General features: G+C 42.5%; 1 pseudogene; it reads right to left on the bottom strand.

Annotated features, from left to right (window-relative positions):
* Positions 1-16,707: 16,707 nt before the first annotated feature.
* LOC113835013 lies at positions 16,708-54,937 on the bottom strand (annotated as a pseudogene).
* Between the last annotated feature and the right edge of the window lie 17,152 nt (positions 54,938-72,089).

Raw genomic sequence — 72,089 nt, 5'->3', positions numbered from 1 at the left:
TCCATGTGAGATGTGAAATCTGATGGCCCTCTAAAGGAGATATGATCACCTCAGTTAGGAGGAAACTGAGGTGCCTGGGACAGTCAGACCTAAACATTTTCAGGGTACTCCTACAGTATTTGTTGTCCTAGAGAGAAGGGCTTTCAATCTCTTGAAGGAGACTGAAAACCATACCCCACACTCAGCCACTCTGTTCTGTCTCATGTCCACCTCCCACCCTTGTGTGACCTAATGAATAACAAGAGGATGGAGGAAAAGCCTCCACCGTGTCTTTGGTTTTTATATCTACCTTAAGGGACTTCCTTTTTCTCAGCCCCTCCAATACTTGATCTTCTAGTCTTAAACTGTGACGTGCTCTGTAATGCCACATGACACTTTAGGCAGATAAATGAAAGATCAAGGATCCTTTCAAATGTCTTATTTCTTGGGTAGGACTCAGAGAACTAATGATATTTTTGAAAAACTCTAGCAGGGATTTTTTTTTTAAAGCCGTGGATCCTGTAAGGTTGAGATGTTCTTTGAGTATCTCTATGTGCCAGAATTTTCATGATGTAATTTACATATGTCATCACATTTAATCTTCACAACTCGAATGAGTAATTATAACTATCCTTTTTTAATTGATAAGAACACTGACACTTGAAAAGCTAGAAGAAATTGAGCTGACACTAGAGCCCAGTGCTGACAACAAAGCCAGTAGATGGGGTAGCTCAGGAGGTCTACACTCCAGCCAAGAAAACCCAACAACGCATCTAAGAATTCTTTGTCAGGCTTATTCTGCTTTGCTTGGCAGCCGGCATCAACTTCTTAACTTGGCTACTTCCTGGTCACTGTTGTTTATCTAGACATTGGATTCATTCTGGTGAGGAGAATGTGATGCCGTCATAAATGTTTGGTTATCCTGGTCTAGCTGCGCTTTTTAAGACTAATCTCATCTTGACTTAGAATAGAGTACGTTATTGGATATTTTGTAGTCTGGTGCCGTGGTACATGCATATTCTTGGGTTTGATTAATGCTCATCGTGCCTCCTCACCATCTTCCAAGGTCATGATCTAGAGCTAATATTACCTATGGGGCTGCAGAAAAACTGACTGCTAAGTAAAATCCCATATACCCCTTCCAAGAAAGGGGGGTAGAGTCCAGAAAGGAAAAGGAATGTATATTGGGCTTGATGTCCATATGAGCAGCAGGTTAGATCCCCTCCATAGCTGATGAGCAAGAAAGGGCCTAGGCTGTGCTGTCTTGCCAGGGAATGGCAGAGTGCTACATCAGCCCAGAGTGCTCAAGGAGGGCACTCCTTTGGGAAGAAGGTGTGATGACATCAGCATGGCAAGAATAGAAAAGAGCAAAGCAAGGGTTAGAAGGTTTTCTTTTTCTCTGTGTTATTCATTTAAAGCAAATGATGCATTTTGGTTGTTGGGCCCTGAAGCAGATGTCTGTAGAAGTGTAAATTCATTCAAAAGCATAAAGTTATAGATAAAGGTTATAAATGTGCATTGCTGCTTTATCTTAGATGTGTACTTCATTCCTCTCCCTCCTGTATCCTACTCTAGGTTGGAAGGAAGGAGCATGAGAAATGTTTACTATGGAATCCCATCTCTTTCTCACTTTATACTCTTGGTCATACCACACATGTTCACAAGCCCATAGCAAGAGTTTAATCAATGTGAAGAAATGTTACCCTCAGTTGTTGTTTAATACTTGACATCTACTAGGCAACAGCACAGCCAGTTACACTTATGAAATTGCAATTTCAGGCAATGCTCTGGTCATGGAGATAACCACTTATTGTTCCTTCACACTCGTGTAGCTTCTTGGTCCTAAACATTCAAACACATTTTTTATTTTCATCTTTTTCAACAACTCATCTCAACACAGTGATTAACACATGCTTAATTTAATATGGAAGCCTCCAGAATCCCTAACATAACCACACACATGAAAAACACCAGCAGCTGCCCCGCCCCACACTTGCCCAGAATGCAGCATCCACCCTCAACCTCGTAGACCCTCTCACTTCTGTGCCATTGGTCCCTCTCTTGTCTCCGAAGACTGTCAGCTCACCAGCCTCCTCTGATCTCTGCCCTCTTTTCCTTCCAAATTAAATTTCAACTTTTTGTAAACCTCTGTGAAAATGACAAGCTGGTGCCAGAGCTGTCTTTTAATACACAAAAGCATAAATAATGCCATCCATCAGGGCTGTCACTCAGAAAGATGGATTGTTAGTTGTCCAGACCCATGAATGACACCAAAGCCAAAGTTAGAAAGTGCCTCACTTCTTTGCATGTTCTCTCTCTCTCTCTCTCTCTCTCTCTCTCTCTCTCTCTCTCTGCTGGACTGCTAGATTCTGATTAATGGTCCTGTCAGGGTGGGATTCCACTTGCTCGGATAATGAGTCAAGAATGTATTCCCTGTCACAGGCACAGCAGATGTCAGGGGCAGAAGGGCTCAGGGATGCCAGAAACAATATACAGTTTCCTCCTAGTCCCCTGACAGGCCAATATGCTACACAAGGTCTAATTTATGTAGACAAAATGCAGGCGGGGCCATAGCAACCAGAACTGCCCTAGAAAGTCCCAGCTATAATGTTGCTTGCAAGCAGGGTCCACTGGCCAGGGTGGACAGCAGTAACTGGGTAATGAACACCATGAGCAGACTCAATACTGCTTCCTCCAAAGGCCTGGACACGCTGAGAGGTTCAGGACCCATTGACTTCATTAAACTTGCACTTTATATCATTATCGGAAGAAATCAAACAGGGCAGAGGGCTTCTGCTGCCTTTAATGGCTTGATTAGCGTATTCACTTTTGGGCTTGCCCATTATCATACTGGAGCTGCTGAGAAATGTCAGGTGCTCCAGCCAAATGCCCTCCTTGTTGTGAATGTACTTGCTTGATCTCTGAAATCTGTGCACTAACACTGACTGTCAGGAGTCCCCATCATTCTACTGATGCTTCAGGAAGCAGAGCCACGACACAGCAGAAGTGAAAGAAGTGCTGTCTCCACCCAGTGGGGCTGTGCTTGCACAAATCAACCTGTCCACGTAGATTTTGTGCATATGCACATATTGCTTTCTTGAGAAAAAAAATCTCCTGGGCTGTTTCATGAGTTATGACATTAAAGCAGTATGTGTTTCCCTTACATATTAAAATATGACCATATTCTTTTGACAAACAACTCCAGCAGTTAAATGCTAAGGATGCGCTGATATGGGATAAATCAAAACCCGGGCAGGAGAATGTCAAATCTCATAGATTGGGAAGATGAGACTCTTGTGTTTACCAATCTCCATTTTAATCTGAACCACGTCTCAAGAGTCTTCTATTAAAACAAACCTTCAAAGACATACTAAAACTAAAACTCCACATATCAAGGCTTTTAGACTTCCTTTCTACAGTGGGCTTGTATGATTGCATCTCTGCCTTCATGTCTTACATTGTTATAGCTCCTGCACATTAAAAGCTAGCAAGCATCTGACTGGGCTTCAAAGCCCTGATCAAAATGTCATACTTAGCTGATGTTTCTTTTCTTTTCTTCTTTTCCCCTCCCCCTCTTTCTTCCCTCCCTCCCTCCCTCCCTCCTCCCTCCCCTCCTCCCTCCCTCCCTCCTCCCTCCCTTCCTCCTGAGAGCTCCACGAGCACCTGGGCTCCAGAGCTCCTGGGCTCCACGAGCTTTTTTTCCACCCTAGGATACTGGGCTTCCCTCAGCCTAGTGAGTGTTCACACTGAGGTGAGTTCAGAAAATTGCTTTGTTTAATTTGGTCTTCCAACTTCTTTATTGCATGTTTAAATTATATTCTTAGTAGGAAAACAATACGTGGCCTTGATAGCTGTGATCCCTCTCTAGGTAACTATCCAGGGCTCAGTACTACCAAATCTTTTATATGCTTGGAACTGGGGTGGGCTTAGGAAGGTCCATGTGGGAATGAGATAGACACTATCTCAAGACAGCTGTCTTAGATCTACGGAATTCCTTCAGCTCGCCCTGATGTTCCTTGTCCTTTGAAAGATCAATGTTAGGCAATGGGGTAACACACATACCAAAACCACTACCATCTCTTTGCCATCTGACTATCAGAAAACACTTGTAGAAATCCAACCAAATTTGCTGGGCTGTACATGCATGATCTCAAGTGCCACCAGGTTGCAAAGTGTCAGTCACATTTCACAAAGACAGAACTCAGAGAGGTTAAGTAATTGGCCTGAAGGCTTGATCATCATTCCTTAATCAAACACCCTCTAAAATCCATCCGTTTTGTGCCATAATACTTCAGCTTCCATACTGGCAGCATGCTTTTTAAATTAAAATTGGAAACTTTGCAAGTATAGAAATATGCAAAGAAAAAAAGAAGGAAAAAAGTACTATTAGAAATGTCAGGGCATGGTGGTACACACTTTTAATCCAGCATTGGTGGGGGGATTTAATCCAGCTCGTGGAGCCCAGGAGCTCGTGGCGCTCAGGAGCTCTCAGGAGCTCCTGGAGCTCGACAGGAGCTCTTAGTAGGAAAACAATACGTGTCCTTGATAGCTGTGATCCCTCTCTAGGTAACTATCCAGAGCTCAGTACTACCAAATATTTTATGTACCCTTTCAGAAATTAATTTAAGTATATATGTCATAAGAAGTAGATTTTATTGCACATACCCAGAGGCAGGATGCTTTCCCTCATTGGACCACACACCTTTATGCTTTTCATCTTGCTAGAGATGGGTACCTTAGGAGGTTGCTTCTGATTTCTTCCCCATTATCCTCTGTTGTGAAAAGTCTCAAGCAGTCACTTCAGTGGTGCATATGAGTAGATCCCACGAGGGCTCTGGGTCAGGAAGGAGTATGGTTACACCTGTAGGCAAAGAGGCAGAAGTAGGGAAATATGCCTGGAACTGGGGTGGGCTTAGGAAGGTCCATGTGGGAATGAGATAGACACTATCTCAAGACAGCTGTCTTAGACCTACAGAATTCCTTCAGCTTGCCCTGATGTTCCTTTGAAAGATCAATGTTAGGCAATGGGGTAACACACATACCAAAACCACTACCATCTCTTTGCCATCTGACTATCAGAAAACACTTGTAGAAATGTTTCTTTTCTTTTCTTCTTTTCCCCTCCCCCTCTTTCCTCCCTCCCTCCCTTCCTCCTGAGAGCTCCAGGAGCTCCTGGGCTCCACGAGCTTTTTTTCCACCCTAGGATACTGGGCTTCCCTCAGCCTAGTGAGTGTTCATACTGAGGTGAGTTCAGAAAATTGCTTTGTTTAATTTGGTCTTCCAACTTCTTTATTTTATGTTTAAATTATATTCTTAGTAGGAAAACAATACGTGGCCTTGATAGCTGTGATCCCTCTCTAGGTAACTATCCAGGGCTCAGTACTACCAAATCTTTTAAAGGTCCATGTGGGAATGAGATAGACACTATCTCAAGACAGCTGTCTTAGATCTACGGAATTCCTTCAGCTCGCCCTGATGTTTCTTGTCCTTTGAAAGATCAATGTTAGGCAATGGGGTAACACACATACCAAAACCACTACCATCTCTTTGCCATCTGACTATCAGAAAACACTTGTAGAAATCCAACCAAATTTGCTGGGCTGTACATGCATGATCTCAAGTGCCACCAGGTTGCAAAGTGTCAGTCACATTTCACAAAGACAGAACTCAGAGAGGTTAAGTAATTGGCCTGAAGGCTTGATCATCATTCCTTAATCAAACACCCTCTAAAATCCATCCGTTTTGTGCCATAATACTTCAGCTTCCATATTGGCAGCATGCTTTTTAAATTAAAATTGGAAACTTTGCAAGGATAGAAATATGCAAAGAAAAAAGAAGGAAAAAAAGTACTATTAGAAATGTCAGGGCATGGTGGCACACACTTTTAATCCAGCATTGGTGGGGGGATTTAATCCAGCTCAGTGGAGCCCACTAGGAGGGATACTAGGCTGAGGGAAGCCCAGTATCCTAGGACTTTTTCTTGTGTATCCTGGCTTCCATCCCCACTGTGCAACAGAAGCGAACAAATACCTTTCTCTGGTGTTCTAGAGTTTACTGGAGGAGCATCATCAAGTGAAAACCAAAATCGCAATTTAAATGAGTCTCACTTGATGAGAATCCAGTATGTAAATGCCATGACATCAGCTAGTGCTCGGACAAGAAGAAATTATGGTAAAGGACCTCGCAGTAAAGGAAGGGCAGATGTGGGAATAGTTGACAGAGCACAAGAGCCTCAGGGAGAGGTCACGAAACAGATGTGCGCAATTCTTTACAATCATAAAAGGATTTTCACGATACAAACGGTTCTTTCAGCCTAAAGTCGCCACGCCGTGTTCCCTGCATTTGCATGCCTCCCTGAGGGTCTGCAGCAGAGCAAGGAAATCAGCATTTGTGAGGGTCGAGGTATGTCTCCACATGGTGAATAATCAGGGAGCCAGGTCTGCAGATAGTGGCCACCTCATTCAAAAATAAGACACAAGAAGCAACGTATAGGCAACTTGTGGGAAATCACCTACAATGTGAAATGAACAGCTTTCGCACCAGCTTGGCTTTTGAGCATGCCTGTTTTGGTTTGTCTAAGTGGAGTTCATTCCTTACAGACTGTAAAATCCCAGTGCAGAGGCACTAAGCAAGGCCAACAGAGAGATGCTGGGGTGAGCACATTGGAATAGGAACCAAGAGCAGCAGAAGGGAAATTCATTTGAAGCCCCAGTTTCTAAACTCTTTCCAAAGCCCTGCCCATCCCAGTGTAGAAAAGGATGGTGTGGAAGCTGCTCCTGTTGCTGTCAGTCCCCTGTCTAGTGTGGGCGAAATGCTTTGGACCAGCTAGCTACTGTGTGCTGGAACCTTATAGTTATTCGATTGGCTACAACGGGTTAAGAATTGCAGGGATGAGGAACAGCCTGTTCTACAGTAATTTTCCTCTGATCTCTGAAGCGTCCCTCTGAAGTCCTAATGAAAGGAACAGCTGGTACCAATAGCTGACTCATCTCTGGCCACAGGCACGTGCACACAGGTCCTGACCTGCAGTTTTGCTTTCTGCAGTTTCTGTTACCCAGAGTCAAGTACAGTTCAAAAGTCTTATGTGGAAAACTCTAAAGAGAAATAATACCTTGAAAATTTGTTGGATGTGCTGAGTAACACGATGCCACCTTGTATTATCTGTCTCTAATTTTCCTTCAACATGAATCATCTCTTTATCCAGCGTATCCATGTGACTGAGTGGCCTTCTCAGTTACTAGACTGAATCATGATGGAGTATGATTGTATTCAAATAACCCTTATTTTGCCTAGTAGGTGGTCCCGAAAGGTGTAGTGATATTGGGAATTTGGGAGAATCTATAAAATGATTCTTTTAATTGAAAAGATGCAAGTACAGCAATACAATTTAAAAAAGTTGTCTCTATCAACTAATTCTTGTTTCAGTACATTGTTACGATGGTTCCATTTTTATTACCTTTATGTTAGTAGACTTTTAAAATTAGCCTTTTATTAATTTGTAAGCCAACATATCTCCGAATGCATAGAATAAACAAGCACACACAGGGTTCAGCATCCTCTGGATGCCTTGGAACACACGCCCGGTGAATGACAGAGAGGGGAACACTGTATGGTGTTTTCTACCTCCATGTCATAGCTGAGGTCCTTAGATTTTTGGTGTATTGTGTTAATAAGTTTCCCATTCTGTCTTCCAGGCTGGTTCTGATCCACCCTTCTCTGTCTCTATGGAGTGCCTCAACACCCATGTGGAAAGTGAAATATAAATATGAAGCCATGCTAGGCTCCTGTGCTTTCTTTAATGTCCAATTCATCATTAGTTGTTTTTAAACAACAACGTCTCCCTTCCCGGGCAAACTGCACTCATTTAGAACCTTATACCTTCTCTTCTAACTATTGGCTTAACCCTTTACAGCCTCTATAATCCACTCCTGTACGGTCCCTACACTGTTGACTGCACAGCTTCCCAGTTTATAGTCCTTCCAAGTATCCCATGACCTTTGAGGACGATTAGGACTGACTCCTTAACATAGCACATGAGGACATCTGAAATCACGATTCAGTCCCCATTTCCTATATCACAGTGTAGCCTCAGTGCACCAAATCCTATATACTCAGACCAGTTGTGTTTCATGCCTAACTTTAGCCTGCTTGAAATGTCCTTTCTCCTCTTTCCTACAAGTGTGTACTTGTTTTTTCAGACTTGTCACCATTAACTCCCTAATAAAGACTCTGTCACCTCACTGAGTCCCAGCTTCACTAGAGGTAATTTCTTTCTTGGCTGCATTTCCATCAGACTTCCAAGAGGCACCCACCGTATGATTGTTATCTGACTATTTGACAGCCTGTTCCATAGATTGCTTGGGGTCTTTTTTGACCACTGTGACCTTAAGCCCTGAAACCACATGTGAAATATAAAAGGTTCTCAATGAACATTTAAAAATTTAAGATGAATGAATGAGAGCATCATGCTGTAAGTCCCACATTTACCCTGCTGGTCCCCATAAGCTGGTCAGCTATCTTTCATCCACAATCATTTCCCATCTCCATTAGAGAAATTTACCTGGTTCTACTGCCCCTCTGTACTTATACATGGAGTGCTAATCAAGCCCAGGTTGACTCTCCAGCCTAGGAAAAGAAATAAGTCTCATCTCAGGCTCAATATGACCAGTTAATTGATATTTAAGGTTTGAGGCCCCCATTCTTTGAATAAAGCAGAAAGAACCTGGTGGAGGGTTCCAGCATGAGTTACTACGTGCCTTAGCCTGGCCTCTGAAACCTAAGGACTTTTATCCCCCAGTCATGAAGACTGTCTGGCAAAAGATAACATGTTTCTCCCTAAAGCCCCTTGTCCCCACTCAGATTTTCTTCATAAAAAACAAAACAAAATAAAACAAAAAAACAGCAATCAACTCTTAAACTTAGAATAAGAGAAATAAAATTAAATAAAATTCTTTCTGGGAAGGGCTTTGGTTTTATTTTACTTTTTTCATTACAAGCCTGGAAAAACATCCCAGGGCTCCTGGGCCCCAGCCCCCAACCTGCAGTGGTAAAGAGGTATGATTCTTAGCATGACCTGAGAGGTTCAGTTCCCCAAACCTAGAACAAGCATGGGCAATCAGAAGCATAGAGTCCCAGTGCTTAAAAATAACATGTCTGGCCTGTAGTCAGGAGACTGCCACCTGCAGTCTCTACCTACAGAGGCATAGGATCCTCAGAGAAACAATGGTTTAGGCATAGGAGGGCGTCTTTGTCTTAGACCTCTTTGAATGGATGCCAGCTGTCTTTATACATAAGAAGCTACAGCCGGACAGGGGCGGCAAATGCCTTTAGTTCCAGTACTCGGAGGCAGAGGCAGGTGGATCTCTGTGAGTTCGTGACCAGCCTGGTCTACAAGAGCTAGTTCCAGGACAGCCTCCAAAGCCACAGAGAAACCCTGCCCAAAGAAGCCAAATAGTGTTTCCTCTTTGATTTCACTGTAGAAGTACCCAGAATATGTTCATACAATTCCAGTCAAGACAAAGAGTGTTCCAGAAAAAACAAACCCCAAGAAAAGCAAACAATAAGAGGCACTCACGTATGTTAGAACTTGGAGGCCTCTAGTTCAATATATATATATATATATATATATATATATATATATATATTATATATTGAGGAAGGTGGGTGGTGGGGACATCTTTGACCCCTAAAAGGTGGTAAGAATTGTTCTGTGTCATTTTGACCTTACCGGGTGGAGAAGGTATGAAGCAACAGTCAGGATTAGAACTGGGTCCATTCCCTGGCACAGGGTAAATAATGCAAGCTGCAAGAAAGAAGGCTCAAGGCAGCTCTCAGTGGGTTAAAAACAGGCCAGTATTTGCACTGCCTTCTGGCAACTCCCCACAAGGAAAGTCTGACCTTTTTAATGTTCTGTTTGGAAATACTTTCATATTCATAGAGACATGGGGATAGTACAAAGACTCATCCTTCACCCTTCCTCCTTTTCATGGATTTGAATGTTCTTTTCTTTTGGCTGTTTTTATTTATTTTTGGTTGTTTGTTTTTTTGGGGGGGTAAGGGTGGGGAGTGTACTGGTAGTTGCATCCTTGCTTTTGTCCAGCAAGCATTCTGTCACTGAGTTATACCCTACCCCTTACATTAATCAGTTTTTGAATATTTACCATATTTATGATCTCTCTGTATCTGCATGTATACACACATATACCATGGCTTTTAGCCTCATGTGAATAGATTTCTTTGAATCTGTCTCCGCTCACTTCTGCAAATCTGGGAAAGTTAACATATTTACAGACTTCTTTCTAACCCACAGTTCATGTTTAGCTGTCAGCCGTTATCTAACAATGTCTTCTGTAGAAGTTTCCCATTCAAGACCCAATGCAGGTTCACATCTTCCTCTTAATTACCACAGCTCTTTAGCCTGCCGTCATCCACACAACTCCTCAGTCCTTCATGGAATTAACCCTGTTAAAGAGCACAGCCCAGATCTTTTACAAAATGACGCCCCTCTGTGGCATTCCACAGAGTAACATGGCACAGAAAACAGAAGGTGGAGGCAGGAGGGTCAGGAGTTCAAGGGCATTATGAGGGTTACCCATCAGCTTGACAGAATCTAGTCATTGTTAGATGACCTAGACCCTACCTCAGACAACAGGATGAGCTAAAATGGCCCTCCTATTTTATTGGCCTGGTGTTTTCAGGCAGCAAGATGGAAGTTGTGCCTCTTTTGCTGAATCACAGTCTGAGAGGTGTTATGTTCTTCTCAGGGTACCACTTCTGGGATGCAGGAAGACTCCTTGTCCTTAGTGATGCTGGTAATTCTGACTTGTGGCTTTCCTGCCTTATTATCACTGCCTTTCCTTTTGTAATTAGTGAGTAAGTTACAAGGAACATAGTGAGACCAGGTGGATCGCCATCCACAAACTCCCTCTTAGAGATTTAGCAGCCAGTAAAATTTCCCTTTTATTCACTGGGTTAGTGTGTGTGGGGGAGGGCACATGCTATGGAGGTCAGAGGTCAACATCAGAGTATTTTATTTTATTTTTTTGAAGGAGTTTTTCACTGAACCTGGAGATCACCAACTTAGCTGCACGGTCTGACTAATGAGATCTGGGGATCCTCCTGTCTATACTTCCCCAGCAATGAGACTGTATGATTGCAGGCATGCCTCGCAGTGTTCTACTCTTACAAGGGTGCTGAGGATCGAACTCAGATATCCTTGCTTGGTGTTCAAGTTGCCTCAGAGTTGACTGGAAATATTCCCTCACATTCTCCTTTGTCTTCTGGCTGGCACTGTGAAAAGTTATTTCTCCCTTTTCGGCAGTTTAAGATGTTCCAGAATTTCCTTCCTTTTTGTCATACCCCTGAAACCAGTGAGTGTTTTCCCATTTATTCTTGGTGTGTGTGTGTGTGTGTGTGTGTGTGTGTGTGTGTGTGTGTGTGTGTGTATTTTCACATGAAGGGATCTTTTCAAGAAACCAAGGTCCTGGTGTTTTCTGTTGTTATGATGGCTCAGAGTTAAGGGACTCTGGGCAGACAGAATTGTTCAACACAATATTGTTGTAATAATCTGTTTCTATGGATTATATACCTTCAGTCCCTGTCCTCAGTGATACTTCTGGATTTTCTTACTTAATATATATATCTTTCTACTTCAGAGTAAGAACCATAGCCAACAAAAAATCAAATGATGTACTAGTTTTCTCAATCCAAAAAAATTCACAAAAAGGAAATTTAGAAGTGGCCACAATAACATTATTATAAAAAGTGGCAGAGAAGAGTAAAAGTTGCATTTTTTCTTCTTCAGACGGTACACACTGTCACAGGGCTATGCTGTAAAGTTATCTAGTGGTTATTCTCCCCTTTGATGTGGGTATAAAACACTACTGAAACAAAATAGTGTATTCTGTTTCCAAACAGTGTTATTCCTTCCACCCATCTTTCTTGGCTTTTAATTTTTAAAATTACAGAAAAATGTGACTCACTAGGCATGGTGGAACATGTCTATAATCCCAGTTTCATGAAGCTGAGCTCAGAGGATCATGAGTTTAAGGCCAATACATTACAGGTCAGTCTTCCCAATAAGCAAGAGCCTTCCTCTAAACCAAAGTAAACACCACACAGTATTAGTCCAGAAATCAACTACATGGGGAATTATATTCAAAAAGCATCACCCTGGTGCTGGCCTCATTTTTACACCTTATAGCTAATTTCAGTAGTTGATAAGGAAACATGGAAGCAAAGTGAACAATTTTGGAGAGATGGTTTTTAAAGTGTTGTATTAGACCTTACGTATTTATAAGTGCATGTGACTTATATAACAAATACCTTATTTCCATCCCATACGTTTAAAAAAATGATGATGCAGGGTTCATTTGTAAGCCCAGATTTGGATGGGCTCAGGTCTTCCAGGCAGATAGTATGTGCTTTTCCATTGGGACCAGGCTCTCCGCATCCATATCTGGCAGCTCACAACTACCTATAACTAGCTCTAGGTCCAAGAGATCCTCTACCCTCTCCTAGCCTCTGTGGGCTCCTGCACGCATGTGCACACCTCACACAATACACATAATTTAAAAATTACAAAAACTTAAACAAATGAATACATATTGTAAACAGTTAGCTTTCTGTTAATATGACAAAATATCTGAGGTGGTCAATTGTGAGGAGGAAAGGGTTAGCTGGGATCATAGTTTCAAATGTTTCAGTTCACAGTCAGTTGGCATTGTAGTGGGGCAGCACACGGTGACAGCAAGTGTGTGGCAGAACAAGGTGTACACTCAAGGTGACTGAGAAGTAGGAAGAGATACGGAGATACTAGGCCGCCAATGTCCCTATAAGGGCATATACTCAATGATCTCCTTTTCTCCTCCTATACCCTACCTTATAAAGGGTCCTCAACATCCCAATAGCATCATAGGCTGGTGACCAAATCTTTAAGTCATAGATATTTAGAGAACAATTGAGAATAACCTGTTACATGGTTATTAGGGTTCATTGAAATCCTGCCACTGTGCTTAGATGCCATTCACTCTGAGATTCCCAGAAGCTCCAGCTTAAAGGTCAGGGTCATCTTCAGTGCCCGATGATGTATCTGAGCTTTAGCTCAGCCCAGCCCAAGCTCCTGGCCGCTGGGCCCTTGTGTGAATCTGATCAAGCACTTAGCTTTACAATATAACTAATGTGAACTGAAATAGCCTCACTATTGTGAAGACCAACCCCATCCCAGCTAGTATGCAAATCAGAAATGCCAGAGAATTTCTTCACAATTTTCCATAATGTTCATTATAAAGGCATCCCAAATGGCAGGTGGCTATTAGCTCATTGTGACCTATATAAATGTCAAATGCAAAACTACTGCCCTAGCAAACATCTTAAAGTAAATAACAACAGGAGGAATGAGAGTCTGTTGTCATCAATATTTACAGTTTATGCGTTCTCAAGCTGGCAAAGAAATGTATTCATCCCACTGGGGAATTCAATTAGCAAGTGCAGCACAGGAAGTGGACTCTTGTGAGAACATTACACACAGATGAGGAATGTCTGCCTTTATAAGGCAAGCCAGTGACGGGGAAGAAGGGGGTGGCTTTGGGCATTGCTTAGCCCATATTTGGAGCCTTTATCTCCAGATTTGTGTTTTCATGGTGGCCAGGCTCACTAAAGCAAAATGCAGGTTAGCTCCTCCGTCATCACTCATGGAGAATCCTAAATGGGAAAATGCTTTGTCATCAAAGGGAAGCTCATGGATAACTATGGATATACATACATACTTGCAGGCATTCATACATACATACATATGGATATAAGGCATTTTAATTTTGTTTGGAGCTTAGAGAATCAACTTCTTTCTTATTTGAAATGCACAGACGCTTTGCCTGCCAACTTCCAGCATTACAAGAAAACTGCTTTTCACCATGATCTGTTTGTGTGGGTGTGTGTACATGTGCCTACACACACACACACACACACACACACACACACACACACACACACACACACGTTTATATATACACACATTTTAAAAAGATGTGTGTGTGTGTGTGTGTGTGTGTGTGTGTGTGTGTGTGTGTGTGTATGTATCTCATATCAGTGTGTCTAGCACAACACAATTTAAATCGGGTTCTCCAGAGGAACAACTGGAAAAAATGCTCAGCCAATCTGTTCACTGAACTAAAATCAACTTTTATTGTCTTGCTGAGTCTATGGTGTCAGGACTCTGTCTGGATTTTCCTCTTATATTTCTGAAGACCAAGATGGCTCCAGAAGCAGAGAAGTTAAGATGAGTGACGGAGAATGAGGACAGCTGGATGAACAGTTCCCTAAAGCAACGAGGCTGTTCAGGTCTTACTTTGTGGTTTATAGCTCTTGAGGTTCTTAGTGTACATACAAGAGTTAAACTTTCTTTCAGTTTAATTTGCTCTATGTTATTATACTTTCAAGTTTTCAACTAATAAAGCATGCAAAAATTGGAGAAAAGGGAAAATGAAGCTAGAGAGCAGTTGCTCCTGGAGCAGTAGTTCTCAGCTTGTGGGTCATGACCCTTTCACAGAGGTCACCTAAGACAACCGGGAAACACAGATATTTACATTACCATTCATAACAGTAGCAAAATTACATTTATAAGGTAGCAAGGAAAATAGTTTTCTGTTGAGGGGGGATCAGCACAGCTGTGTTAAAGGGTTACAGCATCGAGAAGGTTGAGAACCATTGTCCTACCAGGAAGTTGTGAACAGGGTGGTCTAAGAGTTTGGAGAGGTGCTTACATAATTTCCCTTTGAGACTGGGGAATTCTGGAAGCAAAGGCAGGTAAGATGGTTTATATCAACTTGATGGATTTAGAGTTGTCATGGAAACCAAACTCTGGACATGTCTGTGGGGGAGTTTCTGGGCTAACTTTGGTGGGAAGACCCACCCTAAATGTAGGTGGCACCATATCGTGGGGATGGGGTTTAGACTGACTAAAAAGATACATGTGCCAGATGTGGTCAATCATCTCGTTATGCTTCCTGATTCTGCATGCAATGTGACCTGCTACCTCGTATTCCCGATGCCATGCCTACCCTGTCATGGGGACGGCACTCTCGAACTTCAAGCCAAAATAAATCCCTCATTTAAGCTAATTTTTGTCAGAGCCATGAGCAAAATAACTATGACGGCAACACTCTGACTACTTCTACCAACACAATGGAAACTCACCCAGGGGAGTCTGGGTCATACCAAGTGGTAAGGTCATCTTGTTCAAAGATGACTTACAGACATCACAGAGAGCTTGTTTAAACATTGCATGCATTTATGGAATAATAGTGTTCATTATAAGAAATAACTGGAGCAGGAAGACATCAGTGTGTAGAAGAAATAACTTTATAATTTGACAGCACTTTGTTTCAAAGCTGGCTCTTTTCTAGCTTGCTATGTGACTTTAAGCCTCTAATTTCTCATTTGCAAAGTAAGAATAAAATACCTTGGAAAGCTGTTGTCAGAATTAGACAAGATAAAGAAAATATGAGATGCCTAACATACCGCTAGAATAGGCACATAAATTTATTTCTTTTTCAGGAATGTATAAGCCTTACTTAAACCTGTTCCATTCCCATAGTTCTTGGTCTTAAATCAAAACTACTAAAATACCTTCAGAAATTAATTTCCAACAAAGCTGCTGCTCAGAAGTGACAGCTGACAAACTGTAATATGGATATCCATGCTTTTTTTTTTTTTGTGAATCCTACTGTGAAATGAAGTCTTGGGTCCAAATGTTTTTGTTTTTGTTTGTGTTTTGTTTACTTTTATTTTTGCTTATGTTTTTAGTTTTTGTAGTGCAAGGGATTTAATATAGGGCTTCATACAAGCATTCTACTTCTGAGCCCAAATTGCTTGGTTTTAAAGACACATGAATGACAGCCTAGCATGGTTACATTTCCATATAAACACTGGTGTGAGTGATCCATTTTACAACTGTAGTCCTGGTTCTCGCCCTTTCTAACCACATGATTGAAGTTGTATTAAAGGTAGGCTCCTGAGAATCAAGTCATCGAGTACTGGCTCCAGGGAAAAAAAGAGAAAGTCCCAAAGGTCAATGCTCAGAAAGCCACTGTGAGACTTGCTTTGATGCCAAGGAATGAAAGAAGCTTCTCAAATACAGAAACCCATCAGTCACATTTAATCTGATGCATGAGAATAAACATCCAAGTGGGAGAAAACCCACATAATTTCCCAAGGTATTCCAAATGTTAATAAATATTCACCACATTCTGTCCATACTGGGTAGAAAACATAAAGGAACATAGAAGAAACAGAGAACCTGTTAGATTTATGAGTGCTCCCTTCATGCCATTTGGTCTGATGAGTGAAAGAAGGAACTTAGAAAAGGACTTCTCCATCAAATGAAAAAACAATACCCCTAAACCAAAACAACACAACAAAACCCAACCAACCAACCAACCAACCAACCAACCAAAAACAGGTGAAAAATTAGAAATGCCCTAGGATGGCAAGTCATCTTTTTGTAAAATGAAGCATTAATTCATTTATCCCAAGTGCTAGTATCACACTGACTGAAATTCATTATTTAGTGATTTAATTCATGAAGATAAACCTGAAATTATAAACCCAACAAGGGAGCTAGACTTTTGCATGGCACTTAATACATATTGTGTGTACACACATATCTCGATGTCCTTTGAATGCATGCTGCTGAGTTGGGAAAGACAATTATGGCCAGACCGCTTTTCACAATCATGTTTTTTTTCTCATCTCTTCATCCTAGTCAAAAACCTAATGTTTCTTCATTTAGTTCTGATAGAGTGAAGAGGGAGTGTGTGGAAAGATTCGCTCTCTCAGTGGATGGCTGCAGCTGAAAAGACTGCCTTTGCTGGCCAAGCCCTGGAACTGTGGCTGCAGGAGGGCTGTGGCGTCTCTCCCCACGGTCCTTCCTTTCAGGAGTGAGGGATTCTGATTTGGATTCTGGTGGGGAAGTGAAGGAGAAGGTTGCCAGTCTGGCTAATGTGCCAGAATGAACCTTGCTACTTTTATTACTGCAGGAACCCCCTTCCTTTCTGTCTATTTCGAAAGCTGGATGAGAATGCCCAGCCTGGTTCCCAAGCTCCAGTTGGAGCTGAATAACTCTCCTTTCAGGCCCCGGGTCCCTCTCCTCCTGTGGTTGACATCTCTCTGGTAGCTGCCTTGAGAGCTCCTTTGTCTTTCCCTGCAGCTGGTCAGAGCATCCATCTCCTGAGGTAGATGTCAACTTTCCCCGGCCTTTCACAGGCACAGTTGCTTCTCTTCTTGTTCGTTGTTGGGGAATTTTAGAACTGTTGACTGCTATTTTAGGAGAACTGGGATGCACAGGGCTGTGGCCATCAGATGGGTGGCTCAGTTTGTTTTCTGTTTGAAAGTGAATTTGGCCAGTTTCACCAGTGGAGTATGTGTAGTCTCAACACTTTCAGGTTCAGGCTCTCGCACCTGAGTGGGGGGATTTCTGTCTCTTTCTTTTGGGTGTTCTTGTTGTTTTTTCTGGTCCAGGCAAAGGAATGGATGGGGTAAAAGGTAGTGATCACACCCGGGTTGTACTGCTATGCATGTTCTGGGACCCTATTTCTGCAGCTTGGGGGACCTATGGGGTACATGAGTCAGCCCAGAGTCTGGTTTATCATCCTGCCCTGCTCCTTCAGATACAACTGCAGCCTTTCTAACCTTTGTACCCCTGACACCCCATGACCTTAAGGGGGCACCCATGGCTCCCAGTGATGGAAGATGTCCAGTTTATAATAATTTGCTCCTGTGCCCTGGTCCATGTTTGTCTTTGCCCTGAGGTTTATTGTTAGGGATTTGCAAAGCCACATTTTCCTCAGTTGTTTTCAGTTCAGGAGACACAGTACTGCTTTCTGATTCAATCTCAGGAGTTTCCACGAGGTTAAACGAGTCTAATGTGTCATCTCTGCAACCTTTGTGCTCGGTTGAGTGGTTACTACTTGTTGGTCCACTGAGCCCCAGAGCAGGCGTGCAGTCCCCATCAGGACATTCCATGGGACTCCCAGCAGGAGAGGATTTGTAGCAGCTAAAGCTTTGTTCCTGCTGTGTTGAAGTCCTGAGCCTTGGCTTGTTCCTTGGGTCATTTCTGAGGAACGTGGAGCCGCCTCTACATTTACTGCCTGTGGCTGGGGCTGGTGCACATTCTCATGCTGTAACCTATACTGAATCCTCAGACTGAATGCCCCAAATGTTATTTTTGTTTTCATGTTCGAAAAATACATGCAACTATACAAACATAACCTAAGCAGTGTCCAGCCAAGGTTTTCATTGGAAGCGCAGGGTTCATTTCTAACGAAACCCCCAAGTTCAGGCAGAGTGTGTAGTATGCAGTTGCTGAGGTGAGATGGTTGCTGGTGTGGAGGCCCTGTGTAGCATCCCACATGTACCATCCATATATTCCAGATAGAAATGTCTTATAGTAAAAAGTCAGTATACACTATTTCACTTAATTCCAAAAATGGTCCTCAAGTGGACCCAGAATCTCATGTGGTAGATGCCCTGCCTTCATGTGGTTCCTTTGGTGCCCATTCCCAAGTCAACTGCCTGGACAATAGATTCTATATTCAAAGGAGTGGGGTCAGAGAACATAGAGTCAGGCCATGCAGTGAGACATGGGATGGAGACATGAGAGAGACTTGAGGAAGAAGAACCCTGCTGGTCTTAGTGGCACATGCCTAGAACCCTGGAACAGAGAAGGCTGAGAACAGAGGTCCATCAGGTTGAGGTCCTGACGACATAACAAGGGCTAAGACTATAGCTCAATACAGGACTTGCCTAGGATGTGCAAGGTCCTGGATTTCATCATCAATACTACAGAGAGAGGAGGAGGAAGGGCAGAAGAGGAAAGGAGGAGGAAGAGGAAGAGGAGGAAGGGAACAAGGGGGAGAAATGAAGTGACTCCTTCAGCTGGGATGAGACTCATAAAGCAGGCTAGAAAGGGAAAGCTCTGAGAACTCTTCCCTTCTGAGAACTCCCCCCAAGTTCTTGGCTTGAAGGTCATATGCAATGTGAAGCAGAGAAGAGACCAGGGAGGGGAGACCCTCCGCTGAACGTAGTGATCTACAGCTAAAGAGAGACCTAGAAATCATCCGGGTTCAGGAAGTAGATGAATGCAAGACCTGGAATGAAGCTATTCAAGGAATGTTCTCAGAGTATAGGAGACTGAAGGATGCCCCATGACTGGGCAATGTGTGCCTTAACCCAGCAGACTTCTGTATTCCATGTGGCCCATGCAGTTTGGTGGCTGTGTCACTATTCCATTCAATAAATGAATTTAAGCACTAGCTTTCTCACTTGCCACTTAGAGTTAACAGTAATACTCCCAGAGAAGCTTCAAAATTTAAAGCCAACATGGAAGCATGGAAAAAAACATGGAAGCCAACATCCAGGCCTTAGGATGGAGGAAACGCTTAGCAAAACACTAACAAGATCATTATTTGTTCTACCCTATCAGATGGAGTAAAGCCAGAACTGGCACACCTTCAGAAGGGAAGAGTTACTAGGCTTAGAAGGAAAGGGATTGAGCAAAGGAGTGAGAGGTCAACGGCATGCAATCCCACAGACAGTCTGAGCAAATTTCAAAGATACTTTTGGTGACTCCACCAGCAGCAACACACTGAAGAGGTGAGCGGGCAGCTGGATGGAGATGATTAGAGGGAAACCTATTTATTTATTTATTTATTTATTTATTTATTTATTTATTTAGTGTAATGTTGCTGTGAAGAGACACAATGACCATGGCAACTCTTATAAGGAAAACATTTAGTTGAGGGGGCTCACTTACAGTTTCAGGGGTTTAGATCATTATTGTCATGGTGGAGAGCATGGTGGCATGTAGGCAGATGTGCTGTTGAAGGAGTAGCTGAGAGTCCTACATCTTGTAGGCAATAAGAAATCAACTGAGATACTGGGCAGTATTCTGAGCACAGGATACTCAAAGCCTGCCACCACAGTGACACTTCTTCCAACAAGGTCATAAGCATTCCAACAAAGCCACACCTCCTAATAATGCAACTCTCTATGAAATTTTGGGGGCCAATTACATTCAAACTGCCACAGGGACCACAGGCTGTCACTTAGGCCCAAGTTCTCTTCTGTGTGATCTTGGGGGAGATGCGTGCCCTCACTGTCTTCCTCTGTAAAGTGGGGATATTCCAGAGCTTAGACAGTTTATGGCCAATGACAGGTAACAAAATTAAACATTAGTCGCCATTGCCTCTTCTTTTTTCCAATGGTGAAAGATGCAGAAGGGACACAGCTGTTGTATGACGGATGGTATGTCCACACTGTTACACATTGATGGAGTAAAAAACAGACACACAGGAGGAAACTGTACATATCCGTAATTAATTTGCGTGTGCTGTCCAAGTGAGTGTGAAAATAACTCATGGTATCCTGTTGCTATTTCTGTTTTCTCTTCCCTCTGTCTGGATTTCCTCAGAGAATTTCATGCTACCAATCATTTCACAGTAACTGAACCCATCCCTAAACATACTTTCTTTACAGTGGTCACTAGCAAAATTGAACAGCATGTTCATAGTCCATACTCAAACCTATGTTCTGTTGAGTGGAAAGGAGCATTTCTGAGTTTGGCCACAAGTGATTATTTTAGAGGAAGGTCTCATTTCTGGACCCTGGTGTATTTCTTGCCTAGGTATGAGAGCATCTTAGAGCCAGAGAGGGACCCATAGCCTCTATTCCCTCTTAGCATCCCGGGAGCTCCCAATGCACACTGAGGAGCTGTTTCCCTCCCCCAGAGAAGAATCTCATGCCTTCTCTTCCTGCTCAGCCTTCTCCTGGAGACAAGGAGGGCAGAGTTAAGATGACCCAAAAGAAATGCAATAAAGGCCCCTTCTCTTGCTATTCCTATATGCCTGCTCTCCCTTTCCATGTCTATTTGTACAATCATAAACTGTGAGCCCAGGAGGATAAATCCCAGCCAAAGTCTACATGTGCCGGATACCATAATGTAAGCTACATATGCTGAGAGGAGCTGTTAAATGGGGCCAGTGAAGAAAAACACAAGCTGGCTCCACACTGGAGTCTCTGGACTCCTTCTCCTCTGCAAATTCAGGCCTTGCCCTTCCAGTCTGACTTTCTCATGTGTCCATAAATAAAAGCTGTTTTGGCTATGAGATCCTTTTGAATTATTCAGGACCAGGCTCAATGCCAGAGTCAAAGGCTAAGCATTGCTGCTTGAGCACCAACAGCAATGCCCATGGCTCTACTTCCTCCTCAGGGCAGGCAGACAGCAATGAGCACTGTCACTCTTCTCAGGTCCATCCCACTGCCTTCTCTCCTGTTGCTCTGTCCTCCTTACCATGGGAAGTGGGCCCAGCAGATGGACACACCCATTCAACATTGTTTTATCAAGGATGGTTCCAGTCCATACATTTAATTGGAGAGCAATTGAGTTTCCTTTCCACTAGGAAAGTAGAAACTCAACATGAGTTATGTCAGCCTTCCTGCCCCTGTCCTATCTAGGGCTTCACCAAAGTTCAAGGTGGTATCTAGAAATGAGGGACACTACTATCAAAATCAACCAATATGGAGACAAGGCAATATTGAGACATTGGGATCTTGGTACATCTGGACTTGAATGTTCTCCAGTAGAGGAGCACCCATGGAACTGCCCATTCTTTCTGTCTCTTTGCTCCTGGTCAACACATGGTATATTAGGCCATTTGTCTCTATCCACATGTATCTTTAGGTTTCTTCCCCATTCTCCTAGCTTTATTTGGGGTAGGATGTTTGAATTCTGCTCTTTCCAATTCCTTTCAGCTTCTAAGAATTTCTGTGGAAGTTATCTTTTTGGTGCTGTGTTACCTCCTCAGCCCTTGCTCATGAAGCAGATCCCAGGTACTCTGATGGGGGAAGTGCTTCTGTGTATGTGTTTGTCTTATTGGACAATAAATAAAGTACTGTTTGGCCAACGAGGCAGCAAGTTAGGTGGGACTAGGAGTCAAGGAGGATTCTGGGAAATGTAGTAGAGATCCAGGCAGGAAGTGACATAGCAGGCAGACTCATATATAAGCAAGGGCAAGAAGGAAGTCGTTCCTTTTTGCTCTTCCTCTTCCTCCTTTTTCCTCTTCCTCCTCGGAGCCACCATGTGAATGGAAGGCATCCTCCATAAGATAAGTCTTTATGTTTGATAATTAAGACTGTGCTAGCATATAAGAAATCCTAGTCATTGGCCAAGCAGCATTTGTACCTAATATAAGTTTCTCTGTGTTACTTGGGACCTTAACGTTCATTTTATCTGTGAGAGTTTTGCATGCAGGTATGTATGTTCATTACCTGTATGTCTGGTGTCCAAGGAGGCCAGGAGAGGGCATTGAATTCCCTGGAGCTCAAGTTACAGATGGTTGTGAGCTGCATGTGGGAGCTGAGAAGTGAACCTGGGTCTTTTGCACAAGCAGCCAGTGCTCTGAACCACCGATTCATCCCTCCAGCCCCCAGCTTCTCCTAACTGGAAGGAGTATGTTTTTCCTATTTCATGCCTGAGGGTGCATTTGTTTGTTTTCAAACCTAATGAGTAAGATTGGAGTTGTGTTGTAACATTTTTTGCATGCCTAGTACTTGCTCACATGCACTTTCAATTATTATTCAGCAGTTTTTCCAGAGATGATTTTCTTTTTCTCTTTTGAGACATGGTTCCACTATGTAGCCCTGGCTGACCAGGAACTTGCTAAAAGACCAGGTAGGCTCCAACTCATAGAGATCCATTTACTCCTGCTTCTGCAATGTTGGAATTAAAGGTATACTATCCCACCCAGCTCAGAAATGATTTTATTATAAGATTGATACACTATGTCTTTAAAGAAATTCCATGTCTTAGGGTTACTTGCTGTGTTTATTAACATTGTACTATAGTAATTTTATGATGCTTATATTCCTCACAGCTTTAATTACCTCCATTTGGGAAACATCTAAACAGTGAAAAAGCTTGAAGAAATTCTAAGCAGTTTGATGTGTGCTGTCAAATTGCCTTCTAAAAATAATTCCAGCAGTCCACCAGCTAGTCCCTTAAAACGTTGGTTTGGTTATCTATAACCTCTCAATAAATGAAAATAACACTCAATAGTTTAAAATCTACTTGATTACTAATTGTGATTTCTGCATAATGGCCCCTTCAAATGTCTGTCACAATCTCCAAAACATTGAAATATTGTCTTATTTGGAAAATGGACTTTGCAGGTATAATTGTGAAGGACTGAGAGGTAAAGAGAAAGTTGATCAAGGCATCCTTCCAAGGAAGAGGCAGAGAACAATAGGCATACACAGAGACAGAGAGATGGGGGTGATGTGACAGGCAGCTAAGAGGGCCGAAGTCACCATATTCCAGAGGCAGCAGAAGAGGGTCTTTTCCCAAGCCTCCAGGGAAGCCTGGATTCTGTCTCCACCTTGATGTTGGTCCGATGAAACCACCTTGATGTTGGTCCGATGAAACTGATTCTGAACTTGGACTCCAGCGCTGTGAGAGAAGGCATGTCTGTTGTTCTAAGCAGCCAACACGGTGTGCAATAGCTACAGCACTTAGACTGTCTGCATGTATTTAGGGATCACTACATTTCTGTGTTGAAAATGCTTGTTGGTTATGTTTGCTGCTCATCTTTTCTTTATGAAATTTATTTTTTCTTCTGGATTGTTCAAGTACATTTATAGTTTGCGTTTATATGGTTAAAGCTTTGTCTATCTATGTGGTGCAAGTAATTCTCCAATTTAGAATAAACTTAAATTTGCTTGTGGTTTTTGGATAAATACAGATTGGAAGTATTTTATGTTTGAAAATTCTTCAATATGGTTCTCTATAATCTCATAGTTTGCTTTGTGCAAGGCTAGCTATAGGTTTCACTTTTTCTGAGTTTTTCCTGTTTCATTTTAATATATTTTATCCAGTTATCATCCTGCAGTGCTGGAGATGGAATCCAGAACCTTTAATGTTGAGAGCTCTGCTCCTGAGCCACATGTGTCTCTGGAGGTTATATGCATGTGTTTAAGTTTCCATCTTGCCTGAAAGTTAGAAACCATACTTTAGAAACCATAAAACACTAATAACCCATTTCTGTCTAAGCAGAAACTTCTAGCCATCATCTAGGTTTTAAATTGCTGTTCATTGGATCCCTTCCCCCATCTCAAAGAGGTCCTAGGTTTGGAAACTGTGCTTGCATACTTGTCTTTCTGCTTCTGCTGCCGCTAACCTAGCCTCTGCTGTTGTCCGTAGTGAAACCTCATGTTCTAACATACTCGAAGCCCCACTACCCACCCCAGTCTTCCCTATATGTTCCTAAATGTCTCAAAGCCATAGCAGCTCCAATTTTGAGCTGGACACAATTCCACCGCTTTCAGGTTTCTCACTATCAAGTTCCTTTCTATGAAAGCGATCTTATTCCCATCATTCTCTTTAATACATCCTCACCTGCCAGAGCAGTGCCTGGGATACACAATGCTTGACTTCAACTCCAAGATACCTCCAGACTTTTCAGATTGCATCGATGCATCCCCTGTTCCCCTGTTCCCCTGTTCCCCTGTATTAGAATGAAAGCATCAAGAAAATACAGTCACTCCATATTTACCTTCCCAAGACCCTTCCTCCTAGCACAATACCTAGGTCATAGCATTAAACAAGTGCTTATTGCCATATTAATTTCTGTCTTTTATATCTTCTCTGGTGTAAAATATCATAAGCTGTGACATCTATTACAAATACTCAAGGCTTATCCATTGATCCAGTTTCATGCTTTTTAAAATTATTTTTAAATTTATCTTTGGGACATAATGTAGATCAATATTTCATAAATGTTTATCGATGGTGAAAATAAAGGATATTCTCTATAGAATAAAAAGATCAATACATACACATTTGCACATAGAACTTTATTAGTTATATTATGCAGGAGTTTCATAATTGGTTTATTTTTCTATTTGATCTACAACAGATATAGAAGTGTGTGTTTGAGGCTTCTACTACCATTCCAATTCTGTTCATTTCATTTCTTCTCCATTTCTTAAAACCAATTGTCTGTGTCGATCAGATTTCAATCAGATATGCAGAATATCTGTGAGTTATGAGTATGGCTTTATTTTTACTATCAGATGTTCCTCTGCTGTGAGGGAGCTGTAGTCCTGAAGACTTGAAATGTTAGAGCTATCACTGTGTGTGGCCACGAGGAGAAGAATACATGGATCACATCTGGACTCCAAGTCACATGTCTAGCTATGAGTCAATGGGGGCAAAGCTGGACATAGGCAGGAAATGGACAGGGAAAACTAGATGTGAAATGGAAGGACTCAAAGGCAAGCTGGGAATCTCTGGCCTCCTGGAAACTTTCCCTATAAACTACCACAACTTTTCAGGTTCCAAATTTCATGGAAAGGCCACTTTTACACCACTAACTCAGATGGGGAGTCGGGAATGGCAAGGAAAATGATGACCAAGCAGTCTAGGGAAGTCTGATCTCCTGTCATTATGACATCCACACACATATATTTCAACTGTAATTAAATACATAACTATGTTTTAATGGAGACAATGTAAAAATTATGCCTCACATAATATGACAGAACATTTCTTATAAAACACTTTTAGCAGTGATCCTGCAGAGGAGGTACAGAAGAACTTGACTCTAACATGAATCTTGGAGGCAACAACACACAGATCATTTCAGTGACCACACAGGAGGTGGACATAGCTCAGAACTTCTGTATCTGTTACTTTCCCCCATGTGCTCCTGCTGATGTGACTCAGAAAGACAGAGAACAACCATCCACATTACCTTAGCTCTTTACTTCTTTCCTTGTTCAAGTGACGTCACTGCTTTACCCATCTCCCCAAAACAAATGATGTCACTGCCTCCCATCTCTCCAACAAATTAGATCATGCCTTACTCATCTCAACAAATGCCATCACTGCCTTACCCATCTCCCCAACAAATGATGTCACTGCCTTACTCAGCTCCCCAATATGTTCCTAAATGCCTTAGAGGCAGAGTCCTATCTCAGTCATCTGTTTACACCAGTGGGGCTCAAGACAAACAGAGCACAGTTGTTTAATTAGTAAATAGAATGTCTTCATAGTTCCTTACTTGTCTTTCACATTTTATTATGTATCTCCTCCCCCCACAATTAGTCCAAAGTGCCTAACAGGTATTAGTTGTGGTGACAGAAAACAAACATCCCCTGAAGAGTTACAAGGATTGCATGAAAATAAACTTTGGTAATTGTTCAAAACAGGAGGACACACTTCACCTCCTCTCATCTTCATAAGAGGTTTATTTTGTGAGACAGTACCATGACCATCTTTCAGATGAAGTTCATCAACAACCTGTCTGAGGTCCCGAAAACTTTGGATGAAAGTGGTAAGCCTGGATTTTAAGGATCTCCATTGCTAGCCATGTTCTCAGTCATTACCACACACTGCATTTATGATGAATCCTGTTTCTATCATTGCCCAGGGCTAGAGTCAAGAGCTGGATTCCTAAGTGTAGACAGGGACCGTACACTCCCCTTTTATTTTCTCCTCTAGCACTGGCTTCTCCTAACACGTTTCCAGCTTCCAATGATTGAAATTTGAAAGCATGTAACTGTTAATCTAGGAGTGATTAAAGAGTTTCATTTCTCGGAAGACTCAGTGCTCATCACCAGCTGTGATGAATGAGCCTCTAAGATCCCCTCAGCCCCATTATATTGTGATTAATTGTGCCAGTTTAAGTCAATAATTCATTTGTTAAAAATAGGTCTGCAAAGTATCATTTGTCTCATGGGTGATATCAGAATAAAAAAATTCATTTGATAGTTCTCATTAAATTAGTGTTGGAAGTTATATTGGAGAACACTGTTCATCAAATTCTTATTGCAGGCTTATTCGATAAGAAGTTGTACTTGCCTAAAATTATGTCTGCTAAATGTCATAATGGGCTTCATGTTCCCTATGTTAATTCAGGAATAAAGGGTCTAAATCTATGCACTACTGGAGAAAAGGATGGGACTTGAAACCAGAAGTAAACTAATTCCTGTTCTGTTGAGAAAACAGGTATAAGTGATTTTCTGGTTTTCATTGAACTAATTTTTAGGAAGAAAATGAGAGAAAACAAATGGGTTATCTACTTTCTGAGCTTAGAGACGGATCTGGAAGTGTCAAGCTGGTTTCCCGAGAGGGGGATCTTCCCTATTGCCACTTATCTAGAAATTGTTACAGACATTGCTTTTGGTCTCACTGGACCATTAACACATTTTCAGCTGTAAGTGATTCTGCGGGAATGTAGACGCAAAGAACAGCTCTACGGCAGATGATAACGGTCACCATCCTGTGAGATGCAGTATTTCCAGAACTCCATCTACACAGAAATGCTCCCCAAATGCTCCCAAAACACTTATATTGATAGAGAGGTGATCCACAAATACTCAGATGCCTTTGAAGATCATTTGTTTGCTTACAACTTAGGGTGTCTGGGTCTGATATGGAAAGAGTCCAAGGACTGGACTGGGGTGGTACCAGTTTGGTGCATTGAGTCAATGAGGGCAAAAAGTCAAATGCCAGATATAGATAGGAGACCTAATAATGATTAGAAGACACGTCTAATACAGCAAGCAGGTGAGAAGGAGGTGAGTTGTAAACAGGAGAGTGATGATGATGGAAGAATAGAGGAGATTGCATTACCCAACAGGGCATCTTCTACCACAGCTTCTAAGCCTCTCCTGAGACCAGCCTCCTGAGCAGAGCACCAACAGCTTTTAAACCTCAGAAGCCCAGGCTCACATCAACCTTCCATCACCCAGATGCCCCTATTAGCCCAAGAGAAACCACGTTCATTACGTGCCTTCTGTGACCCTGGAGAGGTAAGGACAATGTTTAGATGACTGAACAATCTACCCAGACCTGCTTGGGTAGAAGGTCTGTGGGCTGTCTGGTTCTACCTTCCTACACGAGTCACTAAATAAAGTCACTATGAAGATGGCAACATGCCACACAAATATAAAGGGACAGGCAAGAGAAAAAAATACAACTTGATTACAAAAGATGAGAAGAAACCCCCTTTCTGTTGTAGAGCTTCAGCGAGGCTCCCTCACAAAAGTGCACCAGTCAGATTAGTAAGACAAGTCTAAACCAGAAAGTGCTTACTTATTTTTATGGCTCTGGAGTGAACACAGATCCTAAAATAGAGAACAAGAGAGGAAGCTAAAGAAAATTTTAGGGCCTTCTGGTGCCCCGCTTGGAGCCTCCTGGGGACTGCTCACTGGGGATCCCATTCTGGCGGTCCAGCCCACCCAGAGACTGCCAGAGTCCTAGTCCCTTTCTCTGCCCATGGGACTAGGCAAGCATGGGCCTGTTTCCCAACTGCCTTCAGATTCTCTGCTCCGAGCTGCCTAAGGCCTGTAAACTGCTGGTCCAGCCCACCCAGAGAATGCCAAGGCACTAGTACTTGTCCAGCCTCCACCCACTGGAAGAGGAGTACTGGACCTGCTTGTACCCACCAGAAGGGAACCTCAGCCCCTTACCTACCAGGAGAGGAAGAGACTCCTCCTGCACCCACTGGAAGAAGGGATGAGAGGAAGACAATATAAAAACACATTCAACAATGGAAAAAACAGTATGACATCACCAGATTCTAGGGACTCTACACCAGCAAGACCTGAACATCCCAAAACAAATAAAGCAGAAGAGAATGACCTTAAAAGCAACTTCATGAAAATGATAGAGGCCCTCAAAGAGGATATGAGAAAATCCCTTAAAGAAATGGAAGAAAAAAAACAAACCGAAAATTACAAGAAATCAACAAATCTCTTAAAGAAAGCCAAGAGAAAACAACCAAACAGGTGGAGGAAACAGTTTAAGACCTGAAAACTGAAATAGAGACAATAAAGAAAACAAAAATTGAGGGAATGCTACAAATAGAAAAGCTGGGTAAATGATCAGGAACTACAGATGCAAGCACAACCAACAGAATACAAGAGATGGAAAAGAGAATCACAGGCATTGTAGATACACTAGGAGAAATAAATTCATCGACCAAAGAAAATCTAAAGTCTAACAAATCCCTAACACAAAATATCAAGGAAACATGGGACACCATGAAAAGACGAAACCTAAGAATAATAGTTATAGAAGAAGGTGAAGAAACGCAACTCAAAGGTGCAGAAAACATATTCAACAAAATCATAGAAGAAAACTTTCCCAACCTAAAGAAAGACATGTCAATGAAAGTACAAGAAGCTTACAGATCATCAAATAGAGTGGACCATAAAAAGTCCCCTCACCACATAATAATTAAAATACCAAACATACAGAATAAAGAAAGAATATTAAGAGCAGCTAAGGAAAAAGGCCAAGTCACATATGAAGGCAAACCTATCAGAATTACATCTGACTTCTCCAAGGAAATACTGAAAACCAGAAGGTCCTGGATAGATAATCTACCAACACTAAGAGACCACAGATGCTGCCTAGACTACTATACCCAGCAAAGCTTTCAATCATTATAGATGGAAAAAACAAGATACTCCATGACAAAACCAGATTGAAACAATACATATCCACTAATCCAGCCCAACAGAAAGTTCTGAAAGGAAAACTACAACCCAAGGAAGTTAACTACAACCAGAAAAACATAGGCAATAGATAATCTCACTTTACCAATAGCCAAAAGAAAAAAAATGGGTGGAAACCTACACACAATTCCACTACCACCAACAAATCCAAAACAAACAAGAATGAACAATCAATGGTCATTAATATCCCTCAATATTAATGGTCTTAACTGGCCTATAAAAAGACACAGGCTAACAGAATGGATATGAAGACAGAATCCATCTTCCTGTTGCACTACAAGAAACACACCTCAATTTCAAAGACAGATGGTACCTCAGAGTTAAGGGTTGGCAAAAGATTTTCCAATCAAATGGACATGAGAGACAAGTGAGGGTAGGAATCCTAATATCTAACAAATTAGACTTTAAGCTAAAATCAATCAAAAGAAATGAAGGAGGTCATTTTATATTCATCAAAGGAGAAATCCATCAGGATGAAGTCTCAATTCTAAGCATCTATGCCCCAAATACTAAGGCATCCACATTCCTAAAAGAAACATTACTAAAACTCAAATCACACATAAAACCTCACACTCTTATAAGTGGGAGACTTCAACACCCCATTCTCACCACTAGACAGGAACACTAGACAGAAACATAACTAAGAAACAAAGGAACTAATGGGAGTTATAACCCAATTGGGTTTAACAGACATCTATAGAACATTCCATCCAAACATAAAAGACTATATTTGTTTTTCAGTGCCACATGGAACCTTCCCTAAAATCAACCACACACTTGACAACATAGCAAACCTCAACAGGTACAAAGCAATTGAAATAACCTCCTGTATCTTATCAGACCACCATGCTTTAGTTAGAATTCAACAACACATATTGCAGAAAACCTACAAACTCATGGAAATTGAACAAGGCACAATTGCACCATTTCTGGGTCAAGGAAGAAGTGAAAAAATAAATTAAAGACTTCCTAGAATTCAATGAGAATGAATACACAACAAACCCAAAATTATGGGACACTTTGAAAGCAGTGCTAAGAGGAAAGTTCATAGCACTAAGTGCCTACATGAAGAAACTGGAGAATAGTCACACTAGAAAATTAACAACACAACTGAAATCTCTAGAACAAAAAGAAGCAAACTCACACAGGAGGAGTAGACACCAGGAAATAATCAAATTGAGGGCTGAAATCAATAAAGTAGAAACTAGGAAACAATACAAAGAATCAATGTAATAAATAGTTGGTTCTTTGAGAAAGCCAAAAAGATAGACAAACCTTTATCCAAACTTACCAAATGGCAGAGAGTGAACATGCAAATTAACAAAATCAGAAATGAAACGGGGGAACATAACAATGGACACTGAGGATATCCAGAGAATCATCAGGTCATACTTGGAAAAACTGTACTCCCCAAAATCCGAAAATCTAAAGGAAATGGACAACATTCTAGATACATATCACTTACCAAAATTAAAACAAGAACAGATAAGCAATTTAAATAGACCTATAACCCCTATTAAAATAGAATTAGTCATCAAAAGTCTCCCAACCAAAAAAAGCCCAGGGCCAGATGGCTTCAATGCAGAATTCTTCCAGAAATTCAAAGAACAGCTAATACCAATTCTCTTCAAAGTATTCCACACAATAGAAGCAAAAGGGTCATTGCCAAACTCTTTTTACAAGGCTTCAATAACCTTGGTACCCAAGCCACACAAAGACACAACTAAGAAAGAGAACTACAGACCAATATCCTTCATGAACATTGATGCAAAAATACTCAATAAACTACTGGCAAATCGAATCCAAGAACACACCAGAAAATTCATCCACCTTGATCAAGTAGGCTTCATTCCAGGGATGCAAGGATGGTTCAACATACGAAAATCCATCAATGTAATCCACCATATAATCAAACTGAGAAAGAAAAACCACATGATCATTTCACTAGATGTTGAAAATAACCTTTGACAAAATCCAACACCTCTTCATCATAAAGGGATAACTTGAACATACCTAAACATAATAAAAGCAATATACAGCAAACCAACAGCCAACATCAAACTAAATGAAGAGAAACTAAACTGAATTCCTCTAAAATCAGGAACAAGACAAGGCTGTCCACTGTCTCCATACCTCTTCAATATTGTACTTGAAGTTCTAGCTAGAGCAATAACACAATGAAAGGAGATCAAGTGGATACAAATTAGAAAAAAAGAAGTCAAACTTTCACTGTTTGCAGATGATATGATAGTTTACATAAGTGATCTGGAAAAACTCTACATGGGAACTCCTACAGCTGATAAACACCTTCAGCAAAGTGGCAAGCTACAAGATTAGCTCAAAAAATCAGTAGCCCTACTGTATACAGACAATAAATGGGCTGAGAAAGAAATCAGAGGAACAACACCCTTTACAACTGCCAAAAACAACATAAAATACTTTTGGGTAATACTATCAAAACAAGTGAAAGATCTATATAGCAAGAACTTTGAGTCTTTAAAAAAAGAAATTGAAGTAGATAAGAGAAAATGGAAAGATCTCTATGCTCTTGGACGGGTAGGATTAACTTAGTAAAAATGGCAATCTTGCCTAAAGCAATCTATAGATTCAATGTAATCCCCATCAAAATCCAAGCACAATTCTTCACAGACATTGAAAAGAATAATTCCCAACTTCATATGGAAAAACAAAAGACCCAGGATAGCCAAATAACCCTGTAAATAAAGGAATATCTGGAGGCATTACTATCCCTGACTTCAAGCCCTATTATAGAGCTATAGTCCTAAAACCAGCTTGGTATTGGCACAAAAATAGACAGGTAGACTAATGGAATCGAGTTGAAAACCCTGATATTAACTCACACACCTATGAACACCTGATTTTTGACAAAGAAGCTAAAATTATACAATGGGAAAAAGAAAGCATCTTCAGAAAATGGTGTTGGCATAACTGGATGCTGGTGTGTAGAAGACTGCAGATAGATCCATGCCTATCTCCATGCACAAAACTTAAAGTCCAAATGGATCAAAGACCTCAACATAACTCCAGCCACATTGAACCTCTTAGAAGAGAAATTAGGTGGTACCCTCAAAAGAATTGGTATAGGAGGCTTCTTCCTGAACATAAAACCAGTAGCACAAACAATGAGATTGACAATTAACAAATGGGACCTCCTGAAACTGAGAAGCTTCTATAAGGCAAAGGGCACAGTCAACAAGACAAAATAGCAACCCACAGAATAGAAAAAGATATTCACCAACCCTACATTTGACAAGGGGCTGATCTCCAAAATATACGAAGAACTCATGAAACTAATCACCAAAACACCAAATAATCCAATTAAAAAGTGGGGTACAGAACTAAATAGACAATTCTCAATAGAGGAATATAAAATGGCTGAAAGACACATAAGAAAGTGCTCAACATCCTTAGCCATCAGGGAAATGCAAATCAAAACAACTCTAAGATAACATCTTCCTCCTTTCAGAATGGCTAAAATCAAAAACACCAATGACAGTTTATTCTGGAGAGCATGTGGAGAAAGGGGAACACTCCTCCACTGCTGATGGGAGTGCCAACTGGTACAGCCACTTTGGACACCAATATGGCATTTCCTCAGGAAAATGGGAACCAGTCTACCACAAGATCCAGCTATTCCCCTCTTAGGCATATACCCAAAAGATGTACATTCATACAACAAGGGCATGCTCATAGCATCATTATTTGTAATAGCCAGAACCTGGAAGCAACCTAGATGCCCCTCAACTGAAGAATGGATGGAGAAAATGTGATACATTTACACAATGGAGTACTACTCAGAGGCGGAAAAAAAAATGGAATGGCAGGCAAATGTATGGAACTAGAAGAAACCATCCTGAGTGAGGTAACCTAGACAAACATGGTATGTACTCAATCATATATGGATTTTAGACATAGAGCAAGGGATTACCAGCCTACAATCCACACTGCCAGAGAAGCTAGGAAATAAGGAGAACCCTAAGAGAGACCTACATGCCCCCCCCCAGAAGGGGAAAGAGACAAGATCTCTTGAGCTGATTGGGAGCATTGAGAGAGGGGAGAGGGAGTTAGAAGAAAGAGAAGGGGAGAAGAGGAGGTGAGAGGAGGACGTGAGGGAGCAGAAAGATTGGTCAGGGGAAGAATAGAGGAGAGCAAGAAATAGAGGAAAGCCATTTTTGGTTTAAAGATAAATCTGGCACCAGGGAAATGTCCAGAGTTCTACAAGGTTGACCCCAACTAACAATCTAAGCAATAGTTGAGTGGCTACCTTAAAATCCCTTCTCTGATAATGAGATTGATGACTATCTCATATGCCATCCTAGAGCCTTCATCCAGTAGCTGATGGATGCAGAATCAGACACCCACAGCTAAACACTGAGTTGAACTCTGGAATCCAGTTGCAGAGAGGGAGGAGTGATGAGCAAAGGGGTCAAGACCAGGCTGGAGAAACCCACAGAAACAGCTGAGCTGAACAATGGGGAGCTCGTGGACCCCAGACTGATAGCTGGGAAACCAGCATGGAACGGATCCAGACCCCCTGAATGTGGGTGTCAGTAAGGAGGTCTGGTTAATCTATAGGGCCTCTGGTAGAGGATCAGTGTTTATCCATAGTACAGGAATGGACTTTGGGAGCCCACTCCACTTAGAGGGATTTTCTCTCAGCCTAGACACATGGGGGAGGGTCTAGGCCCTGCTGCAAATGATATGACAGACTTTGAAGATCCCCAGTGGAAGGCCTCAGTCTCCCTGGGGTGCAGAAAGGGGATGGGATAGGGGACCGGTGGGGGTAGGGGAGAGGAGAGGAGAGGGAACTGGGATTGACATGTAAAACAATCTTGTTTCTTATTTAAATTTAAAAAAAGGAAAAAAAGAAAATTTTAGAACCATAATGAGAGTGCCCACAACCACTAGCAACTGTAGGTGGCCAAAGACCAATATGTTTCTGGCTACTTCCTTCTGGTCAGAAGTCTGAAGACATAGCCTCAATTATATACTGGCATACGCTGTACCATATTGGCCTCATCTCACACCAAGTGTTACTCTCTCTGTCGTACAGATCACTTTGGGCTGGTGGTATTCACTGCTGAACAAGGAAGGGTATGCCTACACATGAGGAAAATGACTTCAGGCTGATTGTGTTTTATCTGAAATGCTTGAGAGACCAGGAGTAGTTCAAATTTTGAAATGTAAAGAATGTATTCCTTTATAAGTTTTTGCATATATATAATTATATATAAAACTTTGATAATGTTTCCCCTCTCATTATCCTGTCTTATCTCATCTCCCTCAAACCCTTTTTCTTTTAAACAAATCTTCCTCTCAAGTTCATGTCTTTCTTTTCTGTGCCCCTGCTGTGTTTAATTAAGGTTACTTGTGCTAGAATGGGTGAGGTTGGTAGTTACTTCAACAAAGGAAACTTAACCATTGTCTACAACACTGAAGAATATGGCATCCCCTCCCCCAGCAATAGTCAACTGCCAATAGCTCCCTAGGAAGGGGTGGAGCTTCACGAGTCTTCTTCCATCTATGATATAATGTTGACTTGCCAAGACTTGGGTAAGTTACCACTTCAGCCGTGAATTTCTGGATGTAATAGCTACATCACATTTCGAGACATCTTTTCCCAGCACTCCTCCCCTTCCTCTAGCTCCCCAGTTCCTTCTGCAACCACCCCTGAGCTTTAGAGGGTGCGTTATAGATACCCTAGTTACTGAAATCTTCTATTTGTGGTGTCATGTTGGTTCTCAGTAAGCTGCATAATTTGGAGCTTGGCTAGTCAGAGATCTCCAATATATTCAATAGTTAACCTATAAAGAAGAAAGACTTACTTTGGCTCACATTTTTAAAGATTTCAGTCCATGGTTGCTTGACCCTGACAGGTTGGGACTGTGGTGTCATGGTGTATGATGGCAGGAGAGACTGGCAAAGGAGTTTTGTTTACCCCATGATCTTCAGGAAGTAGAGAAAAAGCAAAAGAAGCCAGGGTCCCAATGTCTTCTTCAAAAGCATACCTCCAGTTACCTAACTTCCTTCCAGTAGGCCTTACCCTCTGAAAGGTTCCAATAGCCCTGCACACGGGAGACCCAGCCTTTGGCACTTGGAATGTTGGGAGACACTCCAGATCCAAATTCTAACAGGAGTCCTTCAGCATTAAGGCTTTCTGATTGTCAGCCTGCAAGATAAGAGAGAGCAGCTACAGAAGGTCAAAGAAGGCAAGATGGTGACAGACTGCAAAGGCCATGGGACCTTCTAAACCCCATTTCCCTGCAATCCAAAAAAGTGCTAGAGCTTTTCAAAATATTCGAGATGTTACAGTTCCCTTGAAAAATCCACAGGTGGGTGTGACATATAGTTCTGTGTGAATGTGGAGGGAGCCTCAATTGAGAAAATGTCTCCATAAGATCGGGTTATAGGCAAGCCTGTAGGGCATTTTCTTGTTTTTCATCTCCATTTTTATTTAAATTAGAAACAAGATTATTTTACATGTCAATCTCAGTTACCTCTGCTTCCCCTCCTCCCCTGCCTCCCCCCCCCAAACTAACACCCTACCTAACCCTTACCCTTTCCGCTCCCCAGGGAAGGTGAGGCCTTCCATAGAGGGTCTTCAGAGTCTGTCATATCCTTTGGGATAGGGCCTAGGCCCACCCCTTTGTGTCTAGGCTCAGGGAGTATCCCTCTATGTGGAATGGGCTCCCAAAGTCCATTCCTATGCTAGGGATAAGTACTGATCTACTACAAAGGCCCCATAGATTTCTAAGGTCTCCTCACTGACACCCACATTCATGGGGTCTGGATCAGTCCCATGATGGTTTCCCAGCTATCAGTCTGGGAAACAAGAGTTCCCCTTTGTTCAGGTCAGCTGTTTCTGTGGGTTTCACCAGCCTTGTCTTGACCACTTTACTTATCACTCCTCCTTCTTTACAACTGGATTCCAGTTCAGTTCAGTGTTTAGCTGTGGGTGTCTGCTTCCACTTCCACCAGCTGCTGGGTGAAGGCTCTAGGATGGCATATAAGTCAGTCATCAATCACATTATCAGGGGAGGGCATTTAAGGTAGCCTCTCTGTTGCTTAGATTGTTAGTTGGTGTTATTGTTATAGATCTACAGACATTTCCCTAGTGCCTGATTTCTCTTTAAACCTATAATGGCTCCCTGTATTAGGGTATCTCTTATCTTGCTCTCCTCTATTCTTACCCCAACTCAAACTTTCTGCTCCCTCATGTCTTCCACACCTCTCCTCTTCTCCCCTTCCCATTCTCCTGGCTCTCTCTTCCCTCCCCTCATGCTGCCAATTTGCTCAGGAAATCTTGTCCATTTCCCCTTCTCTGGGGGGTCATGTATATCTCTCTTAGGGTCTTCCTTGTTTCCTAGCTTCTCTGGCAGTGTGGATTATAGGCTGGTAATCCTTTGCTCTATGTCTAAAATCTATATATGAGTGAGTACATATCCTGTTTGTCTTTTTGTGACTGGGTTACTTTGATCAGAATGGTTTATTCTAGTTCCATCCATTTGTCTTCGAATTTCAAGATTCCATTTTTTTCTTTTTCCGCTGAGTAGTACTCCATTGTGTAAATATACCACATTTTTTCTTCCATTCTTCAGTTGAGGGGCATCTAGGTTGCTTCCAGGTTCTGACTATTACAAATAATGCTGCTATGAACATAGTTGAACAGATGTCCTTGTTGTATGAATGTGCATCTTTTGGGTATATGCCTAAGCGTGGAATTGCTTGATTTTGTGGTAGACTGATTCCCATTTTCCTGAGGAAATGCCATATTGGTGTCCAAAGTGGCTGTACCAGTTGGCACTCCCATCAGCAGTGGAGGAGTGTTCCCCTTTCTCCACATCCTCTCCAGCATAAACTGTCATTGGTGTTTTTGATTTTAGCCATTCTGAAAGGAGGAAGATGTTATCTTAGAGTTGTTTTGATTTGCATTTCCCTGATGGCTAAGGATGTTGAGCAATTTCTTATGTGTCTTTCAGTCATTTTAGATTCCTCTATTGAGAATTGTCTATTTAGTTCTGTACCCCACTTTTTAATTGGATTTTTTGGTGTTTTGGAGACTAGATTGAGTTCTTCGTATATTTTGGAGATCAGCCCCTTGTCAGATGTAGGGTTGGTGAATATCTTTTCCTAATCTGTGGGCTGCCATTTTGTCTTGCTGACTGTATCCTTTGTCTTACAGAAACTTTCCAATTTCACGAGGTCTCATTTATTAATTGTTGATTTCAGTATCTGTGCTACTGGTGTAATGTTCAGGAAGCAGTCTCCTGTGCCAATTGGTTCAAGGGTATTTCCCACTTTCTCTTCCAATAGGTTCGGTGTGGCTGGATTTATGTTGAGGTCTTTGATCCATTTGGACTCAAGGTTTTTTCATGGAGATAGGCATGGATCTATCTGCAGTCTTCTACATGCCAGCATCCAGTTATGCCTGCACCATTTGTTGAAGATATTTTATTTATTCCATTGTGTAACTTTAGTTTCTTTGTCAAAAATCACGTGTTTGTAGGTGTGTGGGTTAATATCAGGGTTTTCAATTCGATTCCATTGGTCTACCTGTCTATTTCTGTGCCAATACCAAGCTGTTTTCAGGACTATAGCTCTATAATAGAGCTTGATGTCAGGGATGGTGATGCCTCCAGAAGTTCCTTTATTGTACAGGGTTGTTTTGGTTATCCTGGGTCTTTTGTTTTTCCATATAAAGTTGAGAATTATTCTTTCAATATCTGTGAAGAATTGTGCTGGTATTTTGATGGGGATTGCATTGAATCTGTAGATTGCTTTTGGCTAGATTGTCATTTTTAGTATGTTGATCCTACCTATCCAAGAACATGGGAGATTCTTCCATTTTCTGGTGTTTCTTCTTTAATTTATTTCCTTAAAGACTCAAAGTTCTTGCTATACAGGTCTTTCACTTTTTTGGTTAGTGTTACCCCAAGGTATTTTATGTTGTTTGTGGCAATTGTAAGGGGTGTTGTTTCTCTGATTTCTTTCTCCATGAATGTATCATCTGTATATAGTTGGGCTACCTATTATTTTGAGTTAATCTTGTATCCTGCCACTTTGCTGAAGGTGTTTATCAATTGTAGGAGTTCCCTGATATTTTTTCAGGTCACTTATGTAGACTATCATATCATCTGCAAATAGTGAAAATTTGTCTTCTTCCTTTCCAATTTCTATCCCCTTGATCTCCTTTTTGTTGTCTTATTGCTCTAGCTAGAACTTCAAGTACAATATTGAAGAGGTATGGAGACAGTGGACAGCCTTGTCTTGTTCCCGATTTTAGGGGAATCACATTTAGTTTCTCTCCATTTAGTTTGATGTTGGCCTTTGGTTTACCATATATTGCCTTTACTATGGTTAGGTATGTTCCTCTTATCCCTGATCTCTCCCAGACCTTTATCGTGAATGGGTATTGGATTTTGTCAAAGGCTTTTTCAGCATCTAGTGAAATGATCATGTGGTTTTTCTTTCTCAGTTTGTTTATATGGTGGATTACATTGATGGATTTTCATATGTTGAACCATCCTTGCATCCCTGGGATGAAGCCTACTTGATCATGGTGGATGAATTTTCTGGTGTGTTCTTGGATTCGATTTGCCAGTAGTTTATTGAGTATTTTTGCATCAATGTTCATGAAGGATATTGGTCTGTAGTTCTCTTTCTTTGTTGTGTCTTTGTGTGGCTTGGGTACCAAGGTTATTGAAGCATTGTAAAAAGAGTTTGGCAATGACCCTTCTGCTTCTATTGTGTGGAATACTTTGAGGAGAATTGGTATTAGCTGTTCTTTGAATTTCTGGAAGAATTCTGCACTGAAGCCATCTGGCCCTGTGCTTTTTTGTTTTCGAGACTTTTGATGACTAATTCTATTTCATTAGGGGTTATAGGTCTATTTAAATTGCTTATCTGTTCTTGATTTAATTTTGGTAAGTGAAATCTATCCAGAAAATGGTCCATTTCCTTTAGATTTTCAAATTTTGTGAAATAGAGGTTTTCAAAGTATGACCTGATGATTCTCTGGATTTCCTCAGTGTCTGTTGTTATGTCCCCCTTTTCATTTCTGATTTTATTAATTTGCAAGTTCACTCTCTGTAGGGCATTTTTTTAATTAGTGATTGATGAAGGAGGGCCCAGCCATTGTGGGAGGTGCTATCCCTGGGCTGGTCGTCCTGGGTTCTTTAAGAATGCAGGTTGAAGCCGGGTGGTGGTGGCACATGCCTTTAATCCCAGCACTCGGGAGGTAGAGGCAGGCGGATCTCTGTGTGTTCGAGACCAGCATGGTCTACAAGAGCTAGTTCCAGGACAGCCTCCAAAGACATAGAGAAACCATGCTTTGAAAAACCAAAAAAAAAAAAAAAAAAAAAAAAAAAAAAGAGGCAGGTTGAGCAGGACCTGTGGAGCAAGCAAATAAGAAACACACCTCCATGGACTCTGCATCAGCTCCTGCCTCTAGGTTCCTGGCCCATTTGTGTTCCTGTCCGGATTTCCTTTCATGATGAACATGGTATGGAATAGTAAGCCAAATAAACACTTTCTTCCCCAACTACTTTAGGTCATGGTGTTTTATTACAGTGATAGAAACCCCAAGACTGAATGTAGGCTTCTGTAGCCTTCACCCATGGGATTCACATAGAATATTCTGCTTCTCTCATTTGAAATTCCTTTCAGGTGGTGGCAGCAGAGGGAATAGGGTTGCCACTGAGGCACCTAGAAGTCACATTTCCAGGCTCATAGATTTCTTGGACATCGCAGTAGCCACCCCTTCTTTCCTTATACTTCATTCAAAAATATATTCTTGGTCCCAGGAATGGGCCTTAAAGGTAAATAAACATAACAACATTTATTAAAAAGTTGCCTTTTAAGATTACTATTCCTACTGGAACCAGATTTTACTCATTTTTAACTATCTGACAGAGAAGAGGCACACTGCCAGCGTTTGTATTTCCCTTTTGCAAGTTAAGGCCCAGACGTGGAACGCCTAGTGTATGAATTAATAATGCTGTTTGTACCTCCCACCAGGGACAAAGATGTTGTAATTCTTAATGAACCTTAGAAATGCCATTAACCCACCACATTCTCAATTTTTCTTGAGACTGATCTGTAGCTTCAGCTTTATTCTTTCCCTTGCACATTAGTCAGCGTTGAGTGAAACCTGGCCTCACTATCTGTAAATAAGAAAGGGAATTTTAGAATGCAGAAGCAAAATGGAACTTCCACATCTGACCAGTGAAAGCCCTTTTGTCAGGGGGAGGGACTGTTTTGTTTCTTGTTTTTGCTTTAATTTGAAGGTTCTTACATGAATGCATTGTGTTTGTGAACTTTCCATGCCTTCTTCCCACTCCAACTTCTTGCATCCTCCCAACTACCCCTTCTCAAACTCATTACCTCCTCTGCTTTTATTTTTATTATACACACACACACACACACACACACACACACACACACACACACACACACACACAGCTACTGATGCAGAGAGTAAACATCTTTTTCCTTTTCGGAGATGAGACCACAATCCAAAGGAGTAATCTTTTTTTGTTGTTGTTCATGTGTGGAATCTGAAGCTCATGCCTGTGATGCACTTTGACCAAGGCTGTGTATTTCTCGGGTGTCATGATGAAGATCACAGTACATGAATCTCATTTACTCATTAATAAGTATTTGTTAATGAAATTCCATGTGCCAAGTCCTTTCTGAACACTGACCTTTATTTTTTCTTAAAGCCAGAGTACCTTGGTTCAAATTCATTATAGATAAAGCACAAATACACAGTGAACTACAGTTTCATAAATATTGTTTTTGATTACATATCCCTTATCTCAATTAAGATGACAGGTTTCTGAAACAACAGTAGTTAGTGGCTCACGTTCTAGACCCCACTGGGATTTGGGTGTCAGTAACTCATGAGTATATAGCTTGTTTTAAGAAGGCAACCAGTACATAGATGACACCACATCTCATTTTGGAGTGACAGAGTTGGAGACAACTGTATTCGCAAGGCCATCTTTGCTCATCTTCCCAGAGCAGAGAATTCAGTGCCATAAAGGTCAGTTGTGCCCTGAGTGTAGGAAGTCTGTAGTATGGTAACATTGGAAAGGGAGGGTTTGAATGCCACTATTTTCAAGGTTGTAGAGGTTGATATTGCATTGAAAATACATCAAGATTCAGAAGGATAATGTAGCCTAAAACTAGGGGGCAACTAGAAACCCTGCCATTTCCATGCAGAGAAATCCTGCAAATACAGTTGCTTAAATAACAGTCCCTTTGACACAGCACTGGCACGGCAGAGGTTCAGTAGTGCCAGGCAGATTTCATGCCTCGTAAATTAGATTACTTGGGATCTGCCCAAGCGGGCATCATATCCTACACAGTGCCTTTATTGTCTATAAAGGACCTGCCTGCAGACTGATAGATGGCTCTGAAAACAAGTCACCTCCTCCCCCACTCCAGCAAGAAACCAAGGCGCATCAGATCTAGATCTCTTGTCTCAAATGAATTCATACCCAAGAGGACATATGGGACAGAGCTTTGAGGATGGAAAGGTACATTTGGTTATCAGGAGCATGGCTGTAGAATCATTGGCTTAGAGGCACAGGAAGGCATGTGTGGCCACTACACTGCATGGAGACAGGGATCTTGATTGTGACTGCTTTGTCCATGTTGGAAGGCACTCGGTTTCACAGCCTTAGGTCCTTGGCCCTGTGCCAGAGCAGAGATGGTCTGAGTTTTTACAAGGTTACAGATCACATTAGCTTGTCAGTCATTTCCAGCAAATCCAGCATATAAAGGAATAATTACCATGTTTAGACTAAGAGCCAGACTTGGGATGAAGCATTCTAGTTCTTTCCATATCACCTTGAAACAACCTTTTCCTGCATGCCTAAGATCTGGAGATGCACTGCATCTCTAAGAGGGTCTGTTACGTGCAGAACCAGTTCCACACTGTCCCCTTCCAGTCGTACTATTAGAATAAAGGCAAACTTTGCGCATTTCATGTAGATACCCTCCAGGAGACTTGAGACATTCCATTATGACACCTGTCAGTCTGTCTCTTGGTTAAGGAATCATCTCACATATGGACACCACACCTTGTTTCATTGATAGAGTCTATACATGGAAAATATTTGAAGGGCTTCTCATTGTTGCAGCCTTGGACTAAGATAACGCATGGAGTCTTGCCTTTTTTCCAAATGACCTTGTTTATCTGTGCTATGCCATTTAAAAACTTTCAAGATAACTGCACTGACTTCAGAGATGGTAGAGGCAGAATTGGAACAGGAATCAAAGTCTCTTGAGAGCTCTTGATCTGTGACCATGAACCATTGCACGAAGGACCAGCAGCCCCACCTGACTGACAGTGGTAAGCTTAAAAAGAGGGAGCAAACAGTGTGAAGGGGGTGCTGGTAGTAGTGTCATGTTCCTAGCTAAAGCTGGAGGGAACGGGCCGTGGTCTTGCAGAACCTCCACAGAAGTGGCTAGTTGTAGGAGATGGAGAGGGAGTGGGATACAGGTCCCCTGAACATACCCGAGTGTGTGCAGACCCCAGGGAATGCTGAGGGAAGATAGGGGAGAATATGGAGGCAGGACAAAACATCACCCTCTGGTGGAGACTAACACACAGTGACAACACCTTTGTCTTCCTGTGGATTCACTTTTCAAGGACTATGCTATTTTCTTGGCTTTCTCGCGTGTTTATTCATGTTGGGTCGGTGTGAGAGGAATGAGGAAAGGATCACTGTGGGGTATCTACCAGAGAAGACTGCCCAGATATGGGTTTAGGCCAATAAAAAGTCTTTGTTAGCTGGCCAGCAACTACACTGGGTGTTTGGGATCCCAGTGTAGCCCCAGAGCCTTTCTCGGTTTGAGCCTTTTAAACACAAAAAACATATTCAGGATTGACATACTTCAGTTAACAAAAACAGCTAGCCAGAAGCAGAACCACAGAATCAAAAGGCAAGGTTAGTAAATTTAGGGACTTTACTAGAACTATAGACTTTGATATATTAAGTATTTGTTTTGGAAGTTGGTGCTGTCTACATGCTGAGTTTTACGGCCTAAATGGTACTTCCCATCATTAGAAGTCAGTTGTGCTAAGGGCCTGCAGAGAACAAGGTTGCTGTAGGAGTCTGTCCTGACATTTCTCATGGTGCACAATGTACCTCCACCCTTTGTGGCTGTTCGCTGTACTTGGTAGCTACTGTCTCCATGTGGCTATCCAGTGTTCCTTCCCATGAGCTATGGCATTTGGGAAGGAGCTAACTAGTATTGAGTGCCTTCAAAGTGTCAAGATGTTTTCTGTGGTTTGGTTGATTTTTGTTGTCACTGTTGTTTGATTTTTGGAGACAGAGACTAGTTATAAAGCCCAGGCTGCTGGCCTTGACCACACGACATGTCCACATCTCCTTGCATTAGCAGCCTGCCGAACACTCATATGTAATGCCCATTTCTTACAAAGACTTTAATCCATGACTTATGATCATAATTGATACAAGTTGCCTATATGGGTGTTTTAAGAATCACATAACACTCTTTTTCAGAATATAAAGATGAAATCCAAAGGAAGTCCTGAAGTTTGAGTGTGCCTCCCAAAGTTTCGAGGGCTAGACCTTTGGTCCTCAAGTGGCACTGTGGCATTGCTGGCATCTTTGAGATGTGGGACTCAGCAACGTAGTTAGGCAATGTGGCAATACCACAGGGGTTATTAGTGCAGTTCCTATGTGCCTCAGTTTCTGAGAGAGTCATTTGTTGCACAAAGAGAAAGCAGAGCTTAGGGAGATTTTTGGTCTCCTGTCTCACCCTGCAATCTTTCCACATGTGCTCCCACCTACCATTGTGAAGCCAGAGGCTGAGAAGATGAGGACATCCAAAATGGAATGTTCAGTCTCCAAAACTATGAGCTACATAAACCTCTTTTCTTGATAAGGAATCCAGCCTCAAGTAGTTTTGTTACAGCAGCAGTAACTGAATGAGACAGATGGGGCTGCAATATGCAAATATTCAAACATTATATCCTTGATAGGCAGTATATTCACAAGGACGCACATGTTCTACATCCACCTAGACATGTACATGTTGGTATTGATATGTTTTATTGTAATTTAAATAATACAATGTCATTGTCATTAATGACGTATTTTCATATCCGATTAGAAGCTCTTACTAAAGTTCCAATAAAATAGTAGATTCTGTCAGTTTATAAAACTGATGTTACACTGAAAATAAAAACACAGTGGTTTAAAAACACAATAAAATGTTTTCATGCTTATACAAAATACAGATTTAGTCTTACATAATGCCAAACAGGTCTTTCACCCACTGTATGGCCAGTGGAACATTTGAAAATTATATGTGATACATGGGGCTGACTTATGTATTGGCAGCATCTGTGCCCTTGGCTTTTTTAAAACTCCCATGAGCTCCCAGATGCCTAGTACACAGTGCGTCCTCTTCCTGCTCATGCTCAGAACCATCACTCCACAGTGCATGCTACAGGTTCCCTTCTCCTGCTGCCAGAGTTCAGCTTCCTGCTTTAGCCTATACTGGCCTTTCTTCTCCCTGCTTCTTCTTTCCCTGTATCTCTGGTGACCCAGAACTTCAACTTAAGCAAACATATCTTTCTGTCTTTGCCTTACTTCTTTAGTCTGGGAAATTGGTTCTCCTTCCACTATTGTGCTTTGAACCTTGAGTCCTACAGGCTTTCCTGGGGGGCTCCGTGATGCTTAGAAGCAGTCTGTAGAAGAACATTATACAGAAGCCATTGATTTCAACCTTCATTTTATAGGTGCTCAAATAGAAGCCTAAGGATGTATGAAGTCTTGCTGGAGCTCTCACAATTTGTGAGTGAATGGTGGCCTCAGGAAAAAACTTGAATGCCTTCCATAACTCTGTCCCATACTTTTCCTTGATCAATAAACATTAATGTCAGATGCAAGGGCTGTGTTAGGAATGCCTTAAACTCCATGAGTTGAAGGTGCAACTGGAGAAGAAGGAAATGACAAGAAAATGTGATGGTTGTTTTAACACACATGTGCCTTGCACTTCTGTTCCATTCCCCACTCCGTGCTGTGTTTTGAGAGCTTCAAGAGGAGCAACAGCTGTCATCTCCTCTTCACCTGAGGTGTCTGGTCCTCTCATGAGGTAAGAACTTCCCACCACGCAAAACAAAGAAACCGTGCCTCACAAGGCAAGTACTTTAAAGGAAGGGGGACCATAGGAAACACATTACCACATCCATCTGAGCATGATGGATCTTGAAGGAATATTGGTCCTTCGTGGGGTAAAATGATTATGGTGAAACTCATAAACAATGGGTATACTATATCACAACTGTCATTTTGTGGGACTGCACTTCCAAAATCCCATATGCTCTCAATACAAGGGGCCACTAGGACTCATTCATATGCCCATTTCTACTCTTCCTTCAGCTCATTGGTTGGATTGCATTCTCCAGCCCTATTCAGTTGGATTGCATTCCTCAGCCCTATGCATTTGGATGAACTAAAGGTGGAAGTGATGTGGGCTAGCAGAAACACCTCTCAACCTTCTCATGCATTCCCTACACATCCCATCAGCCAAGTTCTTGGAGGCCACACAGATGCAGTGTAAGTGTGGTGGTTTGAAAGAAAAGGGCCCCCAAAGAGAGTGGCACTATTAGGAGGTGTGGCCTTATTGGAGGAAGCGTGTCACTGTAGGGGCGGGCTTTGAGGTCTCTTTTTCTCAAGCTTCACTCAGTGTGACAATCAGTCTACTTCCTGTTGTCCACAAGATGTAGGACTCTTAACTCCAGCACCGTGACTGCCTGCAAGCTGCCAAGCTCCCCATCATGATGATGATGGACTGAGCCTCTGAAACTGTAAGCCAGCCCCATCAATTAAATGTTTTCCTTGTAAGAGTTGCTATGGTCATGGCATCTCTTCACAAAAATAAAAACCTAACTAAGACAATGTGGTAGATGGACTGGGCAGGGAAAGGCTTCATAGAACAGAGTAAACCTTCTATACAGTTTCAGATCTTTTGTGGGCTATTACCCTATTATGGAGACCATTAAAATTTAGGAATTGTGTATTTTATGAGTTAGCTAGCAACCCTGTATGAATGATATCATGCCTTACTTCATTTGCCTGTCTACAGGGTATAACATAAGATCCAAATACATTTGAGAGATATGTGGCCTATTACATAAATCTTCGAAGAATGGATGAAATCATGAACACAGTTGGCTTTATCGAGCAGCATGCAATGAAGAATATATTATAAAATAGAAAAGAATGTAAGGTATTTTCACATGGTGAGACTGGAGACAAAAAATATCCACAAACTTTGCTTTCTCTTTGGACTCTTTCAGGAACTGAGGTATAGGAACTAGATTAATTCCTCTGGAGGCATGGCCTCAATTGCCTAACTACATTCCTGAGTCCCAACTCTCAGGGAACCCAGAAATGCCACAGTGCCACTCTGGGGAAGGTTATATTGGAATGAAGAGACCCTCAATGTGAAGATATTTTTCAGGAAATGCTTGGTTTTTGATAGTAGCCATCCCAATAGGCACGAATGACATTCAATCGTGGTTTTGATGTGCTGAGTCACTTTAAGCATGTGCACACACCTTCTGGCCGTGTGCACATTTTCCTTGGAAGAATGTCTATTCAAGTCCCTTACTCACTGTATATTTATCCATGGGGCTATTTGGGCCTGGACTAATTGGTTTTCCCCCTCCCTCCCTTCCTCAGTTCCTCCTTTCTTTCCTTCCTCTCCCCTCCTTTTCTTTCCTTTTGCAGCTTTGCAGTCTTTCAGTTTTCCTTTTGCAGAACTGTAGGAGATCCATCTGCATGTGGGATACTAACCCCACACACAGTTTGCAGGTCTCTCCTCCCATTCCTCCTTTCATCCCTTCCTCTGCTTGGCAGAAATGCAGAATTTGTTGTAGTCTCTCTTGTCTAGCTGAGTTTTTGTTTTTGGTGCTTTCAGCACCACATCCAGAGCATGGGCAAGATCGGTGTCAAAGTTTTCCCTCTAGAGGTTTTGGTTTCAATCATCACATTTATGTTTGAATTCAATTTGGAGTTTGCTGTAACATTCAGTATGAACTAAGAGTTTCCCTTTGTTCCTTGGCTTCTGACTATCAACCCCCCAGCATCATTTGTTGAAGACACTGTTCTTTCCGCCCATACAAGCTTTTTTTTGATGCATATAGATTTACTTCTGAATTCTTTCTTAATATACTAATGGTCTATATATCTGTTTTCTCTCATACCACTTTTTTGAAGTATGTAAATGTGACATTTCTAGTTTTGATCATCTTTGTTAAGATTGGCTATGTGGAGTCCTTGGTGATTCTGTAGAAATTGTACATATTCCTAAATATGCCTCTTTTTAAAAGCCATTGGTATTCTGATAGGCATTGCAGAAATCTGCAGATTACCTTAGGCAGTGTGTATACTATTAACAACATTAACTCTTATAATCCATATGATGGAGTATCTTTCCATTTCTTTTTAAAATTGTCATTGTGAATATTTTTTTATTTTTCAATTAGGGTCATCTGGGAAGAGAGAATATTACCTGAGACGATGCCTGTATCAGGTTGGCCTCTAGGCAAGTCTGTATTTATCACAGCAATTGAAAGCAAACCAAGGCACTGAAATAATCCCTAGTAGTTCATTCCTTTTGTTGTTATATTAATACAAGTGGGATTATTTTCTTAATTTCTTGTAAGAAAATGGAGAGCCTGTGCATGACTGGTAGAAATGTTCACATTCACAATGCTGTGGAAAGCATATAATATGAAGGTTCCTCAAAAACTGACATATAGAGCTGCCATATGACCCCATTTGCAAGGACCTAGCAGAGGCAGTTGACAGCAAGGTTGCAAAAGGAGAGCTGCCATGTTCACTGCAGCATTGTTCGCAATAACAAGCATGTGGAAGATCTAAACATCTTTTGGCCATGATGGGCAAAATAAAATGTAGACTACTACTAAAGACCTAATGGAGTAGTATTTTAAGAGAAGGAAATTGGGTGATTTCCAACAACACAGATAAACCTGGAAGAAAGCATGACAAGAAAAAATAACAACTCAAGACTCAAAGTAAAACACTTTCTGGTCACACTTACATACACAATCTAAAACATTTAAGTTAATATATTGAAGAATATTTTGCCGGGTGTTGGTGGCAGATCTCTTTGAGTTCAAGACCACCCTGGTCTACAAGAGCTAGTTACAGGACAGCCTCCAAAGCCACAGAGAAACCCTGTCTTGAAAAACAACAACAACAACAAAAAAGAATATTTGTATACACTGTGTGAAGATGTGATGTGTCACTGTGATTGGTCTAACAAAGAGCTGAATGGCCAATAGCAGGAGAGAATAGACTGGACTTGCGGGGAGAGAAAGGACTCTGGGAAGAAGAGAGGGGGAGAGACATCAGCAAGATGTGAAACAAGTGGGACATACAGTGCAGAGAGGTAACTTAGCTGTGTGGCAGAACATAGATTAATAGAAGCAGATTAATTTCAGGTATAAGGGCTAGTTGGGAAAAGGCCTAAGCTAAGGCCAAGCTTTCATAACTAACAACAAGTCTCCATGTCATTATTTGTGGACTGGTGGCCCCAAAGAGAAAGTCCTACCACATTAATACAAGCAGAAATTAGGATGGTGGCAGCCAGGGGCTGGAAAGGGAGAAATTAGATAATACTTACTAAAGGATGTGAAATTTTAGTTATGTCTACAGTGCTTGCAGTTAATGTTTAGCATGTTGGTTATTGTACTGGACATCAGGAGAATGATGTTTAACACACACACACACACACACACACACTCACACACACACACACACACACACACACACACACAGAGAGAGAGAGAGAGAGGAGAGAGAGAGAGAGAGAGAGAGAGAGAGAGAGAGAGAGAGAGAGAAATAGTGTCCAGGTTTGCTTTCTGTTGCTGTGATAAAACACCATGACCAAAAGCAACTTGGGGAGGAAAGGGTTCATTAGGCTTACAGATGCCGGTTGATCACAGCCCATCAATGAAGGAAGTCAGGGCAGGAACTCAAGCAGGAGCCTGGAGGCAGGAGCTGATGCTCAGGCCATGGAGGGGAGCTGCTTACTGGCTTGCTCCCCATGGTTTATTTAACTTGCTCAGCTTGCTCTCTTATTGCACCTAGGATCTCCTGCCCAGGGGTAGGACTGCCCACAATGGGGTGGGCTCTTCCATATTAATTATCAATCAAGAAATTCCTTCACAGGCTTGCCTACAGGCCAGTCTGATGGAGTCATTTTCTCAGTTGAGGTTCCCTCTTACCAGATGACTCTAGCCTGTGATCAAGTTGAAAAAAAAAAGCAACACATGAAGACACAGCTAATGGGTTTTGTTTTGTTTGAACCAGGGTCTCATGTAGTCAAGGTGGGCCTCAGACTTGGTCTAGAGCCAAGGATGGCCTTGAGTTCCTGATTCTTCAGTCTCCACTTTCCTATGTGATGACACTGTGACAGGCGTGCCCCGCCATGGCAAGCCAAGATTTACTAATTCACTTGAATGTGCCACTCATTTCATAATAAAGCATCAAGGCATAAATGGTACACTTTCAGTTTTCCTTTAAAAGCAAAGCCGCCCTTTAATAAACACAGGGAAATGAGTACACACACTGCATAGTGTTAGCTGGACTGATGCATTTACGGGCTGAACAATCGCATCACACCGTGGTAGTTGTCACTTAGGTCAAGTGATGTGTAGTTTACTGCAGTGTTACATGTAGAACGAGTAAGCATGAGCTGCTTAGAATATGCAGGATATTTGTATGTCTGCATGTGCACACGAGTGTTCACATGTGTATGTGCATGTGCACAGATGCCACAACAGCACGTGGTCAGAGGACAACCCTGGGTGTCGGTCTTCCTTTTCCACCCTGTTTGAAGCAGGGTGTCTTATTACTCACCACTACTAGACACACCAAGCTCATTGCCAGTGACTTCCTGGGGACCCTCTCATCTCACTGAGCTATCCCTGTCTTCTAGGGATCTGAACTCTGGTCCTCACATTTGTACAGTAAACACTTCATCCACTGAGTTATCACCCTGTCTTGGTTCTTGTTGTTTTGTCAACTTAACCTATACTTCAGTCATCTGGGAGGAGCAGCCTCCCTCCATTGAGAAAATGCCTCTATTGAGAAAATGCCTGTAGGCAAGTCTGTAAAGTCCACAGGCCATTTTTTTTGTTGGATGATTGATGTGGGAGGACCCAGCCCAACTGGGGACACTGACATTCCTGGGTAGGTGATCCTGGGGTACATAGGAAAGTGAACTGAGCAAGCCATGTGGGCAAACAGCACTCCACCATGGCTCTGCTTCAGCCCCTAACTCCAGGTTCCTTCCTGAGTTCCTGCCCTGACTTCCCTTCATAATGGAACTGTAAGATGGAAGGAGCCCTTTCCTCCCCAAGTTGCTTTTGGTGATGTGTTTTCTCACAGTGGTAGTAACCTAAGTGGGACACACTGCTTCCCCAGCACCCTGTTTTTTATGTGACAAATGATTTTGCTTCTTAACAGGACAGCATCTTGTTCGGTTGGCATGAGGAGCAATGCAGTTAACATGCCTAAGTTGCTCCCAGCCCCAACCAGTCTCCTATATCTCTCAGAGTCCTCTTCGCTAGTGGGAGAAGACTGGAAAGCTATGAGCTTTAAAAAAATTACAGTTTTGTTTGTTGTTGTTTTCAAGACAGGTGTAGCCTTAGCTATCCTGGAGCTTGATCTGTAGATCAGGCTGGCCTCAGACTAAGAGATCCACCTGCCTCTGCCTCTGGAGTGCTAGGATTAAAGGCATGCACCACCACCTCACGGCTTAAATTATAGTTTTTATTCTTTGAAAATTTCATGCATTTATACAATGTGTTCTGATCATATGCATTCATGACTCCCTTCCCCACCTTCCTCTAGTTCCAACCTCATCTCTCCCCAACTTCATGTCTCCTTTTTCTATGGTTATTAATAATCGACCGAGTCCAACCAGTGCTGGTCCTGTGCGCATAAGTGTGCGGTGGTCCACTGGGGCATGAACAAATCGCAGACTCCTAAAGACTCAAGCCCACTGCAAGACAAAAGGTGAGACATTCTTTTTTGGGGGAATGGATGAAAATTAGCGGGGTGGGGAGAGAAAGAGAGAGAGAGAGAGAGAGAGAGAGAGAGAGAGAGAGAGAGAGAGAGAGTTTGTATTTAAGACCACCATTTTTGTGCGCATAGGGGGCAGAGTTGGGAGAATGCAGTTGGGGGGACTCAGGAGCAGTAACAGAAGAGTGGCAGGAGAAAAATCTGTGAATTCGGGAACTGTAGCTCTATAAGATGACCAGCAGGGGGAGCTGCAGCCCATTCTTCACCCCACACTGCCTAGGTGAGGAGCTATGGCTCCCCAATCAACTTACCACAGTAGGACTTGGTTAAGCCACTTAACTTTTCTGTTCAGTGGAGATGACGAAGTGGAAGTGGAGGTGATGATTCAATGAGATACTACGCGGAACATACACTTATGTAACAGGGCGCAGCACAGGGAGAAAGGACTGCACCAGGCATTCAAAACAAGACCCTGAGCCTGAGCCTATAAGACAATGGTGTCAAGGGATGGCGCGCCATAGCACAAGGGAAGCTGCCAGAGTTGTTGATCACTTTAGGGGCTGGTCTTGTGAGATGCCTTTGTGGTAAGGCCAGGTGCCTCACTCCTTCATGTCTAGAAAGAGGTCATAGATAGGAAAGTTCTGTATCTTTCCTTCTGCACAGAATCTCTTGCCTTGCCTCTTCTTGGCAGAACTCTAGCGACATGAGCCTGGGTTCAGGGTCCAAAAAACAAGATTAGGAGGCCCCTGAGGTTTGGGGACCTTTCAACTCACTTATGGTCTGAGAACACAGAGGGCTTTTACACTTGGAGAGTGCAGGGGCAGGCTAACCACACCAAAGTGATCACCTATCTGGATATGTCTCAAGGCACAAGTCGCTCAGCCTTCATGGTGGCTGTCTCTGCCTCCCTGAGGAAGAAGATTAAGTTCTGGCCTGTGCCACTGTCAAGACCTGGAGAATCAGGGAGAAGCTTCCTAAAGGTGACTATTTATGGCCTCAGTGCCTTGGTGAGGGCCTGGGACCCTCATTATCATTTATTACAGCACTCTCCTCAACACCCTGAGGACTTTTTCTGAAATAAAGGAAAGAATGGTTACTTTAGAAATAATACATGTTTTCATTAAAACCTTTTTTCTGGCCCCTCCAGTCCCAATGATGCATTCCCTGCTCAGTATAATTGGGTTGCAAGCTAACAATTCTAATTTTCTCCTAAGGGGTAAAGTGTGTGGCATCCTTGGGTCTCGCTACAAAAGCCCTCCTCCCATCAGCAGGCCAGGAAACCAACCTGTGGGGGGCTGAAGGAAGATAGAAGTGGGAAGGTCTCTTCCACTCCTTCATAGTCCTGGATTTTCAGTCGACAAGCCTAGGGAAGGTATCTCTGAAGTGAGGGCAATGGCTTTGGTGAGGTTAAAAGAAAGGACTCTTGGAATGGACCAAGCCTACAAGGTAATGTAGTCCATTAGCCTGACGAAATAAGAGATATCCAGAATTTGTCCCAAGGGCTTACCAACATTCTTAAGACAGAAACTGTAACTAAAACATTTTCCAGCAAGCAACATCCATTGGAACACCTGTCCAGTAGGTGGAGAGCTACAGCTAACACAGGCCCTGTCTTACAAAACCCCCAGCTGCCCTGGAAAGAGTGTCCTCAGTCTCCTTTTGTGTAGGGAGCTTGGATACCTTTGTTGTCTGCTGGTTTCACAGTGTTGTGGATCAAAGCCAGGCCACTGCACATGGGAGGCACATTCTCACTCCCAGTCTACAGAAAACTACTAGAGAGTCTGATACACAGTAGACTGGATTTACACCATGAATACAGGAAAAGCTCACCTGAAACCTTCTAGAGCATTCCAGAGGATTTATACATTCAAGAGCTGTGCTGTATGACACGGTGGCCACTAGCCACATAGCATTCAGTGGCAGCCACAAAGTTAAATGATCTAAACTTAAGCAAAATAAAATTTCTAAAATGACAGTGATGTCATACAGAGCTCAAAAGCTCAGGGGCAGGTGTCAAACCATCCTGCAATGTTTTGTGGCAGTAGTTCTTAACATATGGGTCGAGACCCTTCTGGGGGTCCAATAACTTTTTCACTCGGGTCACATATCAGTTATTTACATTGTGACTCACAACACTAGCAAAACTTCAGTTATGAAGGAACAGTGAAAATTATTTTATGGTTGGGGGCGGTCACCACACATGAGGAACTGTATTAAAGGGTTGCCACGTCTCTGTGGGATGGAGGTATTCCAGAGCACCAAACCTCTTCAGTTCTTCCACTGACCCACTGACCCACTGACCCCTGAGGACTGAGTCCACTCATCCTAGACTGTGAGCCTTGCAGCGAGTTTGGCTACCTGGGACTCCTGTACTGTAGGCTTCCGAGTTCCTGAAAGGGCTGACAACATTGAGATGCATGGCAGGGACTTTCCATTTATCATCACACTGGAAAATGGGACATCCAGAGATTCCTGGCTTGCTTCAAATCACACAGCTGGTGGGTGGCATAGTAGGGATTTTAGACTAGCATTGTCTTTGCCAACCCAACCGTACTTGCTTGCTCAGTCCGTTCTACCATGCGACATTTAGCCAGATCACGGGTTTCGTCCAATAGGCAAGTTCCTGCAGAGTTCTCAGTTCACCACAGGGCTTCTCCATCCACCGATACCCCTGCTCCCCCAGACAGTGCATTCTTCTGACTCCTTCACTGCTACCACCAAATTCCACAGAGTCACTGTGGTAAATGTGCGGGGGTGGCTGAAGGTAAAAAGGCAGGGTCGTGTCTGGCCTTGTGAAGGGCTTTTCTGAGCGTCTGGCGATGCTAGCTGCAGGGGCCCTTCAGATCAAAACCCTTTAGTGAACTTAGGCAAACCTCTCTCAGGACCACAGAAGAAGCAAGCTGCTTTCAAGGTGGGCCAGGAACTCGGGCAGCCTTGATGCTCAAGCTTCCCAGAGGAGGCCCATGGGTGGCCACTGGCTTGCTTTATATTGGAAATGTGTACAAGCAGGAGAACGTCTTCCGACTCTCGTCTCAGTCGGTCTGTGTCTGTGCGCACAGGCACGGACACTTAATGCAAGGTTCCTGTGGCGTGAAGGGAAAGGATTAAGGAAGGAGGACATGTGAGTTAAGATTTTTTTTTTTTTAATGCTGGGAGTGGTGCACATCACATACCTTTAATCCCTGCCCCGAGGATCGAGAGGCAGGGGAGTCTTTATGAACTGGTTTTCTCTTTCCATCATGTAGGTTCTGGGATGCCCAAGTCATGTTGGCAATCTCACTGGTTCTAGAATGTTTCTAAACACAGCAAAGGTTTCCATTCTATTTATTTTTCCATTACACTATCACAGAACAGCCTAAAGATCTAGGAAAATATTTACGGGTGAAACTTGGAGTAAATAACCCTTGTCATGGTGGTGATAGGCTCAGACCACGGGCTAATACATGTGGGTGTAATACAGTATTTCCCATGCTTCCAAAATTGTTTTAGGTACAGGTACAGCGACCCCAGTAAGTCCCTTCTTTTATCATCACTTTTTACAGCCTGATGAGTTGCCAAAGCAATGAATCCTGGCCTGGTAAATTGGCTAGTGGCTCAAAGACAAAGCAAGTAGCCTCTGAGTATCCTGACGGTGCCCCAGGCCACCTGGGGTTTGTCTATTAGATGCATAAATCTCTTTCTTGTACATAATCTCAGAATCATGCTTGATATTTTCCTGTGTTACTTTCAGATTGATAATTCATACTACTATTTTATAAATCAGGGCTTTTACCCTAATTAATGCTGTCAGCCAGTTTGTATTTGTGTGGTGATTTTATTCTAATGGACTAGTATGGCCACAATCTTGATATAAATAGACAAAAGCACTTGGTTAATTTCTACAAAAATCAGGATACCAGCAAGAGCAAATATTTGATGGAGAGATAGTACAACCATTTAGGCTGCAAGCCAGGGTCTTTATGAGAGCACGAATTAGAGGCTAAATTCCAAATTTAAAACCTGCTAATGGCATGATTCCACCCTTCTCTCTTGATGAAGGGCTTGGACTGAGAGATCAGCATTGTGTGGAACTATGGGACACTTCCCTTCTGCCCTGGGCATCTCAGAAGCCCAAGGGCAGCCTGAAGGGAAGGGAGAAGCCCACTGTATGTGGAGGTTCAAAGGTCTAGCATTCTGTGTTTGGAGGTGAGGCAATTTTCTGTTCCCTTTTGTTGGCTGCCACTTCCAAGGGCTGCTCTTTAGTCCCACAACCCAGAAGACTGTCACCTGCTGTGGGACACAGAAACACCATGATTATTTGTCATTTGCAGCCTGCGGAAAGCACAGGCTGCTGCTTGGGTTGATGGCCAAGTGTGGAGATATTGTTTGTGGCCTAACAATAGGGACCATATGAGGTCCTATTGTCCATAAGACAGGCCCAGACCATATGAGGCTTCCATGAAATGTATTTGGGTTGGATTTCTTATCATTCGAGCAGCTACCCAGGAGAAAGGAAACTCACACTCAGTGGATCTGATCTGGGTTTTCTACAACAGTCTATTTGTTCTCTTGTTTTAACAGCCAAGTCAGACCTAGTAGGTAGCAAAATGAATTGATTTTTTTTTTTTTGGTACTGCCAGAATCAATCTGAACAAAGCCATTCAGTGCTACACAGAAAGCCAGCCGAACCCAGCCAACTGGGATGCACTCTTTCCTTTAAGCTCCTGAACAATAACCAAAATGACTTCGATGTGGTCTCCACTGAGGAAATTATGTATATAACTCCTGCCTTCAATTTCATCCCAACTCCCTACATTGCCCAATGGAATTCCACTTCCATGGCTAGTTCCCTTCAGTAGGCATCCTACTTCATACCCCTGAGTCCCCGAGCAGGATATTTGTGATGACATCAGATTTTAAGGATACAGGACAGGCAGGCCGATGCTTGCACTGTCAAAACTCTCTGTGGGATTATGAAGCCCCTGACCTCTGACCCAGAGTTCAAAGGCAGATTGATTATTTCCTTGAATAAGATTGATCACTCCGGCTTGCATTAAACGGAGATTTTAGGACATTGCTGACTAATACCACTTGACCCCCGACTTACTCCCTCACCTCATTGATAGTCATAGACCTTTCTAGATGCATCCGTGGTGACTGTTAAGATGGTTTGGGCCTTTTTTCTTAGCTGCCCCCTGTGTTAATATCTGGGTTTATCCTATAATATTTTTTCAGTACTCCCTGAACACTGATCCACCCAAAAGACCAGTAGATTGTAATATTCATGTACTCAGGGGGTGGGGATGGGGGTAGTTGAGATATTTTTATGAAGTTGTGACCAAAACACCCATGAGAATGACTCCCCAGAGGGAGGGGAGGAGGGTTTTTTTGGGCTCATAGTTATGTGGTCCTATGTGCTTGAGCAGAATATCATAGTGGTAGGAGCATGTGGCAGAGGGGCGTCTTCACTTCACTGTGGACAGGAGGGGGCTGGGGAGAAGACCCAAGGCCATTCCCCCATGACCTACTTCCTCTAGCTAGGGCTCATTTCCTGAAGTTTCTATAACATCCCCCAAGTACTGCTAGTGCCTAGGGATCAAGCTTCCACCAGACGAGTCCTCAGGGGAACATTTTGTATCCAAACCTTAACAAGGTGTGACAGGACATTTCTAGCATCTGGTTTTCCCCCTCCCTGTTGGCTCTGTTCTCCGTTTTCTCATCAATGGGACGACAGGCTTGAACTGAGTGTTCTCTCAGATCTCTTCTTCCACTGTTTGTTCTGTTGATGCTTGCCCAGCACACTCGCATCTTCTTCAGTGTTGCTCCTGCTCTGTCACTCTTGAACAGCACAGTTGAATTTCTACAGAAATACCACCCTCTCAGATGAGTTGAAATGCCTAGCGCTCCATCAGTGTCAATATGGTGCAAGGTTAATGTGGCTGCCCTCATGAGGACCATGGGTGCTCCCGAAATTCTATATTCTTCATGCCCAAGGATGCCCTGTTGGTGCAAGGGTTAATGCCACATGTCAGAATCCCATGTGGATTGGACTGTGTCTCAAGGTAGTAAGTTTTAAGTATCTCATGCTGGAAGGCAGAACTTTTCTTCCTTGTAGTTTAGCTACTATCAAGACTTTAAATGCAGCCAAGGCATTAAATAAAGAGGAAGGGGGAAAACTTGGAAGGTTTTTATACTTCTTGTAAAAGAAAAAAATTCATTTCTTTCCCTTTTTTTTAACCATTACCCAAATCTCCTCCAAACACACAGACCCTACAGTATCCCTATTAAATTATATAGAGCGAGTCCAGCCCTTGACTGTCAGCAGGGCCCATCAGTCCTAATTTATCGCCCCAGGAAACACAGTACAATTATGGTAATAAATAATAATAGGATTCAGTACATGACAACATGAATGATGGAGCCTCTCAGAATTCATTTACATTGCTTTGTGTTGCAATCATCATGCCTCTAATGTAATGCCAAGCAAATGAGCCCCTTTGAATATTGTGCAATCTATTGCAAGTCAACTGGCACAAAACTCACTCAATAAATCATGTTCAAACACATGCCTGTAATGACAGGTAAATCAACAATGAAGTAATTGCATTTAATGTATTGAAATACTGGACAAAAAACAGTGACCTCAAAGTGACTTTTTGTAAAAGGTATGATATAGTTGCAATGGGAGAGAGCTCCTTCCTCGGGGGTTTGCTGTGCTCAGATGCACACACTGTTCCTGAGGCGGCTGTCTCAGAGCAAGCCTTGATTTCCTACCCTCTGTCTGCAGTGGCCATACAAGCAGGCTGCCAGATGCGTCCGAAAGGTGTTCAGCAGCCTGAGTGGAAGAGTTGCAGAGAGTGAAAATGAACCCTAAGCAGAGAGAACCCTGGGTCTGGAGTCAGAAGGGATGCGGCTCTGCCTGGCTCTGAGACTCCCTAGATCCCGCTACAGCTGTATCTGAGCTCTTCCAGCCCTCAGCCCTTCATGAAACGAAGCATTTGGATTGTCATGTCTGAAATTCATTGCAGTTCTAGCATTCTCTGAAGCCCTGATTCCAATTAGGGGCCGTTGCTTTTAAGCAGGGAGGAAAAAAAAAGCCCTGGCTCTTCCTGCCCCTGAGTGTTGAAGGCACTGGTTTGAATCAACATGCATCTCTTCATCATTCTTTCTGTCGTGGGGGCTGAGTATGTGCTTCTAATTTCTGTGAAAGTCGGGCCTGCCCCTTTCTGGGCAAGCAGACAAGTCCGAAAATAGGTCCCCGGGGGCTCTGTGGATGGATAACAGACAACATGGAAATGGCAACCGTCCCCACATTCCTCATCCCTTCCAGCCCAGCTCCCCTCTTCCCAGGGACCATGTCAAGGAGAGATGAAACAGAGCCTCTACGAAGCCAAAGGCCACTTAAGGAACTTTTCTGCTCTTGTAGAAAACTCATTCTTGGCCGGAGGCTGCTCCAGCACACGCCTCCCAGCAGAGCTGTCCCTCCTCACTTCTGACCCCTCTCAGAGGATCATGTGGGTCCTATAGTGTTGAGGTAGAGAGAGGTGGGGAGGAAGGGGGGAAAATCTCGTCACACTTTGAGTACGAAGTTCTGGCTAAGTTTTAACTCTGTGATTTACTTGACAGGTGGCTTTGTAGATGTCCCCTTCACTTCCGTGTCCACTGCTTCATCTGTTAAGTCACAACGATTCTTGTAGTGGCTCCAACCAAGTCTTTGTAGGAAGTATGACAGATGTGAAAAGGGCTTTATTGGACATAAAACACAATACAAAACTAATTTTTATGATGACTTGGAAGAAAAGAACAGCCTGAGATAAGGGCTGAACTCAAATAATGTTTCTTACCAAAAAGTTATCTTGGTTATTTATCTAAATATTGTTCTTGTCTGAACCTCCTACCGAGGGGGTGGGGTGAATTGAGGGGGACCTGTGGGGGTCTGGTCTACATCATTCTTAACTTAGCAGCCCCTAGAGCAACGATAACCAGCATTTTTTGGATGAATTGATAAAGGATGTCTTTTCTGTCCTTCAGTAAATTATAATAAAACACTTCAAGGTAGTTGCCACAAACATGTTTGACACCCACTGACTGACCTCAAACACGCTGGCCTGCTGCATTCTCTTTCCTCGATGAAATGGGTTTTTGTTGTCATTGTTTTTAATCAGGGGAAGATTTCTTTACCGAAGCCCTCTACTGGAATGAAACCAATTGCAAAGCCTTTAATTCCCACTAAGATGCCTTCCAAGGCCAAACTGGGCCACAGTTTTCCCAGACAATAACAATCCAGAAAAAGACAGAGACTCATTTCCAGGAAGAAAGGAGTCCAGGGAGCTGGGCAAAACCCACAAGCATTCATAGTAGAGAAGGAAGAAAGCCATAGTTGACAAACCCATGGAAGCTCTTGAGTAAATGCCAACCTGGTTCTTCGTATCATGTATCCTAGACCATGCCACTTTCTTCTGGATATCATTCCATTGCAGAACCACAAAGGCTAACTCAGAGATTGCCTGCCTTACTCTTCCCACAGCAGGATCCTGTTGTATCCCTAGCTCCTATTTGATTGGACTAGAAAGGCTTCAGCTGACAGAACACAGACCTAGTGAGCAGGTTTGGTGGATGGGAGGCAAAATGAGGGCCCCAGATGGGAAGGGGAAGGCAAGGAGGTTCTAATTCTAGAAAATTGTTAACAGCTTTAGGAGATAAATTTGTTCCCCAAAGAAAGGAACATCAGGAATGAGGGGACCTGGATTCTTTAGCTGACTTTAAAGACCCAGAGAATTTTCATCTACACCCATCTTGGGTGTTCAGCACTATGTGGGATTCAGTTTGGTCCTACAGGCAAGACTGGCATTTGGCAGCAAAAACAATCAGATAGCCACTCCCCACTTCTGAGGATCAAGGGTCCCTTTAGGAAAAAGCCATCAGCAAGCTGAATCTGGGGCTCGGAGGGAGACATCACACTCTGGCCTAAGGCAACCGTGAACTGATGGAACATTTTCTGTAAGTCAATTCAACTGAACATATTGTAAATATACATTTATAGAAAGCAATCATTTTAGCCTATCAATATAAGTGGCTTGTAGATTCCCCCTCCCAAATCACTACAATTCCAAAGATTCTCTTGCCTTCATTTCTCCTTGTAGTTCTTGGCCCGGCCCTTACCTGCCACCATCCTATCTTTCCTCTCAGGAACTCTGGGATAGCAAATAAACTCCTGCCTCTTGTCATTTTATTAGGCAGCTCCCAAGAGCCAGGGAGCTTCAGCCCTGGCTGTGAAGTGACTCTGGTGCAGGCAGCAGCTTGATTAATGACTGAGGGTCAACAGATGCCTCCTCTCTCCCTGGATCCTCCAGTGCACACAGAGCCAGCAGGAGATGAAGGGAGGGCAGAGCACTGGGTCCCCAGAGGAACACAGGAATCAAGCACCAAATTCCCTGGGCAACTCTAGCTTTCTCTCCATGACAGGAAGGGCTGAGGTGCCTTCTCCTGTCCTCATTTTAAAGTGAAGTAGGCAAAAGGGAAGCAGAAGTAGAAATGTTTTAGTCCAGAACCTTCCAGGCAACATTGTCTAACAAAGTAACGGGATAACAAGAGAACAACTCTTTGAAAATGCCAGTAGCAAGTATAAAGACTGGATTGGAACTCTCCACAGCATCTTACTATACTGCTGTGGATTCTGGGTGAGGAGCAAATAGGATCCATTGTCGTATAGAAACCAGTGCTTGGGCAGGTACCCAAGCAATCACCATAGGAATGGGCATGTTCCATAGCCAGGGACATTGGGTCTCTTTGCTTGTTTTCTGTTATAGTAATTAGCTTTTCATCTGTGTGACTAAAATACTCAACAGAAACAACCTTAAGGGAGGAATAATTTATTTACTCTGTGGTTTCTATGGTGATTAATACTCACAGTCAACTTGAATGGATTTGGAAGAATCTAAGAGGTATGTATACCTTTGGGTATGCCCTTGAGGGAATTCCCAAAAATATTTAATTCAGGAGGAAAGGCTCATTCTGAATGAGGGTGCCACCATGCCATGGCCTGGGGTCATTATCTGAACACAAAGGGATAATGAGAAAATAAACAGCTCAGCACCAGCATGCATGTTTGTTTCTTGACTACGGTATGAGCCCAACCCTGTGCTCCCCCTCCATGCTTTCCCACTGTGATGGACTTCATTCATCCATTTAAGACTGTGAGTCAAAACAAATTCTTCTCCCTCAAGCAGTCCCTGTCAGGTGTTGTGTAACAACAATCAGAAAAGAAACCACTATCATTTCAGAAGCCTCAGCCCACCAGGTGGGGAAAGCATGGAGGGACAGTCCACATCATGGTGGCAGCAGCATATGCAGCTTGCTCCTCACTTCTTGGTGGATGGCAAGTGGCATGCACAACCGGAAGAGGCCAGAAACGATATATCCCAAGGACCCACCCCCAATGTGGGTGGGTCTATCCTGTCCAATAGAATTTCTGGACTGTCCAACAGCTAGAGGCCATGTATTCAGCTTGTGAGCCTGTGGAAACAGTTCCTAGGCAAATCACAGTTGAACATTTCTTTTAACCCAGCCTGGCATCCTCTGCTAACAGGGCCTGAGATTATGCTCTCTCCTTGCCAGGTGACCATCTCAAGAATCATAGCCCAGATGATGTGACTGAGCGCCCAGATCAGAGATTTACCATGTGAAGTAGGGTAGGCAAGCTATAATGTAGACTTCACCATTCAAAGGGCCTTGGTTTTCCTCATTTATGAAGTATAAACACCTGGGGAACAACCACTTTCTAATTACTTTTTGTTTATTTCATCTGAAACTATTGATTATGAAGGATCTATATATTCCATTGGGATTATGGATCTGACTAGAATAACCTTTAAGAATAAAAACTAAATCTTCAGCATTTGACATTAACCCCCTGAGTAGGACGAGGGAAGATCTTGTTTCTCGTATTTCCTCCGGGCACAGTCAGAACAAACCCATTCCAAACTCAGACACAGTCAAAGAGCTAGAAAGACAAGGGACCCACATAGGTCACCAAGTCCATTTTACATTTGTGGCAACTAAGATCTAGAGAGATCAAGTGTTGACTTAGCAAGGTTCACACAGCTATCACAGTGCTGCTTGCTGTTGACTCAGGGCTCATGTCCCTAGACTATTGCTCATTCTGAAATAAAATATTTCCCCTGGTAGTTGAAAACTGCAAGGGTACGGGTAAAGTTAAAATCTCCAGCAGCAGATACTTTAAAACTACTACAAGAGAAAAAAAATTATTTAACTTATAATCCAAGATTTCTCAAGTTCTTCAATGGAAAATCAACTTTTCTCTCCCCCTTCCTTCCTTCCTTCCTTCCTTCCTTCCTTCCTTCCTTCCTTCCTTCCTTCCTTCCTTCCTTCCTTCCCTCCTTACTTCTTTTCTTTCATTTTCCCAAACTTTCTTCTTCCTTTCCGTTCCATCCTCTCTCTCCCTCCCATTTCACCTAAAATTTAAGTGCTGGAGAATAGGTGTTATTTCACAGACCATACTTTTGGAATGGTGAAAGAGAAGAGTCAGGAATGGCAGGATGAACTCCTGGTCACAAGCAGAAAACAGCCCTATGGTCAGGGTTACCATGCAAACCTTGGACAAGTCATGTGACCCCTCTAGGTCATACAGCTGGGGGTTGTGCCACACAGCTCAGCTTGTGTTCCAGCTTGAGTTGAGGAAAGGAAAGCAATGGGCCAGGATTCTCTAGTCAGTGAGGGTTAATGATCATTTCTCAAAAACTAAAATCTTTCTGTGAGGAAGTAAACAAGACCTCTAGCTCTCTCATGAAACTCTTCTCCTCTCATGTGCCCATGCCAACATAACCCACCGGTGTCAAGCACACTAGGGCTTTCTCTTGGCTTTTCTGGGGCTCAGTTAAGACCCTTCCCTTTCAAACTACATGCCTGAATTTTACACTTGTTTCAATAATTATCAGCCTCCCCCACCCCCTTTTGCAGCAGGCCAACATCCTGGCTAAGCATCAGGGTTCCCACCAGCTACAGCTTCTGCTGCTTCTTGTTCCCTGAGGGGTCCCCACATCTGGCACGGTCAGAGTTCAGAAAAGTCATGTGAGGAAGTGGAGTTGCTCTTGCCTCTTGATGGAGAGGCTTAGGTGCTGGACAATGATCATGCTTCACAATGATCCATCTGCATAAGACCAGGCTCTATAGTGGAAGTGGCAAAGACCTTGAGCTGTGAAAGGAGAGAGGCCATGCCAACTGGTGGAGGAGGAAGGGCAAATAGTCTATGGATTCAGATATATATATATATATATATATTCTACCAAGCAAAAGGAAACAAAAGCTACCCCCCTCCATGCACACACTAAAGGATTGCTTTTCTAAGACAGAGAGGAGGGAAACTGGAACCACGTTTGAAGGCAAAAGTCTGTTTATTTTTACCCAAGTGTAGTTTTTTTTCTTCTTCTGCCTCTGGCAACTGTATCAGAATCGGAGAGTTCAGCAAAGAAATCCATTCACTTGTCATCACATAAAACCTCTGTTCCACAGAGGAAATGGCAGAATTTCACCCTTAACAGGATTTGTCACCAGAGGGGTGAGGGGAGCAGAGTGAAGAGGCCAAGACAGCTTCCATCCAGGGACATTTAGTGACCTCCCTGCCACATGAAGGGAAGGCTGTGCCTTTAGAGAGGTCTATGCCACCCTAAGACAGAGATAGAGAGGAAAGAGTTAGGACAGGGTGACCCCAAGTTCTCAGCCCAGGCTAAAACAGAGAGATTCCATCCACATCACCACAGAGGGCAATGGGGATATCTTTGAAGAGGCCAGAACACAGATCCTCTGTTCCCTCTGGAGAACTCCTGGTGCTGGTTTCATAATGACTGGAGCAATTGCTGGTGACTGAGCTTAGCACAGGCTATATGCAGTGTGCTAAAACAAGGGTTCATTTCCCCCTTTTTATTTCCTGCCAGGGGCTTTTCTCACTGCCATCTTATGCCTATCCATCTGGATTTTACCCCATCTGAAAAGACTTTTGGACTATAAAGAGGGAACCCTAAATTGCCCTTCTGTAACACTTACTCTTACCAGGTCTGAGTTTCATCATTACCCTCCATGTGGGATGTTTCCCCACCTCTCTGTTCAATTCTTCCTTGTGCCACTCAAATTCCAATTTGACATCTAAATCAAAGAACAGCATCTGTGGTGCCCTGAGCATCCCTTGTATCAAATACTCCCGAATTCCAAAGGCTGAGGTCAACATCCAGAAGACCCAGGACCAGAGGAAATGCAGTTGCTAGGATGCAGGAATGTTTATTATGCTCTCAGCCTTAATTAGGTGTAAGTAACATCTTGTCAATGTTCTGCCTGTGTGTGCTAATGCTGTTGGGGCAATTTGACCTAGACTGACAACTTAAATCAGAAACGAGAGTCAACATGTCAATGATGAGGCCAGAAGGGATGGCTGTATTAACAGAAGTCTGGGAAATTCTAGGTTCATTATATTGACTCCACTTCTCAAATGTTTCTGTCAAAAGAAAGGAGATCACACCCGTCCTGGAGCCTCCCACAGCCACCTGGACACAAGAGATTTTCTGCAGTGGATTCTTTGAAGTGATTGAAGGAAGATGAGACCAGGGAAACTGCTGATTTGGGGTATAATTTCTACAAATAGATCTACTGAAATTTAAGAGGTGCAATAATGACATTTTTGGGTGAGTTAAAAGCTGCTTAAAAATTGGTTTGCAGCTGTTTCTTTTTCCATCTTTGCCCCAGGCTATTTTCAAAATGAAAAGAATGAGATCAGGTCTTGAACAAGGAGGTATCGTTGAAGGCAATAATAAAAATTTAAAGACCTGAAAGAGGGAGGCGATAATCTTTGGAAGGTGTTAGAAGCACATTAGACTGATGAGAGAAAATTTCTCAAAGGGGGAAAACCATATGGGCCACGAGAAAGAGTATCAGCTATAAGGACTAGCACTTCGCAGGCTGGCCCACACAGGAATCCTTTTGTCGGGTCTCCAGGAATGCTGTCTGGAGGACATCTGCAGCCAGCACCTCAAGTCCCACTCTGCCATGAATCCCCATTAGCCTGCCACTTTAAGTACAAGGAGAGAAAGGAGGAATGGTGTCATATCTGGCTATGCCAGAAGGTTCTGTGTTTCTGGAAACTTAGTATCAGGTGATCATTAAGTAACAAGGCCTGGCTCAGGCACACAGTCTCTCTATGGGCTGTAGGGCTTATATCCAAAGCAGTGAAGATCATTGACAAGGCTTTACAAAAAAATCTCCCCTTCTTGTCCTTTGGAAAGTAAGAAGTGTGTTCACATAGGGCTGAGCAAGACATGCTGTAAGGACTCAGGGCCACGGAGTGGTGAGTGGCCCGCCAACCCACAAGGAGGCAGACTCACCATGGATTCTATCAGATGACAATTGGTGGTTTTACAAGGGCACTTTCTCTATTTTGCCTGATGGCTCCTACATAGTCTTTGTGACATTAGGTTCATGTAGCCTGCAAATATTGACACTGCTTCAGAAGTTGAAACAGATTCTACCGGAGTATTAAAGCAATGAATAAACTCAAAAACAAAAATATTTGTACAGTGGCTGGTAAATTAATATTCATGATTTTAGCATTGGTTTTATTGTTATATTAATATCATTATCATCATCTTCATCATCATCATTATTATTTCCCCTCACAGAAAAAACTAAATGGTATATACCTTACGTTTACCTAAAAAGCACTCATTTTTTAAAAAAATCTTTTTCCTTTTCTCGTTGGTGTGGATGCAAGTTGTTTTTCTCTCTGTCTCATACTAGATGTGACTTGAAACTTCTTTCCAATCAACTTGGAGGCAAGGCATCATCAGTGTTGCAGACTAGCTCATTCTCTTGAAAGCCCAGCAGGATGTGGCAGGCTTCCTTTGATGACCTTCCCTCCATCTCTTTAATGCTACTCAAAAAAGCAGTCAGGGACACAGAGCAGGACATGGGGACCTTGGTCCTGCTCACCTGCTCAAATTTCCCTTTAAAGAAAACACAAGGTCCCACCACCAAGAGGGTCCATATTTTCCTCTTTCCCTGCTGTGAATTCTATAGATGGAGATTAGTGTTATTAAGATATGTTTTAATCCTCTGACATATCCTCCCTACATCACTTGGGCAAAGCATAATAATGTCACTGGGAAAAAGAAAAACATGTTTGCTGTTCAAGAAATTTCCATTGAGCCAGGCCTGGTAGCAAAGATGTATAATGGCAGCTCCTTGGGAGGCTGAGGATAACAAGCTAAAGACCACCCTAGGCTACAGAGTGAGTTCAAAGACAATCTGGGCAACTTACTAACACTGTGTCTTGAAATCAAATGGGGAGACATGTCTGGGGAGACAGCTAAATTGGTGAAGCACTTGCTATGCAAGCATGAGGACCGGAGTTAGAGTCTTGGCACCCACATAAAAAGCTGGGTATGCGATAGATGCACACTCATACCACAAGGACGTTTGCACAGTTATCTTTATAGCAGCTTTATAGAAACAACCTAGATGCCCCTCAACTGGAGAATGGTTAAAGAAAATGTGGTACATTTACACAATGGAGTACTATTAAGTGGAAAAAAAAATTTGAATTTTTCAGGCAAATGGATGGAAGTAGAAAAAAAATCCTGAGTGAGGTAACCCAGACCCAGAAAGACAAATATAATGAGTACTCACTCATAAGTGGATATTAGACATAAAACAAAGGATAACCAGCATACAGTCCACAATCTTGAGAACCTACACAACAAAAAGAACCCTAAGAGAAACATATATGGGTCTGCGTAGGAATGGGAAAATAGATAAGATCTCTTGAGTAAATTGGGAGCATGGGGGACACGGGGGAGGATGGAAGGAGAGAGGGGAGGAATGAAGGGGAGTGGGGGAAAATGTATAGCTCAATGAAAACAAGGTTGAAAAAGCTGGGTATGCTGACTCATAGTTGTAACACTGGAAATGGATGCAAGCAGATTTTCTGGGGCTCAGTGTATAATTAGCCTGCTAGAATTAGCCATACCCAGTTCCCAGTGAGAGGCTGTGTGCCCCTAAAACCAAGGTGGACAGTTCCTGAAGAATGACAGTGGCAGGGGACAGGGCCTTCACATATATGTGTATGTATGTGCATCTGATATCCCCTCTGAAACACACACACACACACACACCCTGCCCTCAACCACAGTCCTGTGCCACCCTGCCTGCCAACAAGAAGACATAGCCTCTGCCCTGCAGGAAGTCACAGTCTATTAATTGAACATTACATGTCATACAATTAAGTATGTTTAGGCCTCTAAACATAAATGAAACAGCAAGGCATAGAAGCACATCTGACATTTGATCAAATCCCATCTTAATCAAACCACATCCGAGTGGGTCAGTGTATGGAACGCACAGCTCCTGTAGCATGCTCAGTCTCCATCCTTCTCAGGCTCTCCACTGCTGTTCCTGTATCAGGAACTTCCCTGAACTGAATTGCTGCTGGCCATAGGTGATCCGTATTGCTTTCCTAACACACCGTGATGACATCACTATAAACAAATCTACATTTTTTGTTGTTTAAGAAGCATCCATTAAGCCAGGTCTGATAGCATAGGTCTGTAAACTTCAGGTTAACTAGGTAGCTAAGGCAGAAATGCAATGCTTGAAGGATGGAGGCCAGAAGGTCAAAATCAAGGCACTATTGGGCCCATACTCCCTAAGGATAAGGACTATACTCTCCATATGGAATGGGCTCCACTAAGTTTGTACATTGGTGTTAGGTCTTGGACCCACTGTCAGTGGCTTCATATATTGTCCCAGTCACATCATTGTCACCTATATTAAGGGAATCTAGTTTGGTCTTACGCAGGTTCCCCATTTGTCAGACCTGAGTCAGTGATCTCTCACTAGCTTGGGTCAGCTGATTCTGTGGGTTTCCCCATTAAGGTCTTGAGTCTTTTGTTCATATTTTTGCTCCTCCCTCACTTTGATTATACTCCAGGAGCTTGGTCTAATGGTTAGTTGTGGATTTCTGCATCTGCTTCCATCTGTTTCTGGAAGAGGGTTCAAGCTTCTCTGGGGTTGTGGATTATAGGCTGGGTATCTTTTGCTTTATGTCTGGTATCCACTTATGAGTGGGTACATACTATATTTGTCTTTCTGGTTTTGGGTTACCTCACTTAGGTTGGTTTTTTTCTAGTTCTGTCCAATTGCCTGTGATTTTAGGATGTCATTGTTTCTTACTACTGAGTAGTACTCCATTGTGTAAATCCACATTTTATTTATCCATTCTTCAGTTGAGGGGCATCTAGGTTGCATCCAGGTTCTGACTATTATGAATAATGCTGCTATGACCATAGTTGAGCAAATGTCCTTGTGTCTCCTTCTGGTATATGCCCAACAGTGGTATTGCAGGGTCTTGAGGTAGGTTGATCCCTAATTTTCTGAGAAATTGCCATACTGATTTCCACAGTGGCTGTACAAGTTTGAACTCCCACCAGCAGTGGAGGAGTGTTCCCCTTTCTCCACATCCTCTCCAGCATAAACTGTCATTGCTGTTTTTCATTTTAACCATTCTGATTGGTGTAAGATGGGATATCAGAGTGGTTTTGATTTGCATTTCCCTGATGATTAAGGATGTTAAGTGTTTCCTTAATTTTCTGCCATTTGAGATTGTTCTGTTGAGAATTCTCTGTTTAGATCTGTAACCCATTTTTTAATTGGATTATTTAGTAGTTTGATTTCTAGTTTCTTGAGTTATTTGTATATTTTGGAGATCAGCCCTCTATCAGATGTGGGGTTGGTGAAGATCTTTTCCCATTCTGAGCCATTTTGTCTTGTTGACTGTGTTCTTTGCTTTACAGAAGCCTCTCAGTTTCAGGAGGTCCCATTTACTAATTGTTGCTCTCAGAGTCTGTGCTACTGGTGTTCTATTTAGGAAGTGGTCTCCTGTGCCTATGTGTTCCCACTTTCTCTTCTGTGAGGTTCAGTGTGGATGGATTTATATTGAGGTCTTCCATTTGGATTTGAGTTTTGTGCATGGTGATAGATATGGATCTATTTGCATTCTTCTACGTGTTGAGAGCCAGTTATACCAGCACCATTTGTTGAATGTATTTTCTGTTTTATATTATATATTTTTAGCTTCTCTGTCAAAAATTAGCTGTTCCTAGGTGTGTGGGTTGATATTGGGGTCTTCAGTTTGATTCCATTGGTCCACCTGTATGTTTTTATGCCAGTACCAAGCTGTTTTCGTTACTATATCTCTATAGTAGAACTTGAAGCCTGGGATGGTGATGCCCCCAGATGATCCTTTATTGTACAGGATTTATCTACTTTCTTAATCACTTCTCCTTCTCACATATGTGTAAATAGGTGTCACATGTGTGCATGTGCTGTACATTACTAACAATACATACATAAATGTGCATGTATACATGTATATATGCATAAGCACAGTGTGGATTTTTGTCTCATACCAGATAGAATTTATAGGGACATATATGACTATTTGCATCAGTAAAATTACAAATCTGTTAGTATGCTCCTTCGGTATCTGAATAGTTATGATGATGATGATAGCCTTTAACATTATTCATCAAGTCCACTACTAGATATATAAGAAGACAAAATTAATATTGTAATCTTAAAAAATTGGCTCAAGAGAGAAAGATGCCATGCCACAGAGTTTAAGAGTAGGGGGGTTTTATTAAGGGAAAAGGATCATAAAAAGAGGAAAGGAAAAGGGGGAGATTGGCCTCCAGGAACAGGAGTAGCAGGAAAGAGGAAAGAAAAGAAAGCGAGGCAGAGAGAGAGAGAGAGAGAGAGAGAGAGAGAGAGAGAGAGAGAGAGAGGAACAGACAGGAAGAGAGCGGGAGAGAAAGAAAGAGGAAGAGGAAGATGGGAGATGGGCAGGACCCTTTTAAAAGGGAACATAGTGAATAGGCACAGGTGGTGCTCTTAGTGGCAGCAGCTGAGGGTGTATCCTGTCAGAACTCCAAAGTCAGGGCAGTAAAATTCCTAAATACTAACAAGCTTGTTGAAGAGATACAAGCATGTCCATGTTTATTGTAGCAGTCTGTATTCACAGTAATCAAGACAAGGAGCCATTCTGAATAATTATCTAACAGTTGGATGAATAAAGTGTGATACTCACAGTGGAAAATGATTGAATCGTAAAAAAATTATGTCAGCTGTGGCAGCAAGATGATTCCAGAGGGAATTATGTTAAGTGGAATAAGCCAGGCCTGGAAAGCTCAAAACCACATGTTCTCACTCATCTGTGGAAACAACCATGGTTGATCTCATAGAATGGTGGTCACCAGAGTCTGGGAAGGAGTGAGGAGGATGCTGGGATAGGGAGAAGGTGGTTAGTGTTTGTTTTTTTTAAACCACAGTTCTATAGAAGGACACAATAGGGTAACTATAATTAGCAATAATCTAAAGTGTATTTCAAAGCAGCTAGAAGAAAAGATTTAAGTGCTCTTGTCCTACTAAAATAATAAATGTTGGAAATGATAGAAAATCAGATTATTCTGATTGGACCATTAGATTCCATGTACATGTATCAAAATAATTTACCGTGTGCCACAAGTATGTGCCATTATATGTCAATAAAATAAAATATATGTATATAAAAACATGTATGATTGGCCTGGGATTACCTCTGTTGAAAGACTGCTTGCTAGCTATGCAGAAATCCCTGGGTTTCATCCCCAGGACTGCACAGACTTGGCATAGTGATGCATTCCTCTAATTCCAAGATGTGGGAAGTGGAGGCAGGAGGATCGGGAGTTTAAGACCATCTTTCCCTGTGAGACTCTATCTCAAAAGCCCAAATAAACAAACAAAAACAGCCCACAGAAACAAATTCTCATGCCAGACACTTTTCTATGAGCTTCAGGTCCATCTAGTTTAGTCTTTCCCCTGGACTGGGAGGTAGGGACTATTATTCATCTTTTATGAATGAATAAAGCTGAGGCTTAGAGAAGGAGTAGTTTGTTCAGCCTGACACACTGCGATAGACAAGTCTGAGTCTTGAGTCTAGGTGGCCTATGCATAACAAACGCTGTCCCTCCCTTCCCACCACCTGTGTCTCAACTGGTAGTATTCACACATCCATACTGGTCTGTCCTTGGGTTCTGACAGGATAGGCCCTCAGCTGCAGCCACTAAGAGCACCACCTGTGCACAGTCACTATCTTCCCTTTTAAAAGGGCCCTGCCCACCTCCCATCCTCTCCCTTTCTCTTTCTCTGTCTGTTCCCCTCCCTCTGTCTCTCTCCCCCTCTTTCCTTTCTCCTCTATTTTGCTGCTCCTTTCCCCCTTTTATGATCCCTTTCCCTAATTAAAAAAAAAAAATCCTTGCTTGAACCCTGTCAAATGGCATCTTTCTCTCTCACACTGCTTTTCTTAAAAATTACATCAACCACTATGGTCTCTTGGATTCCTAA

The sequence above is a fragment of the Cricetulus griseus genome, assembly GCF_003668045.3.
Source record: "Cricetulus griseus strain 17A/GY chromosome 1 unlocalized genomic scaffold, alternate assembly CriGri-PICRH-1.0 chr1_1, whole genome shotgun sequence".
NCBI classification, from domain to species: Eukaryota; Metazoa; Chordata; class Mammalia; order Rodentia; family Cricetidae; genus Cricetulus; species Cricetulus griseus.
Note: the sequence above shows the minus strand (reverse complement) of the source record. Positions and strands in the feature narration are given on the sequence as shown.